The sequence below is a fragment of the Myxocyprinus asiaticus genome, chromosome 5, assembly GCF_019703515.2.
Source record: "Myxocyprinus asiaticus isolate MX2 ecotype Aquarium Trade chromosome 5, UBuf_Myxa_2, whole genome shotgun sequence".
Taxonomy (NCBI): domain Eukaryota; kingdom Metazoa; phylum Chordata; class Actinopteri; order Cypriniformes; family Catostomidae; genus Myxocyprinus; species Myxocyprinus asiaticus.
In genome coordinates this window covers 49,348,776-49,420,864 of record NC_059348.1, presented here as the reverse complement: position 1 = coordinate 49,420,864, position 72,089 = coordinate 49,348,776, and the positions used below count along the sequence as shown (strand labels likewise).

The following is a 72,089-nucleotide window of genomic DNA, read 5'->3' as shown; positions in this document are numbered from 1 at the left end:
ACAGTTAACTGGGATAAATGTTAGTAAGGGTGTTGATGTGTAGATGTGTAAAGTCTTATAACTGCTGCTAGTGCTGAGCAGATGATTTCTCTTTCCCTCATTAGTGCTGTTCAGAATGTCTGCGTTGTCAAGACGTTTCACATGATGGTTGAACTGCTCCATGGTACTTTTAAATAGCAAATTCTCATGTAAAATTCAAATGGGTCGCATGCGCAACGATATCGATGGAAGCCCGAATTAATCGTGCATGTGAGCCGCTCTGCGTTGTCACAGAGCTCGCATTTTAAGGAGCACCCGGTTGACGTGCTCGCACTGGTCCTGTCACTGGTCTGGAGCTCGCGTTTCGCGGGAAGCCCGGTTGATGCACGCACATGGATAGCAGAGCGCAATTTGGCTTCAAAGACCCTGCACACATCCTTGTCCCACATGAAAAGCATATTTAGTGCTGATAAAGTGAAATGAGTGTTATAAGGTTGCTTCATCGCCTGACGGAAATGCGTTCGGACGTAGCTGACATGAGAGTGTTAAAATAAAGGTGCATTTAAAAAAAAAATGTCTATATCAATATATACGCGTTGTATCAATAACATTGGATCGTTGGTTATTGGATTGATGCATCGATCCAGATCGATGGATCGTTACACCCCTAACAGTTACAGCTGTCACAATTAACTAATCATGTAAAGTGTTAATTACAGCATTCCATTTAGGGATACTTAAAATTTAAATAACAGATTTTTTTTTTCATGGTGTTAGGAGGGCCAATGTGAAGTTGACCAATTTGGCACTGACATGATTTACTGCATATAAAACAGCAATAAAAGTCATTCAGAAGCTGGATGTAAAGCCTACATAAAGAATATGGCATGAAGATGACATGAACAGTTTTTCGTCCTTTAAAAGTGTCATGTAAATTATTTTGTACTACTGAAATCATACCAGACCGATGTAGATATTGTGATTATTGCTCGGACTCATCCAGCATGTAAACGATAGTCTTTCTAGTCTATGCCTGCACGGATAGTCTTTATTCGGTTAACCGTTCGACGCGCCTGTATTTGAATACCAAAATCACTATTCGGTTATTCTATACATGCAATAGAGCTCTGCGACACGAGCCGTTCCTTAGGGATTTGGGCCAGGTTCGGGTCAGTTTTACAAGTATTGGGCAAGTTAGGGGCTGTTCACACTAGGGATGTGCACGAGTAAACAAATTCTAGGCTGAAATGTTGTTGACCAATATTATTATAAACTTTCCTCAAGAAACTCGAGAATTAGAGAATAATACATAAGTAAAAAAAGAAAAAAAAAATTCAATGAATAAAACACTTTTTGCAGAAAATAAATATCAAATAAATATAAACACAGCCGAATTAAGGCGGAGCGCATCTTTTGGCTTTCATAATATTCTTTTGCATGCTTCATTTTGAGGTAAAACAAATTGCTTGTATTACGAGTAATTATCAGCGTGTGACAGTTTGCATATTATATTTTTCTGCTCTGTCTAGGCTTTTGTGAACCTACACCACAGATGTCGCTTCTGTTTTAATAACAAGCTCTTCTTTATTTTCTTGACTTGTTTGGGAGTCGTTCCGTTCTGTGGAGATGTTTTTCTTGGGGTTTTTCCTTGGTCAAAAATGATTGAGTAGCACGAGTAATCCCACTCCGTGCTCTCCTGTAAATATTGAGAATCCTGCTGGACTCGCGCACACTGGCGTGCTCCAAAGATAGCGCGTGCAACGCTATTTGCTCGGACGTCCACCGAAAATTATATAATTAAATTTATATTTTATTAGTAATTCTATATTTGATTTATAATTTTATATTTATATTTCTAATTAAGAATTTCAATCCTCCTGAATTAATTCCTCCTATTATGATTTTCCTCTTCTGAATTGCTCTAATCCGTGGGCTAGTCAGCACAGGTCTGTTCATCTCAAGACCTGTCTGTCTTTAGGCTTAATAGAGAGAGACAGACAGGTGAGAGCTTTCCAGTGCCCGTGTTTGTACCAATATAACTGTCTCCTGGCATGAGGCCAGATTTATGGGAGAGCAGGAGCTGTGACGTGCATAATAATTATCGTAAGCTCTGACTCAAAGCTCTGCTGAAGTGTAATGTTGTTTTGACATGCTGAATTACTCACAGCTGTTTAAAAATGTAATTCACACATGATTAGCTATCAGATGCCAGCTAGTCGATATGCTGAGTCATATCAAGCAGAGTTGGGCAGTATTCAGAATAGAGCCCGACAGATATGGGATTTTTGAGACCGATACCGACTTTAGAGAGGGAAAATTCACCAGTTACCGATATGGTGGCCGATATAGTTGATCTTTGAGCTGGAATGAAAACAGACTTTTTCTATGTGGATTTTGCACCGATTTTGCACCGATATGACTATGCAAAGGTATTCGGATGGCTGCTTTCTTAAACAAAATTTTTTATCAAAGAATATTTGACATTATTATTATACATTGTCAACAAATTCTGGAAATGAACACTGAGAAAATAAAGAATGAATAAAAATACAATAAATAGCTAAATAAACATGCAGACTATTTTAATACTGCCAGTCAATTATTGGCAGGTTGTAAAACAAGAAGCATTTACACCTGACAAGACAAGAGAAACAGCGGCAGCGGTGGTACAACGCATTCTGCTATAGAAGTTCAGGGGAAACTTTCAGCGGTGGAAAACCAGACTTTTAAATATTACATTTTATAAATGCAATGACTGGAATTGTTCGGTTGAAGGTGGTACCAAACTGTGAATCCTGAACAAAACAATTTGGTGAATACATGTTTACACACAAGCTTCCACTGAACTGACAAGCAATGAAAGTAGCTACATGGTTAGCTAGTTAGCTGTAAGCTCGTTGTCACGGGGAGTAAAAGATGGACCAGTATTACGTCTCACCAACTAGGTAACAACGTAGCGTGAAATCAACACTCAACAGACACAATCCACCACTGCACCATTGTCTGCTGAGCTGCAGAAAGGTGCTCTGATGTTCAATCTGCTACATTACTGACTGCACTGACAAACTATAGCTGGCTAACAGCAAACAGGCATGAGTGACCATCAGTTCAGTTCTGTAAACAATGGAGTCAGAGCGCGCTCTGCTGGACAAACTACGCTATGACACAAATTCTGAAGCATTGTTTTCTGCATTATATGTTCTGAAAAATAGTTTTCATATCGGTAAAATATACGTCGATACCGATATATCGGTGAAAGGCTAATATCGGCCGATATATCGGTCGGGCACTAATAGTATAACATGCACAAAAAGGCATGAGAAAACTGAGCTCATCAATTATAACATAATTCAGGAACATAGTGTTAGTCATGACAAAGGAGTTTAAATTCTTATAAACCATATTTAATATTTTCAGTTAATTTGACAGCCTGTCTGCAAAAAAACAAAACAACAGCCGCTCATGTTAATCTGTTTCACCTTGTGAACATAAATATACAAAAACACAATGTTCAGTCTTTGAAGTGTGGTCCTCTTGTATTTAAGAAATCTAAATTGACTTCTGCACTGCTGAACACAATTCATGTTCCTGTCACACAATGTTCAACAATCCGATGCTGCATATTTCAGTTGGCCAGGCTTAGTAAACTTTTAACTTTTGAAGTAAAATTTTATGCTTTTCATTTCATTCAAGCTGACTAAAACATCTCGCACAACTTTTTCGTGCTTGCTCAGTTGACTGAAGGGATAAAAAGCAGCCAATCGCAGTGTGAAATGGAAATATTGCGCAGTGTAGATGCATTTGGGAGTTGTAATTTTTATTTCGATTGCACTATACAACACTTTATGAGCTTCAATCTAGGGTTGGGAATCTTCAGGCACCTCACAATTCGATCCTATTCATCTACATTTTTTTCCTTATTGATTAATCTGTTGTGCAAAGGCAAAACACAGTAACTTCACATTTTGACCAAAATTGGGGAATTAGATGATTATTTGAACCCTAACATAAAAGAACCTCCTTAACTGTAATGCCTCAACGTTAGCTTCTATATTCGTTGACTGATTGGGTGATTTGTTTTTGTAGATGACCATGGATGAGAAGTATGTCAATAACATCTGGGATCTTCTGAAGAATGCCATCCAGGAGATCCAGAGGAAGAACAACAGTGGGCTGAGCTTCGAGGAGCTCTACAGGAATGCATACACCATGGTGCTGCACAAACATGGGGAGAAGCTCTACACAGGCCTAAAGGAGGTGGTCACAGAACATCTCATTAACAAAGTATGAGCTCTTCTCTCACTCCGGGATCTTGCTTTTAATACTCAGCTCCATGCAGTCTAGGTAGAGCTGATCTTAAAAGGACTGGATTAGGTAGTGGTCACGCTAGGCTTTGAGGATGTGAAAACACTTCAGACCCGGTAACACTGCAAACCGTGCAGCTTTACCGTTTGTGTTCTCATTTAAAGGACCATTCTGGATTCAATTCAATTTAATCTCTCAGTGGACTGCATTTGTGGCATAATGTTCATTACCACAAAGAAATTATTTTGACTCGTTCCTCGTTTATAAAAAAAAAATAAAATAAAAAAAATTGTGCCTACATTAAGACACTTACAGTGGAAGTGAATGGTGCCAGTTGATAAACGTTAAAATTAGGACTGTCGATTTAACACATTCAGTGCGATTTAATCTTATTAAAAATAAAACATACAAAATTAACGCAATTAATCATGTCCTCGGACTGGAATAAAGAATATCCCTACCATCGGAGCAATGCAAGCTTAAAGTACCACCTGTTTTCAGCAGGGGGCATTAAGTAAAACTGCTGCTGTGAAGGCAACACTCAGCTGTTTAAAGAATAAACCAAACTCAGGCTTGCTTGACACTAGCGACAGCACAAGATGAGAACGCGTTCTTGAGTTCAGACACAGCTGGATGGAGCGCAATTTCGAATGCAGGGATCTCAAGATGTGTTTTTCCAAGTTTCAAACTACGTTTAACTTGAGACAGCGACCTAAAAAACTTTGTGTTTATGATGCAAAGCAATTAATGTGAGACGCTCTGAAAGCGTCCATCTGACTCAGGTGTACATTGGCGCGTTCTTAGACAAGACCTTATAATAAATCTATCTCTAATCTAATCTATCGAATTTTATTGCAAAATGGATTACTGTGGACTGTAGGCAAATGAGAGTCTTATGTTCAATAATATGGAAATTAACAATATATTACCCTGTAAAGCCACTTTTTTGTATTGTCTATCAATGCTTTACTCGTCTGCCACAGTAATGAAATGCATTTTAATTAATAGAAATTTTTTTTATTACATATATTTGTAATTATTTAAATCTACTTAATCATGTATTGAATTATTGGTATTTTAGGGGCTTTCTCTGCAAATATATATGCAATTCAATTAATTAATAATTAGTCATGTACTGTTATTAATTTGAATTAAAAAATTGTATCGATTAACTGTCCAACCCACACTGTTTAAAAAATGTAGCCACAGGACGTAAACACTATTCATGTTAACATGATTTTAGTGTGATAAAAGTGCTTGCTTGCTTTTTTGTTTAAAGTTATATCTAATATTACACCTTCATTGTCCTGACAGTAGCCTAGTTTCCATCCACTTTTTGCGCTATTTTGTTGTCGACAAAGTGAAAATGCGTAAAAATTTTTTTGCAAAATTTGCTGTCTTCTGCCTGTTTCCATTCAAATGGCCTTTTATCGATAAAAATGGTGTGCGTGATGACGTCATGCCTAAAAAAACACTTTATCGCAAAAGAAATCTGCCCTTATACCGTTTCCATACAGAAATGTGTGTTTATCGCTAATTCGCCTCCCAGATGTCCCTAATTTTTTTCCTCAGAAGTTTTGGTAAAATGGGGAGAGTATTGAGAAAATTCATTGAAATTAGCCAGCTTACCGTCATTTTAATTTCACAAATAAATGCAATCAGAAGAGGAGGAATTGCAATCAAAAGGGAGCAGTTGCCCTTCTGATAGGACTGTAATATTGGTCCTGATAGCGCCTATGGCAGGTTGCCACCGGTTCTGACCCAAAAGTGAATCATCATGGCCCTGTTCAAGCTGGCAACCTGCACCAAGTAGTGGGGGAAACTTTCGGACTTAGAATAAGGACCATCCATCGATGTGTATACGCTGTGTGCACAGCTATTAAAGAAAAATTGATGTGGTGTAATATCAGGGTTTACATATATGATACATTCCTGATATTCAATATTATTTTGAACAATCATCTGATCTAAAGCATCGCCATCACAACTGCATTATGTCCTGAATATTTGTCCAGCAACTTTTAATGACCAACTGAACTTGACTTGACTGAAAATTTATTTTAGTATCATAATGCAATTTACATTTTCTGAAGAAGCTCAGCAAATGCCATCCGAGGTAAAGAGGGTTAGATTTAAAATATTTAAAAGTTTTAAAATGTTCAAAAGCTCGTTTTCTGAAAGTGAACTCAGCATTGGAAAAATAGTTCTGATAGTTTATAGTCTTGAAAAAAGTGCAGAACATTCTGAGAATGTAATTCAGCTGACTTTTTTTGTTTACAGAATAGGGTTAGGCTAATTTAAGTTTGTGAAAAGAAAAGGCAGTTATATAGGTCTAAAAATAAAAAATTTGTTTGGTAATTTATTTTTTTAATTTAATGCTTTATTCTTTGGTAATTTATTTAATTTAATACAGGGAATTTTGCCGGCATTTTTTCAAAAGTAAGCTAAACAATAATTTTATAGAATTGGGCTATATGTTAGTGTTCAAAAAGAGCACACTGAAGCTTTTCTCCTAGTATTGTGTATTTATTTTTAAGTTAAAACATTTTATTGTGGGCTAATTCCGTGACTGCTGTCTATTATTTTGAATGGTGTGGAAAAGCAACTTTAATAAATAAACGGATGTCTACTGCGATTAATCGCAAAGACTGGCCATTAATTTGTTCTCCGTGCACTTGACGATGTGCATGATACGAGATATTTGTGTTGGCACTCCTGGAAGTGTCATGTTTGCAGCATCGGATCTATATGCCGTTAAGATCAATCCATAATCACGTACAATAAATTGGCTTTCAAATATGTATACCTTGTCGTCATGATTAACACAGGCTAACAATTGGGGCAAACTCTGTCATGTGACACTAAATTTTTGTCAACACAAAACACTCGACAAAAAGTGTTTCCAAACCAGTTTTTCGCGCCATTTGATGTGACATCGAAAAATATTATGTCGACATTTGTTACATTTTAGCGATAATTAGCATTTCCATTAGCTTTATTTTGATGCACTAAAACTTTTTTCACTAAAAATCCTTGGATGGAAATGTAGGTAATGTAATGCAAGTAAACCCTGTAATTCCAGAAAGCAGTTTTATTCACACAAGCCTAACCAAATCCCTGAGAACATGTGAAGGGCACTGTCTCAGATCTTCACTGTGTAATATGTTAATGAGGGCTCTTGAGTTTTAATCTCTGGTACAATCTAGAGCTGCATGATTCTGGATAAATTGAGAATCACGATTTTTTTACTTAGAATAAAGATCACGATTCTCTCACGATTCTGAAGAAAAATGCTTATTTCAGTGATTTACAAAACCTGGACATAAGGGTATTAAACAAAGTAACATATAATTTACTAGAGGTCCTGACAAAATGTTCTCTGCTTCAACCTATGCAAAAATGCAATACATTTGTAAATCAAATATACAAAGTCCACAAGAGGGCGCAACGTATACATTATAAACCAAGGGTCTTCAACGGGGTCCACGGTGGTACCGCGGGGGGCCGCAAATTGTTGTTGGATCCACCATTGGCACAGTTCTGGAGATGGTGGCAAGTGGCTTGTCCCAGTGGAGTTGTTTTTAAGGTGATGTCACTGTGCACACAGGTGAATGAAACGCATGTGCTATTCCTGCAATAATTGCTTTGTTTTGTTTTTTTTACCTATCCTCAGGTACGAGAAGACGTGCTTCACTCGTTAAACAACAATTTCCTCCAGACGTTAAATCAAGCGTGGAATGATCACCAAACGGCCATGGTCATGATTAGAGATATCTTAATGTACATGGTAGGTTCTTCAATTTAACTTTTTGAGGAGTAGTAAATATTATATACATTATTGGGTTATATTGCATTACATTAGGAGCATTCACATGTATATTGTTGGTTTTTAAGAGTTCAGGGAGGATGGTGTATAATGCGTATACTAAAGTGAAGACATTAATATTGGGTGGCAAGATTAAAAGTGTCAAATTGTATATTGTTGGCTTTAGAGATTTCAGGAAGGAAAATATCTAAACGTAAACACTAAAAATGAATACCAAAATTTTAACAACTTGGTGCCTTCAAAACAAACCAAATAAAGCTTCTAAGGCCATTAAGATTTACTGAGACAGTCGTTTCAAAATTGCAACTATATATTAATGTTACAAAAGGCATGTCAAGATCTTTAAGGAGAAAGTAGATTTGGAAACTTTTCTTAACCAATTGCAGCTTTGAGATGCTTTTTTGAGACAAAAATATTTTTTCTTTTTTTTTATTGAAATTTCTGGGGCTTGTCTACTAAAGACAATTTATAATGAATAAAATTTCCTGAATAATGTATCTTTCTTTTTCTCTCTCTGTAGGACCGTGTGTATGTTCAGCAAAATAATGTGGATAATGTCTATAATCTCGGCTTGATCATCTTCAGAGATCAGGTGGTGCGGTACGGCTGCATCAGAGACCACCTCAGACAAACTCTTCTGGACATGATCGCTCGAGAACGCAGGGGAGAGGTGGTCGACAGGTCTGCGGCCGCGTCTGTCTGTCTTTTACAGTTTTACAATTTAAAACCTGTTAAAGGGGTCATGAAATTAGGAATGAAATTGTCCTTGATCTTGTCACATGTAAGAGTTCATTGTACTATAAAACATACTGTAAGTTTCAGTGCTCAAAACTTCCTCCTCACTGCAAAAAGAGCATTTATTGAAACCAAGCTGCCAAAACGACTCGTTGTGTACTTCCTCCACATTGTGATATTTGCATCTGACAGTCTCCACAACAACACATCAGTGACTACTTTACCGTATCACTTACGTAGCCCTGCACAATAGTGGTGAGCAGTGAGACGGCAAGGAGAGAGCAGGTCAGTCAAGAGCAGAGAGCATGTTTTACAAATAGATTATTGTTTTTGTGCAATTTATTTATTTTTTTTTTCTAATATTCTTAGTCAACCTCAAGGAACATAAAATGATTTTAAAAAGCCATTTCGTGACCCCTTTAATTAAATCAGCTACCAGCTCTTCTATCAGATGCACAACATTTTTTTCTTTTTTTATTGCAAATGCTTCACTTTTATTTTACAAGTACAAATGAACTGCAGTAGGGGACTAGTGCATTTGATTGTGTGTTTTGTGGCAGGGGAGCTATCAGGAATGCCTGTCAGATGCTGATGGTTTTGGGGTTAGAAGGACGGTCCGTATATGAGGAGGATTTTGAAATCCCATTCTTAGACATGTCTGCTGAGTTCTTCCAGGTGGGTTCTGTCTGAGTCAAGTAATTTTTTTATTTGTATAGCGCTTTTACAACATGCAGCTGTAACAAGATTAAGGTTGGGAAAGGAGGAGGCGGGAACCAGCTGAACAATCAAAGTAATATTTTAATAGGAACTTAAAAAGACACAAAAACATAAACGCACAGATGGCAGCTGCATGTGGCTCTCTCTCTCCTGAACTGCCACATTCCACTGCACTTATCCCTCTCCTCGGCTAATTAGCCCGATTGCCGCCCTCCTCCTCGTCACAGCAGCTTTACAGAAAATGATACAATAACAGAAAATTGTAACAGAAGATACATACAAAATATAAACACTGCATCTTTTTATATTTTGCATATTTTGACCTGTTGTCATTTTCTGCAAATAAATGCTTTAAGGGACAATATTTGTATTTTCACTACTGTGCCAAGTTTTCTCCATTTGGAGATAATGGCTCTCACTGGGGTTCTTTGGAGTCCTAGAGCCTTTGAAATAGCTTTGTTACCCTTCCCAGACTGATGTATTTCAATCACCTTTTCTTTAGTTCCCCTCTGGCTAAAATATATGAATGTAATGCCAATATTAGTTATCAATGTGTAATACAAATTGTGGTTTAAAATTAGTAAACTGAGTAGATGTTGGTGGCCGATGTTTAAACTAAATGATTTTGTATGAACTGTAATATTAATGACAAAGTCTTGGAAGTCAATCCCGAATTGTGGAAGTGCACATAGATGTAACTGTAAAGCCCACTGGTAATATTAGGGCAATGTCGTCACGAACATGTTTTCTAGTTAATTTGCGGGAAACCGCACAATGCAGGGCAGCTCTGCTTGCTTCTCGTGTACCTAAATCCCTGATGTGTCCGTGTGTGTCTCGCAGCAGCTGCCACAGAAGATACACATTTTTTTTTTTTTTTATATTTGCTTGAGTGGCAGCCGCGTTGGTCTGCAGTCAGTCTGAAATCTTTAAATACCAACCAAAGAAAATGTAATTGAGCTATTCTTTAACTGCAAAAACATGGAGAATAATAATTTTGAGTCATAAACTTAACAGAATTGTCCTTCAAATGTGTCAGAGATGTAGGCCAAAAAAAAGACGTGCATAAGTTACCCGGTGGTTTACAATAAAAATTAAATAAAAACGTCATAACCAGCTAAATTCATCTCGTAATATGAAGTTTAGCTTCATACACAAACTCTGTCATCGAATAATACATTTATTTTATAGTCTAAAATTATAAACAAAACATTTTACTGCCCAAAATATCCTAATATTTTATTGTGCATGGTTGAATGTTGTGAATGGTGGACAAATGCTGTAAAAGATTGTATTTTAAGCAGCTCATCAATTCTTTGAAAATAGTCAATCAATAATAAATAGGTGCTGTTTATCTGTTTAGAGTTGCTGTCCACTTTAACTATAACACTTTTTTCCCCGACTATTTAACAAGTTACACAGTTAATTCATCAAGCTATTATGGACCAGTTCAAGCTGACAACACTGCGTGGACTACAGAAACCTACATGTTTAGATACATTACGCCTAAAAATACTTAATATCCAATATTAATACTATATTTATGTATTTTTATTTTGATATGCTGTTTTTAGTAAACTGTGAGAGACATGATGTGGGTGACTTAACTCAATGAAGTTCTTGATTTTACATTTTTAACCACAATGAAACTGCAATACGAGCACCGTCTTGGCTGCACAAACGCCACACAATTTTACCAGTTGCCAGGTCCCGTGTTGTGTGAAACTCCCTTGTTTAGTTTCTATTTCATTGGGTACCTCGGTAGTCGATGTTATACAGTAGTCGCTGTAGTAACATTCAAGTGTATTGTTTGACTGATGAGTGTGCCTGTGCACGTGTGTGTGTTTGCTTAAATGCAGTGAGACAACTCTGGCTACGTCTATGACTTCAGGGGCTAATACAGCTGCATGCAGACAGAGATGTGTTCATTAATTTCTGTTTTGTTATTTTTGTATTTATTTTTTATTTTTTTCAATGCATCACAAATGTCATGGACTCTGAAAAAAAATCCAGAGTCCCAAAGGCTCGAGTCTGAGTCAAGTCTGATTAAAAATGCAGCCGAGTCCGGGACAAGTCCAAGTCCATTAAAATTGGACTTCTGACTCGAACTTGAGCCGAGTCCAAACTTGAGTACCCCAACTCTACTAAAAGTACTAGAAAAGAAATGCAGCCGTGATCAGATGATAAGAGCAAGTAATTTGTAACTCTGATAAGTGCCATCTCTGTACTATGATAGGGTGGTCTGAGGACTGCAAAGCAGTGCAATTCAATTCACTTATTCTCAGCTGCAGTCTTGGCAGTTTATGAGTGCAACATCTAAGGTCTCTCGCTTTCTGTGTGTTAACGTCTGCGTAGATGGAGAGTCAGAAGTTTCTGGCGGAGAACAGCGCAAGCGTCTACATCAAGAAAGTGGAGGCTCGGATAAACGAAGAGATCGAGCGAGTTATGCACTGCCTGGATAAATCGACCGAGGAGCCCATCGTGAAGGTGGTGGAGAGAGAGCTCATCTCCAAACACATGAAGACCATCGTAGAGATGGAGAATTCAGGGCTGGTCCACATGCTGAAGAACGGCAAGACAGAGGGTGAGCAACACGGCTCTGTTCGAGCATTTCTTTTAGGGATTTCAATAAATATTGGTGACTGAATCAAGATGCACTGTATGTGGAACTTGGTCCATTGGTGTTCCATGGCTAAAACAACAGCTTAACCTATAGGGGTTTAGAACAATATGAGAGAGTAAATAATGACAGACCTTCCATTTTTTTTCCATAAAATTAACTGAAAATACATACAAAAATTCCCTTGAAAATATATGAAAACAATTAGATATTTGATTCTAACAAAAGAGGGAGCTAACACTTCTGTTAATCTGCCAAGTAGTCAGCTTCCAGCAGCACTGCCACCAAACATTTATTTGATCCAATTAAAGGCCAATGGTTAATACTGGTTTGCCGATTATATCAGACGCTATCCCTCCCTGTCTTGTTTTCACTTAATTTTTCTTTCTCCTCATTTTCAGACCTGGCGTGCATGTATAAGTTGTTTGGTCGGGTTCCGAACGGGCTAAAGACGATGTGCGAGTGTATGAGCTGGTATTTGAGAGAACAAGGCAAAGCACTGGTGTCTGAGGAGGGAGAGGGCAAGAACCCTGTCGACTACATCCAGGTACCCTTGGATTTCACCAAACGTAGCCACAGCTGATTAGAGCTTATAGTTGTAGATGTTTAATGGTGAAGACAATACTTTAGTATATCCTAAATAAATAAAGAAAATTATCTGCTAAAGTTTCAGGATTCAGACTAGTGACAATTTGTTAATATTAGGAGCATAAACTTTGTTGAGGTTGTTGTGGGCATTACAATGTTTTATTTTTTTATTATTTTTTTTTTTTCATTTGAACAACTCAGGGTTTGTTGGACTTGAAGTCGCGTTTCGATCGGTTCCTGCAGGAATCCTTCAACAACGACAGGCTCTTCAAACAGACAATCGCCGGAGACTTTGAGTATTTCCTCAATCTCAACTCCAGATCGCCCGAGTACCTCTCACTTTTTATTGATGACAAACTCAAGAAAGGAGTAAAGGGGGTAAAAGACCACTAATAGACCATTTTCAGCTCTAAATAATAAAACTCTGGTCCCTGCTTTAAAGTCTCAGTCTTTAAAGACTAGGCAAAATAATTTTTGTGCTTCATGATTATCTGTTTTTGGTTGCCTTCCCTTCTTTAGAAAAAACGATGGACTTTATTTCCCTTACATTTTGCTGTGCAGATGGTTCAAAATTAAAATAGAATGTTACAATTTATGCAGAGACATTGAAATGAACCAAAACACACAAATAGATCAGATTTCCCTGCCCTCTACTTTTGTAGCTGACAGAACAGGAGGTGGAGTCTATCCTGGATAAAGCCATGGTGCTGTTCCGGTTCATGCAGGAGAAAGACGTGTTTGAGCGTTACTACAAACAGCATCTGGCCAGAAGACTCCTCACCAACAAGAGCGTCTCAGACGACTCGGAGAAAAACATGATCTCCAAACTAAAGGTGGACATCACATCATGAAATACTCTCTTTCACTTCATTGCTCTTCATGTCTAATGTGATAGATACTCACACTCTCTCTCTCTCAGACGGAATGTGGTTGTCAGTTCACATCTAAACTAGAGGGGATGTTTAGAGACATGAGCATCTCTAATACCACTATGGACGAGTTCCGCAATCATCTGCAGACCTCACAGGTACACAAACACACACATATGCTTGTGAAAACCTCCCAAAGACTTTGATTTTTGTCTTAAGGACATATTTACATTAAGCCTGATTTTTGGGCACAACAACTGAAACTCGTTCACAGTATACATGATGCAAATTTTCTCGAAATGCGGACAGTCCTTGTCTGTGCGTATTGTCGGCGCATGCGCCTGCCATTGACTATGAAAAGTGTATCACAAAGCAGTTGTTGTGTGCATGCATCGAACGCATTCGTATTCACTTGCAGTCAAAAGAGTCGCCTATACTTTAAAAGGCTGAGTGCTCGACCGTGTGCCAGACGAGCCGGAACGTGGAAAAAAGAACTATACCCGAGCCTTTAGTGTTGAGTTAATGTGTGTGGTTGATTTTCCTCATGTTGCAGGTGTCTCTTTGTGGTGTTGATCTCACAGTGAGAGTTCTGACCACAGGTTATTGGCCCACGCAGTCGGCCACGCCCAAATGCAACATCCCGCCCTCTCCCCGCCATGCCTTTGAAGTCTTCAGAAGGTACGACTCAAAATCCATTAATTATAATCAAGCAAATGGGTGGGTGATAAAACCAAAATTCAGTAACACTTTAAAATAAGTTTACATTTGTTAACATTAGCTAGCGACATTAGTTAACATGAACTAAAAATGAGCTATAATTTACACCACTTATTAATCTTGGTTTATGTTAATAGCAACATATACTAATACTTTTTTAAATTATATAAGTTATATGTGCCAACATTAGTTAAATTATGAACTAACATAAATTAACAATGAACAATTAGATGGATTTTGTTCAGAAGAGGAGGAAGATATTAGGAATTTATTTTGGTATTGTCTTTATGTTGCTTCTTTTTGGTCCAGTATAGTGAAATGGCTCGCTGCATTTTATATTAAGTTCCCATTGAATCCGTATATGATAATTTGGGGTGATTATACACAAATTATTTTTTATTGAATTCCAATATTATTTTGTATGGAAAAGTATCGATCAGCCACAACTTTAAAAACACCTACCTAATATTGTATAGGTCCCCCTCGTGCCGCCAAAACAGCGCCAACCAATTGTACAGAGCAGTTATTTGAGTTACCGTAGACTTTGTCAGTTTGAACCAGTCTGGCCATTCTCTGTTGACCTCTCTCATCAAAAGGCATTTTTGTCCACAGAACTGCCGCTCACTGAATGTTTTTTGTTTCTGGCACCATTCAGAGTAAATTCTAGAGACTGTTGTGCTTGAAAATCCCAGGAGATCAGCAGTTACAGAAATACTCAAACCAGCCCATCTGGCACCAACAATCATCCATGCGATTATCTAATCAGCTAATCATGTGGCAGCAGTGCATAAAATCATGCAGATATGGGTCAGGAGCTTCAGTTAATGTTCACATCAACCATCGGAATGGGGAAAAAATGTGATATCAGTGATTTGGACCATGGCATTATTGTTGGTGCCAGATGGGCTAGTTTGAGTATTTCTGTATTTAACAGAGAATGGCCAGACTGGTTCGAACCGACAAAGTCTACGAAAAATCAGATAACTGCTCTGTACAATTGTGGTTAGGGGTTGGTTCTCTTTTGGCGGCACGAGGGGGACCTAAAAAAATAGTAGGCAGGTGGTTTTAACATTGTGGCTGATTGGTGTATATTTTCAAAACTATTCATAATAAAGATTTAAGTCTACTTGCATTTAAAATGTATTTGAAGTACTATTACATGTTAGAGAAAATGACAAAAGTTTAAACTGGTAGGAAGAAAATTGGTGAGCTTTTTTGAAGATTGATTGAGATTAAGGTTTTTCATTGTACTGTTATATATTCAAATGACTTATTTTGGAAGAAAGAAAAGCTGTATGAATAGTGGTCTAATTATACTGTTTAGATTATGGAATGTGTGTGTGTGAGAGAGAGGTTTTTTATGTTGGGTCTTATTTTTTTTCTTGTCTTACAATAATTTTTTGTGATACTGATTATTATATATAACATTTTTCGTGTATGTGCTATTAATAATAATAAAATTTTTTTTTTTTAAAATGACCATTTACTAGGATTAATAAATACAGAAAAATAACATTGTTCATTGGTAGTTCATGATATCTAATACATTTACTAATGTTAAAAAATGTAACCTTATTATAAAGTGCTACCCAAAATTCTATATTACATTATGAGTCATTTTACATCACGGTAACGATATACAGTATATTACAATATAAAAATAAAAAAAGTGTAACCATGTGATATGGGTGGGCGACATAAGCCAAAAATTATATATCTTAAAATTTTTGGTCGATAACTAAATATATGACACTATAGCCTACACATTATGATGGAAAGTGATTCAAAAACTTCTGGGGGCGTAAATCCTTTTTGATTTAAACAACATCCAAAGTAGCCTAATAATGTTTGTCAGATGTGTGTCAGATGTTATTATTTGTTGCTTGATTTCACATGAGTTCAGCTCTATGCAGGTTTTATTTGGCTAAGCACAGTGGCAGGCAGCTCACACTCCAGCACCACATGGGATCTGCAGACCTCAACGCCACCTTCTATGGCCCAATTAAGAAGGTACAGACACCTGCACATTTACTGCTGGAAACTAGTGTCCATAGGAGGCACGCTGTGATAAAGCGACTAGTGATAGATCTCTTCTTTTTTAATTTGGGATTTTGGCCTAACTAGCCTTGACCACGACAGGAGGTGCACAGAACATTTTGTGTCACTTGGTTTCTACATCTGTACTGGTTAACTCCACCCACAATGAGATCTCATATGTCCTAAATGCTCCCCCGCATATATATTCAACATCAAGTAAATGATTGACCGTAATGTTGTCGATTCACGCAGTAATAAAACACTTGTTGCTGTACGTGTGCAACTTAAAAAAATAAGTTGAGCTTAATTGACTCTTAAATCTCTCTCACTCTGTAGGAGGATGGGTCAGATGTGGGTGTGGGCGGGGCTTTGCTAACAGGCTCAAACACACGGAAGCACATTCTTCAGGTGTCCACTTTCCAGATGACCATCCTCATGCTCTTCAACAACAGAGACAAGTTCACCTTTGAGGTACAGCTCCCCACCCACCTGTTCAGAAACCTTCAGACTGCAGTGTTGTTATTTTCTCATATCGATTTTGTTGACCTTTGACCCTTCAGGAGATCCAGCAGGAGACTGATATCCCTGAACGTGAATTGGTCCGGGCTCTGCAGTCTCTCGCCTGCGGGAAACCCACCCAGCGAGTTCTCACGAAAGAGCCCAAGAGTAAAGAGATCGAAAATGGCCATGTGTTTACAGTCAATGACCAGTTTACCTCCAAACTGCACAGAGTCAAAATACAAACAGGTAACATGCTAAATGCAACAGCCATAAGGTGGTGCTGTTGAGTCAGAATGTAGGAACCGTGGAGGAGTGACTGAATTTGCTTTAGAGATGACTGGTGATAAAAAAGGAAAGTTTAGATAAAAAGATCATACTGAATCATGTGAGGGTTGATGCGCAATCAGCTGGTCATTCTTGAAAAAATAAACCTCAACATAAAGTATATTTTGCAATAATGACTACATTTTTCCTGCCAAGATTTTTGAGTTGAAATTATTATGTGAGAAGAGACCACAGAAAAATACAAGAGACCATCTGATGAAACTAGTACAGCTATGTCTGAAATCAGTTGACAACAGTCAATTATGCAGTTTAGCAATCATCATACATAGAGTATATGACTGCAGAATGCCACACTTGATCAGTATCAAGTATTTTAAAGGGCTGTTTAAAAAGCTGAGAAATTGTACCTGTATTTTCATGTCTCAAGTGAATGATCTCTCATGGAATTTGAAATTCACAAGCTTAACAAATGTGTCTGTCTCTTACAGTTGCTGCTAAACAAGGCGAGTCAGACCCAGAGCGAAAAGAGACACGGCAGAAAGTGGACGACGACAGGAAGCATGAAATCGAGGCTGCCATTGTACGCATTATGAAGTCACGGAAGAAGATGCAGCACAATGTACTGGTAGCAGAGGTGAGTGTGTGTTTTCTTGGATGTTTTATCATTCCTGTGAATTCTTAAAACAATGACGATGCCTATCTGCTCATTTCTAATTATCTGATTGGTTGTCTCCTGTCAGGTGACCCAACAGCTGAGGGCACGGTTCCTGCCGAGCCCTGTGGTAATTAAAAAACGCATTGAAGGACTTATAGAAAGAGAATATTTGGCTCGGACGCCAGAGGATCGTAAAGTCTACACATACGTTGCATAGTGGATCACCTCTCTGAACAAGGAGACGAACGTAAGAAAAGGAAAAATAAAAGATTCTGGACTGCTTATTGCATGGACTGGGAAGTTCCTTTTTAAAAAAAAAACAACCAAAAAACCAAAAAAAGATGAACTCTGGGTAGAGGACATTATTATTAAAAGCAAACCAAGAAATCATAAACCATACAATCTGAAAATAATCAGGAAATAAAATGAATCCATTATGTGTTGTAGATAATTTTTAATTAGACCACTCCCACTGTTATGAGAATCTCCGCTATGAATGGATCCAGCTTCAATCTCTTCACCGTTTTACCCTCCTAGAGATCAATGGAAAAGAATCCCTTGGGAAAATGTGAATGCACTGCACATTGTTGTTGTTTTTTTTTTTTCTTTTTCAATACACTATAAAAGGCAGATTTATTAAAAACCCTAACAAAACCGTAAAAACATGGCTACAGAATTAAGACAAAAAAAATTTAAATAAAAAAATGTTGATATTGAGCCGTTTGCCACTTTCTTGATGCAATCATGAGTGCCTTGGTGAAGTCAAGGCATGGAGGCTGAACATGTCAATGTAATTTCATTCTTGGTTCATTAAACAAATACAAACGTTTCGCACTGTCCTAGGTGGATGTGGCATTCCGACTCTAGTGTAGTATGAAATGAAAGCAGCCAGATAACTTAGAATTAGAGGGTACATCACTATCTTCAATTTCCTGCTATTAAATATCTTAAATGCAATTTACTGTCAGGCTTGAATTATGTGTGGGTCTGGCCCAAACACAATTGGATTTTTTTTAAATGGGTAAAGCTGAAAAGGGGCACATCTGCACTGCAGATCCTGGTTTAGAAGGTTTTACAATGAGAGTCAGTGAACATCAACTCCCTGGTGAAATAAAAGTAAGGTAAAAAAAAAAATATATATATATATATATATATATATATATATATATATATATATAAATATATATATATATAATACTGTATATACCACAACATTAAAACCGTCTGCCTAATATCGTGTAGTTCCCCCTCGTGCCACAAAAACAGCTCTGACCCGTCGAGGCATGGACTCCACAAGATCTCTGATGGTGTCCTGTGGTATCTGGCACCAAGACATTAAGATCCTTTAAGTCCTGCAAGTTGCGAGGTGGGGCCTTCATGGATCGGACTTGTTGATCCAGCACATACCATAGATGTTCAATCGGATTGAGATCTGGGGTATTTGGAGGCCAAGTCAACACCTTGATCTCTTTGTCATGTTCCTCAAAACATTCCTGAACAATTTTTGCAGTGTGGCAGGGTGCATTATCCTGCTGAAAGAGGCCACTGCCATCAGGGAATACAGTTGCCATGAAGGGGTGCACGTGGTCTGCAACAACCTTTAGGTAGGTCGTACGTGTCAAAGTAACATCCACATGAATACCAGGACCCAAGGTTTCCCAGCAGAACATTGCCTAGAGCATCACACTGCCTCCACCGGCCTGCCTTCTTCTCATAGTGCATCCTACTGCCATCTCTTCCACAGGTAAACGACGCACATGCACCCGGCCATCCACATGATCTAAAAGAAAATGTGAATCATCAGACCAGGCCACCTTCTTCCATTGCTCCATGGTCCAGTTCTGACGCTTGCGTGCCCATTGTAGCCAGTGGACAGGGGTCAGCATGGGCACTCTGACTGGTCTGTGGCTATGCAGCCCCATACACAGCAAGCTGCAATGCACTGTGTGTTCTTACACCTTTCTAAGATGGCCAGCATTAAGTTTTTCAGCAATTTGTGCTACAGTAGCTCTTCTGTGGGATCGGACCAGACGGGCTACCTTTCGCTCCCCACGTGCATCAGTGAGCCTTGGGCACCCATGATCTGGTTCACCGGTTGTCCTTCCTTGGACCACTTTTGGTAGGTACTAACCACTGCACACCGGGATCACCCCACAAAACCTGCCGTTATGGAGATGCTCTGACCCAGTCATCTAGCCATCACAATTTGGCCCTCGTCAAAGTCGCTCAGATCATTACGCTTGCCCATTTTTCCTGCTTCCAACACATGAAATTCAAGAACTGACTGTTCAATTGCTGCCTAATATATCCCACCTCTTGACAGGTGCCATTGTAACGATATAATCAATATTATTCACCTGTCAGTGGTTTTAATGTTGTGGCAGATCAGTGGAGTGTTGCAGTGATGGTTGTCCTTCTGCAAGTTTCTCCCATCTCCACACATGATCTCTGGAGCTCAACCAGAGTGACCATCGGGTTCTTGGTCACCTCTCTTACCAAGGCCCTTCTCCTCCGATTGCTCAATTTGGCCAGGCGGCCAGCTCTAGGAAGAGTCCTGGTTGTTCCAAACTCCTTCCATTTAAGAATTATGGAGGCCACTTTGCTCTTGGTAACCTTCAATGCAGCCAAAATTTTTTTTAGCCTTCCCCAAATCTGTGCCTCGACACAATCATGTCTCTGAGCTCTGGAGGCAGTTCCTTTGACCACTGCATTTTAAGCTGTGAGACCTTATATAGACGGGTGTGTGCCTTTCCAAATCATGTCCAGTCAACTTGATTTGCCACAAGAGACTCCAATCAAAGTGTAGAAACATCTCAAAGATGATCCAGAGAAATAGGATGCACCTGAGCTAAATTTCAAGTGTCATAGCAAAGGTCTGAATACTTATGTCAATGTGATATTTCATTTTTTTTTTCTCTACCCTTTTTCTTCCCAATTTGGCATGCCCAATTCCTAATGCACTCTAAGTCCTCGTGATGACATAGTGACACCTCAGTCCTGGTGGCGGAGGACGTATCTCATTTGCCTCCGCGTCTGAGACCGTCAATCCGCGCATGTTATCATGTGGCTTGTTGAGCGTTACCGCAGAGATGTAGCGCGTGTGGAGGCTTCACGCTATTCCCCACAACTCACAACTGTAGTGTAGACTGATGTGAAAAAAATAAATAAAGCATTTTAGCATAAGACTACAACATAACAAAATGTGAAAAAATTAAGGGGTCTGAATACTTTCTGAATGCACTGTGTATATATATATATATAGATATATATGCATATATATACACACACACACACTGGCGGCCAAAAGTTTGGAATAATGTACAGAGTTTTAGAAGGAAATTGGCTTTTTAATTCACCAAAGTGGCATTCAACTGATCACAAAGTATAGTCAGGACATTACTGATGTAAAAAACAGCACCATCACTTTTTGAAAAAATTCATTTTTGATCAAATCTAGACAGGCCCCATTTCCAGAAGCCATCACTCCAACACCTTATCCTTGAGTAATCATGCTAAATTGCTAATTTGGTACTAGAAAATCACTTGCCATTATATCAAACACGGCTGAAAGCTATTTGGTTCGTTAAATGAAGCTTAACATTGTCTTTGTGTTTGTTTTTGAGTTGCCACAGTATGCAATAGACTGGCATGTCTTAAGGTCAATATTAGGTCAAAATGGCAAAAAAGAAACAGCTTTCTCTAGAAACTCATCAGTCAGTCATTGTTTTGAGGAATGAAGGCTTGAAATTGCCAAAAAACTGAAGATTTCGTACAAATGTGTACACTACAGTCTTCAAAGACAAAGGACAGAAAACGGACAGAAAGAGATGTGGAAGGCCAGATGTACAACTAAACAAGAGGATAAGTACATCAGAGTCTCTAGTTTGAGAAATAGATGCCTCACATGTCCTCAGCTGACAGCTTCATTGAATTCTATCCGCTCAACACCAGTTTCATGTACAACAGTAAAGACAAGACTCAGGGGTGCAGGCCTTATGGGAAGAATTGCAAAGAAAAAGCCACTTTTGAAACAGAAAATCAAAAAGAAAAGGTTAGAGTGGGCAAAGAAACACAGACATTGGACAACAGATAATTGGAAAAGAGTATTATGGATCTTAACCCCATTGAGCTTTTGTGGGATCTGTTAGACTGCAAGGGACGTGAGAAGTGCCCGACAAGACGGCCACATCTATGGCAAGTGCTACAGGAAGCATGGAGTGAAATGTCACCTGAGTATCTGGACAAACTGACAGCTAGAATGCCAAGGATCTGCAAAGCTGTCATTACTGCACATGAAGGATTTTTTGATGAGAACTCTTTGAAGTAGTTTAAGAAATTCTGAACAAAAAAAAATTTCTTCAAATTATAATAGTCATTTTTCATGTTATTATTGTCCTGACTATACATTGTGATCAGTTGAATGGCACTTTGGTGAATAAAAGTACCAATTTCTTTCCATAAGAGCAAAATCTGTACATTATTCCGAACTTTTGGGTGCCAGTGTATATGTGTGTGTGTGTGTGTGTGTGTGTGTGTGTGTGTGTGTATATATATATATATATATATATATATATATATAATCTAATCTAATCTGATTGGACTCAAAATTTGATCCTGCTTTGGCATCTTAACTATTTTTGATGGTGGAGCAAAAATAAGCAAAATATTTGTCAATACTGGGTCTAAAATGCAATGTTAACCTTTTGTTTATAAAGAACTGTTGTATAAGAGCAATATTAAGCAAACATATCGGTAGTATTAGGCACCTGCCACCCTCTCTTCTAATTTTGCCTTTAAAAAAAACAAAAAAAAAAAAAACAATGGTGACTGAAAAATAATGCAGTCTAGAATGTTGTTCCTCAATGATTGGAAAACAAAGTGCTGTATTGATTTGTGTTGTGCAAGAAAATCGCAGAGCTGTCATTTATAATATTTCATATGGAGTTATTTTTCACACAGTTCAGTTTAAAGTGATGGAGGCTTTCCATTAAGCTAAATGATTGTGATAGTTCATTAATTCATATTTGAGCAGCAGACGTGCGACTAAACACCTGAGTATGAAAACATGTCGCCACAGGAGTGAACAGTACATGAGGGTGAACTTTAATCACACAGGCTTTGATCCACACGGGTGTTCTTATGATTTACTGAGAAAGAGAACTCTTATACACTCATCACTATGAACCTGTTTTCAGCATAATGCAACAAAGCATCTGCAGCCCATTATTAAAAACACCGTTACTGTACCATTCAGATGAGATGAACCAGAGGATATGCATGTATATCACATGCAAAGCTTGTTTTGGCACACTTGATGATAATTTATTTTGATGATGTGACCATCATAATGAGTCATACTGTGAGTGTGATGAATCATTTACCAGTGCAGGAAATTAAGGATTTATACCTGTTTCATCTTGGCACAGAGACTGCTACTTGTGGAAATGATGACATAAAATCATCGCAGGTGGATGCTGTTTATTATCAATTTAAAAATACTGTGTTTTAAGAGCAATACTACAAGAGATTGTTTGTAATTTTGTGTTGATTTCTTCATTTTTACATATAAGTGTATCCAGAGGGTTACAGTCAAAAGACCCAACAGAGGTTATATCACATCCTGTTACTCTACAGGAAGTTGCCTGTGTGAAAATGACTGGCTAGGGATGAAACACATTTTTTTTTTTTTTTTATTATTTATGATAATTTTGCCTTTATGGGACAGCCCAGTTGAAAATGACAGGAAAGTAAGATGAATGGAATCCGGAAATGATGCAGGCTGTATTCAAACCTGCTTCCCTTCTGAGAGCCTAATGGTTCAATGTGTCATACATGCGGGCCAACCACTACACCATAGCTCCAGCCAGCTCATTATTTATGCTGTAAAGGTTTTACTCTGTATGTTTTTGCAGGTACATGGTTAAGCACCTTAAAGGAACAGTTCGCCCAAAAATTTATTTCATCATTTACTCACTCTCATGCTATCCCAGATGTGTATGACTTTCTTTCGTCTGCAGAACACAAATAAAGTTTTTTTAGAAGAATATCTCAGCTCTGTAGGTCCATACATTGCAAGTGAATGGTGACCAAAACCATGAAGCTCTTAAAAGGACATAAAGGCAGCATAATAGTAATCCATACAACTCCAGCGGTTTAATCAATGTCTTCTGAAGTGATCTAATTGGTTTTGGGTGAAAACAGACAAAAATACAACACTTTTTTCACTATAAATCTAGACAGCAGTCTCTTGACGATCATGATTTCAAGCTCGATAACACTTCTTAGCACTATCTAGTGCTCTGCACATGGGTCAAACACTAGGAAGTGTTATCGAGCTTGAAATCATGATCGTGCCTAGAGACTGCAATGGCAAGATGTACAGTGAAAAAGGAGTTACATTTTGGTTTGTTCTCACCCAAAACTGATTAGATCGCTTCAGACGAAATTGAATAAACCACTGGAGTCTTATGGATTACTTTTATGCTGCCTTAATGTGCATTTTGGAGCTTCAAAGTTTTGGTCACCATTCACTTGCATTGTATGGACCTACAGAGCTGAGAAATTCTAAAAATCTTCGATTATGTTCAGCAGATGAAAGAAAGTCATACACATCTGGGATGGCATGTGGGTGAGTAAATGAAGAGAGAATTTCATTTTTGGGTGAACTATCCCTTCAAACCCTCCTGTAGTTAGTTGTTACAGAGAAATAGAAAACTTTGATAACACTTTACAATAAGGATCCATCTGTTGTCATGAACAGAAAATTGACAATACTTTTACACCATTTATTAATATTGGTTAATGTTAATTTCAGCATATAATAATACATTTTTTAAATTAAAAGTTGAATTTGTTAACATTGGTTAATGCAAATAACACGAATTAACAAATAATGAACAATTGTATTTTTATAAACTAACATTAGAACTAAACTAACCAAGATTAATAAATGCTGTTAAAAATTTAGTTTATTGTTAGGTATCAAGGTATTATGTATCAAGAACTAACTATTACCTAATGTTAACAAATGGAACCTTATTGCAAAGTGCTTTCACATGGTGGCTGTATAGCTCTCTGTCACATAACATGAGAGTGTTATCATTTATTTATAAAAGGGCTAGTTCACCCAAAAATGAAAATTCTGCCATCATTTATCATCTTCATGTTGTTCCGAAACCGTATGACTTTCTTTCTTCCGCGGAACACAAAAGGAGGCAGAATGTTAGGCAATTCACCCTAAGTCACTATTCATTTTCATTGTATGGAAGAAAGATGCTATGAAAGTGACTGAGACTAACATTATGCCAAACATCTCCTTCTGTGTTCCACAGAAGAAAAAAAGTGATGTGTGTTTGAAACAGCATGAGGGTGAGTAAATAATGACAGAATTTTCATTTGTGGGTGAACTATCCCTTTAATACTTTAAATATCTTCATGTTTTCTCCAACCGTACGGCACCTTCCAACGTATTAATCAGTGTCAGCGTGAATGCCTCTTTAGACATGTGTCCTCACTCTGTTGGTTTGACAGCCATTGCCAAAGTCTCCAAGCGACCCATGAACACTTTGACTTCCTGTCGAGAGCTGTGTGTCCATGCGAGAGGCAAGTGAGCGGGAACCGGCCTCCGATCTAAAACAAACGATTCAACAATTCTAAGACTTAGTAGTACTGTAGCTTCAATTCTCAGGTCAGATTTTAAAGGGGTTATGACATGAGGAATTTTTTTTTTCTTTTTTTTTACATATAAGAGGTCATTATACTATAAAAACATACTGTATGTTTCAGAACTCAGAATTTCCTCACTGCAAAAAGAGCATTTGTTGAAACCAATCTGCCAAAATGACTAGTTGTTTACTTCCTCCACATTGTGATGTCACACTGTGGTAGATATTTGCATCTGACCGTCTCCGCAACACATCAATGCCTACTTTACCTTATCACTTCCGTAGCCCCTCCCAGCAGTGTTGAGCAATAAGATGGCAAGGAGAGAGCAGGTCAGTCAAGAGCAGAGAGCCAATCAGAACAGTGGGTGTTTACTGTCATGTCTTAAAGGAGAAGCAGCATCAAAACCGAGTGTTTCTGACAGAGGGTCAGAATGAGGGTGGAAAGTGATCAAGTTTAACAAATATATGACAGTTTTTTTTTTGTGCAAAAAACTTTAATATTATAAGTGAACCTCAAGGAAGATTTTAAATTTAAAAAAAGGCATGTCATGACCCCTTGCTTAATAATGACGGAGCACACAAACCCCAAAGGTGTAATAATATTCAAGGGACATAGTTTACAAAATTCTGAGTCAATATTAAATATACATTAAATGTTGAACTGTTTCTCATACTGTTCAAAACAAAAACAGGATTTACTTAAGCATTCGGTCACATGACAACTTCTCTGTCCGTTATTATCCAACATAAATAGCTATGTTCAGAATGGAGTACTATCGTTCTGCTTACTGCATACTGTGTAGTCTATACTGTCTCCTATTTTCTTTAAATAGTATGTGAAACAGTATGCAATAAAAATAAAATAAAAAAGTACTAGTAATATGGTAGTATGCAACTCCAAACAGCCATACACACTCGTACACACCTTGGAAGAAAAGGCCACTGGGAAATGCATTGGCAGAGTGTGACACAGCGAGCCAGACAACTGTGTCGGCTCCCTGCTCCGCCGTACGCAGACGATCGCGCATCATCTGATGGAATTGAGGCATCGCCGTGGCAACAGCTGAGCACAACCAGACCCAGAGGTTATGAGTGATGGGTTTGATAGACTAGCTTGTAAAACAGTGTAATGGGCTAGTTATTTGAGTTGATGATATAGCATATAGACTAAGGATTATGTTAACATAATTTACAGTCAATGTGCTTGATTTTGAGATTATGTTGCTTTAGAAATACTCTTATAATATGGTAAATAATACTACTACTAATAATTATTATTATAAACAAAAATATACAAAATATGTTGATCAATTAATATATATAAAAAATTTAATAATATATTTAATTGTACATAAAATAATTTATATATTTTAAATATATGATAAAATTATATATATATATATATATATATATATATATACACACACACACATTATATACTGTGTATATATATATATATATATATATATATATACACACACACACACATTATATATCTGTGTATATATATATATATATACATACACACACACACATTATATATTATATATATATATATATATATATATATATATATATATATATATATATATATATATATATAGATTGTGTAATGTTTATATATAATTTTATGTCAAAAAAATTCATATGTACCTAAATGTTTAAATAGAAATAAAATAAATAAATAAAACAAACCAACATAGGCCTAGGTCAACTCCCCAATAAAGTCTTGACAAAAACGGTATCACATATTTTGCTTTCTTGCTTTAGCTGAACTTAGGCTAAAACTGTATTTCTCAGGTTAGTCCACATAATTTGCATTTTTGTTATCGGTAAGTAACATGGACCCTTCTAAAACAAAAACTAAAATAAAATCTTAATATAAGAAAGAAAAAACATTTCACCTACACACTTTACTTTTAGTTGGCCATGGAAACAAATAATTAAAGGAGTATTCTGGGTTCAATACAAGGTAAGCTCAATAAACAGTATTTTTGGAATAATACTGACCACAGAAATTAATTTTGACTCGTCCCTCCATTTCTTTAAAAAAAGCAAAAATCTGGGTTACAGTGAGGCACTTACAATGGAAGTAAATGGGAGCCAGTTTGAACATTAAAATACTTTTTCAAAAGTATAGCATCAAGACATAAACAATACGTAAAGTTTATAGCCAATTTTACAACTTTGTTGCCATGACGATGTAATATCAACAAACTCTAAGACCTTAAATTACTTTAAAAATGTCAATTTAAACAACTTTAAATCTCAAATAATGCATGAGTTCTAACAGTAGAATCAATGTAAGTGCTTTTATAAAATTGTAAGCCTCAAGTTTCTGCCTTTAAACCCTCCAAAAATTGGCCCCATTCACTTCCATTGTAAGTGCCTTACTTTTTTTAAAGAAAAGGAAGGATGAATTGAAATAAATGTTTGTGGTAATCAACATTATGCCACAAATGCTGTTGATTGAGTTACCCTAACCTTGTACTGAACCCAGAACATTCCTTTAACTGAAATGATATAACTAAACAAATTCATTAAGCCAAATGGAGTCATAGTCACAACGGTAAATCAAGTTAAATATTAAAAGTTGTTGTAATTTTTGCTGGCTGACTTATAAAATGATCAATACCTGGTGTGTCAGCCCACCCAGGGTGCATCACAGAAAAATGAATTTTTGGAATGGCTTTTGCCCAAACTTCTGTCATTACCACCTGCTGCCTCTGTGGAGAAAACACAGACACTAATCAGTGTGCACATAACGAGTGTTTAGTAAAAAGGTCAGCATCAAATATTATTTAATGGAGACACCACTGTTGGTACTCTTGTGTCACTTGTTGCTTGGCAACAGCTGAGAGACAGGTAACCCCGCTTGGCTCAGTTTAATAGAAACCGCTGATGACTTTTCGTCCCTTTTCATAAATTAAACATCCTTTATCCATAATATTTTTCATAAATCTTTTTTGTAAAATAATTTGATTAGAAAGTGTCTGACAACACTTACAAAACGCACTGTAGCAGCACTGTGATTCAGTGATATGTATCGACATGGTACTTTGATATATACCTTTGTGCTGTTTGATTAACAAATTAATATACCATAGTCCTAAATGATACTGTGAGGTACTTTAAAGAATGCCATGGTATTATCACCATGGTAATGTCCAAAAATCAAGGGATTGCCATTGTTTTCCCATGGTATATTTTTCTGTGATAATACCATGGTACTTTTCTGTAAGATGAGGACATGCATTAAATAAAACTAATTAAAGAAATATTCTGGGTTCAATAAAAGTTAAGCTCAATTGACAGCATTTGTGGCATAATGTTAATTACCACAAAATTAATCTCAATTTGTCTTACCTTTTCTTTAATCCATCAATCGGTATACATTATTATACTCACAGTTTCAAAAATATAGCCACAAGATGAAAACATTAATCACTTGCTGACCTTTTTGGTGTAAAGTTACAGTTGAAGTCAGAAGTTTGCATACACCTTAGCCAAATACATTTAAACTCAGTTTTTCACAATTCCTGACATTTAATCATAGAAAACACTCCCTGTCTTAGGTCAGTTAGGATCACTATTTTAAGAATGTGAAATGTCAGAATAATAGTAGAGAGAATGATTTATTTCAGCTTTTATTTATTTCATCACATTCCCAGTGGGTCAAAAGTTAACATAAACTTTGTTAGTATTTGGTAGCATTGCCTTTAAATTGTTTGTACTTGGGTCAAAATGTTTTTAGTAGCCTTCCACAAGCTTCTCACATTAATTTGCTGGAATTTTGGCCCATTCCTCCAGACAGAACTGGTGTAACGGAGTCAGGTTTGTAGGCCTCCTTGCTCGCACATGCTTTTCAGTTCTGCCCACAAATTTTCTATCGGATTGAGGTCAGGGCTTTGTGATGGCCACTCCAAAACCTTGACTTTGTTGTCTTTAATCCATTTTGCCTCAACTTTGGAGGTATGCTTGGGGTCATTGTCCATATGAAAGACCCATGCGCAAGTGAGCTTTAACTTCCTGGCTGATTTCTTGAGATGTTGCTTCAATATATCCACATCATTTTCCTTCCTTATGATGCCATCTATTTTGTGAAGTGCACCAGTCCCTCCTGCAGCAAAGCACCCCCACAACATGATGCTGCCACCCCCATGCTGCATGGTTGGGATGGTGTTCTTCGGCTTGCAAGCCTCACCCTTTTTCCTCCAAACATAATGATGGTCATTATGGCCAAACAGTTCGATTGTTGTTTCATCAGACCAGAGGAAATTTCTCCAAAAAGTAAGATCTTTGTCCCCATGTGCATTTGCAAACTGTAGTCTGGCTTTTTTATGGCAGTTTTGGAGAAGTGGCTTCTTCCTTGCCAAGAAGCCTTTCAGGTTATGTTGATATAGGACTAATTTTACTGTAGATATAGATACTTGTCTACCTGTTTCCTCCAGCATCTTCACAAGGCCCTTTGCTGTTGTTCTGGGATTGATTTGCACTTTTTACACCAAACTACATTCATCTCTAGGAGACAGAATGCGTCTCCTTCCTGAGCAGTATGATGGCTGCGTGGTTCTGTGGCATTTATACTTGCATACTATTGTTTGTACAGATGAATGTGGTATGAGGTATGAGGTGTTTGGAAATTGCTCCCAAGTATGAACCAGACTTGTGGAGGTCCAATTTATTAATTTTTTTCTGAGATCTTTGCTGATTTGTTCTGATTTTCCCATGATGTCAAGCAAAGAGACACGGAGTTTGAAGGTAGGCCTTAAAATACATCCACAGGTACACCTCCAATTCAGTACACCTCCTATCAGAAGCTAACTGGCTAATTGCCTAAAGGCTTGACATCATTTTCTGGAATTTCCAAGTTTTTTAAAGGCACAGTTAACTTAGTGAATGAAAACTTCTGACCCACTGGATATGTGATATAGTCAATTAAAAGTGAATCAATCTGTCTGTAAACAATTGTCAGAAAAATTACTTGTGTCATGCACAAAGTAGATGTCCTAAACGACTTGCCAAAAATATAGTTTGCTAATATGAAATCTGTGGAGTGGTTAAGTGAGTTTTAATGACATCAACCTAAGTGTATGTAAACTTCTGATTTCAACTGTATATCCAATTTTACAACTTTGTTGCCATGATGAGGTTACGCATCCTAAAGCCCTAAAACAACTGTTAAAATGCAGACAACTTTACAGCTAAAATAATACATGAGTTTATAATACAAAAAATAAAAATAAATAATAATAATAAAACAGATTAATTAATTTGTGCTTTTTTTTTAATTATAACCTTCACATTTCTGCCTTTAAACCCACCACAAATTTGCACCATTCACATATGTTATGAGTGTCTCACTGTAACCTCTTTTTGTTTTTTTGTTTTTTTTGTTTTTTTTAAGAAAATGAGGGGCAAAATTATTTGTTATATTTTTATATTTTTTTATTTTTTTTATTTTTTGGAATAATCAAAAGTTTGTCACAAATGCTTTCGTCTGAAATGAATTTGTATTGAACTTGGAATATTCCTTAAATATAATTTCTTATTTATTATATTTATTTAAAGAAGAATTTACAGTATATACATTATATATATACAGTTGTGCTCAAAAGTTTGCATACCCTGGCAGAAATTGTGAAATTTTGGCATTGATTTTGAAAATATGACTGATCATGCAAAAAAACTGTCTTTTATTTAAGGATAGTGATCATATAAAGTCATTTATAATCACATAGTTGTTTGGCTACTTTTTAAATCATAATGATAACAGAAATCACCCAAATGGCCCTGATCGAAAGTTTACATACTCTTGAATGTTTGGCCTTGATACAGACACCAAGGATACACACACAGGTTTAAATGGCAATTAAAGGTTAATTTCCCACACCTGTGGCTTTTTAAATTGCAATTAGTGCCTGTGTATAAATAGCCAATGAGTTTGTTAGCTCTCATGTGGATGCACTGAGCAGGCAAGATACTGAGCCATGGGGAGCAGAAAAGAACTGTCAAAAGACCTGCATAACAAGGTAATGGAACTTTTTAAAGATGGAAAAGGATATAAAAAGATATCCAAAGCCTTGAAAATGCCAGTCAGTACTGTTCAATCACTTACTAAGAAGTGGAAAATTCTGGGATCTCTTGATACCAAGCCAAGGTCAGGTAGACCAAGAACGATTTCAACCACAACTGCCAGAAGAATTGTTGGGGATACAAAGAAAAACCCACAGGTAACCACAGGAGAAATACAGGCTGCTCTGGAAAAAGACGGTGTGGTTGTTTCAAGGAGCACAATACGATGATACTTGAACAAAAATGAGCTGCATGGTCGAGTTGCCAGAAAGAAGCCTTTACTGTGCCAATGCCACAAAAAAGCCCAGTTACAATATGCCCAACAACACTTTGACACGCTTCACAGCTTCTGACACACTGTAATTTGGAGTGACGAGACCAAAATAGAGCTTTATGGTTTGGTTATGGTGTGTTTGGAGAGGGGTCAACAAGGCCTAAAGTGAAAAGAATACCATCCCCACTGTGAAGCATGGTGGTGGCTCACTGATGTTTTGGGGGTGTGTGAGCTCTAAAGTCACGGGGAATATTGTGAAAATTGATGGCAAGATGAATGCAGCATGTTATTAGAAAATACTGGCGACAATTTGCATTCTTCTGCATGAAAGCTGCGTATGGGATGCTCTTGGACTTTCCAGGACGACAATGACACTAAGCACAAGGCCAAGTTGACCCTCCAGTGGTTACAGCAGAAAACGGTGAAGGTTCTGGAGTGGCTATCACAGTCTCCTGACCTTAATATCATCGAGCCACTCTGGGGACATCTCAAACGTGTGGTTCATGCAAGACGACCAAAGACTTTGCATGACCTGGAGGCATTTTGCCAAGACGAATGGGCAACTACACCACCTGCAAGAATTTGGGGCCTCATAGACAACTATTACAAAAGATTGCACGCTGTCATTGATGCTAAAGGGGGCAATACACAGTATTAAGAACTAAGGGTATCCAGACGTTTGAACAGGGGTCATTTCATTTTTTTCATGTTTTGTTTTATGATTGTGCCATTCTGTTATAATCTACAGTTGAATATGAATCCCATAAGAAATAAAAGAAATGTGTTTTGCCTGCTCACTCATGTTTTCTTTAAAAATGGTACATACACTACCGGTCAAAAGTTTTGAAACACTTGACTGAAATGTTTCTCATGCTCTTAAAAATCTTTTGATCTGAAGGCATATGCATTAGTTTTGTAGACAAAAATATAATTGTGGCACCATATTAATTTATTTCATTAAAAAACTAAAATGTAATTTAAAAAATAAATGTTTTTGAAATTGATGACTTTGACCAAATAATAAAGAAAAGCAGCCAATAAGTGCCCAACATAGATGGGAACTCCTTCAATACTGTTTAAAAAGCATCCCAGGGTGATACCTCAAGAAGTTGGTTGAGAAAATGTCAAGAGCACATGTCTGCAAATTCTAGGCAAAGGGTGACTACTTTGAAGATGCTAAAATATAACACAGTTTTGATTTATTTTGGATTTTGTTTAGTCACAACATAATTCCCATAGTTCCATTTATGTTATTCCATAAATGTGGAAAAAAAATTATAATAAAGAATGAGTAAGTGTTTCAAAACTTTTGTCCGGTAGTGTATATTACCAATTCTCCAAGGGTATGCAAACTTTTGAGCACAACTGTATATATACTGTATATATATAGATATAGACACACACTACCGGTCAAAAGTTTTGAAACACTTACTCATTCTTTATTATAATCTTTTTTCCACATTTATGGAATAACATAAATGGAACTATGGGAATTATGTTGTGACTAAACAAAATCCAAAATAAATCAAAACTGTGTTATATTTTAGCATCTTCAAAGTAGTCACCCTTTGCCTAGATTTTGCAGACATGTACTCTTGACATTTTCTCAACCAACTTCTTGCGGTATCACCCTGGGATGATTTTTAAACAGTATTGAAGGAGTTCCCATCTATGTTGGACACTTATTGGCTGCTTTTCTTTATTATTTGGTCCAAGTCATCAGTTTCAAAAACTTTATATATTAAATTTTAGTTTTATAATGAAATAAATTAATATGGTGGCACAATTATATTTGTGTCTACAAAACTAATTTCACACATTTAAGCATACGCCTTCAGATCAAAAGATTTTTAAGATCATGAGAAACATTTCATTGAAGTGTTTCAAAGGTTTTGACCAGTAGTGTGTGTGTATATATATATATATATATATATATATATATATATATATATATATATATATATATATATATATATATTTAATTGAAAAAAAAGTCTTATAATTATTTATTAAAATTGTAATGATATATTATTATTTATTATAAATTATAATAATTTTTAAATAATATGAGTTCAACAACTTTTACCATAGTGTATGCATACAATTGTACTTTACAAATGTACCTTAAAATTTTATATAACATGTCTTTGTTTTGCATTACAGCAATAAGACTGAGATTTTTTCATGTTAGCACAAAAATATAGTGTTCCTTCATTTTGAGGAATTAATTTAGTTTATGCAAAGCAAAATTTCTTATTTTTTCCTTTTGATTTTGGGGTGCAATATGACCAGACAATTTCATCACACTTCTGTGAGATTCACCCAAATACGTCTCTTACTATATGTATACCTTGTTATGTGCATAAACCATGGTACTGTCAAACTGAGCTCGCTCTGTTTGCAGGTCATCCGTGTCAAGTTTCTGTACCAGCATCCCCCCCGATGACACTGTGATCTACAGAAGACATGTTAACAATCACAGTCTGCAAAACACATTAAACTCCAAATGCCCTTCAAATCACAGTAGAGCATGACACATAGACCTCTTAGATCTGTATCCATAAATAATATTATTTGTGAAAATGTAAGTAATCCCTCTGTCAAAATAAAAAAAGTATTTCTGCATTTGATTGGATTCCATAAATGTTGTTTTTCACTCACAACTCTGGGGTCCCTACTCTTCTCCAACAACGGGATTAGACATTTAGTGAGAATATAAACACCTACAGAAAACAGAGAGAGATTTATTTAGTTTATCCTGTCATAGGGATGACTTTGCCCTGACAGACACATCCCTTTTCCGAGGTGAATGTTTTATGACATCATTAATAGGACATTAATGATATCTACATTGTTAATATCAAGGATGTATACTGTATATTCAGTATTTATTCAGTACAAACTTATATTTAACCCTTGCAAAATGTAATAATTTTTTTTTTTTTTTTTTTTTTACAATAGTAATATTGTAGTAACCATGACTAGTCATAATGTTTGTTTGTTTTTCAGAAACCATGGTTTTGATACAATTAACTATTCTCCAACTTGCATAGTGGAGTTTATGTGGGCAACCTGAGTTCGAATCTGACTCGAGTAATTTCCCGACCCATTTCTCATCTATTCTTGTCACCTAACTATAGTCCTTTTGATAAAAAGTGACAAAAGCCCAAAAATAAAATTAAAAAGATAGAAGAATAGGGGTGAAAGGAGGACAGATACAGTCCAGGAGGGGTTTACAAAACTAATCTCAAATAAAAAGTACTTTCTCACTCTATTACAAGGTATGTATTGTATTTCTCTGGTTGCGTCTTACTAAGAGTATTGGTCGCAAAGTTTTTCTCCAGTCCGTCTGAGTTCATTTCCCTCTGATTCACCATACATCCGGCATTATTGATCTGAGACAGTGTTTGAGAAAGAGAAGAGGATATTTCAACATATGACATGTAACCTGCTGCCTGCTCATATTTGCTCTAATATAGTGAGGAATGATGAGAATCTCCTAAAGGGGCTCTCTAATGCTCTTACCAAAACATTGAGAAAAGAATGCTCCTTCTTAAAGGCCTCTGCAAACTCCCACACATTCTTCGTCTCTGAGAGATCCAACACATGCACGTAAACCTCCTACAATAGATGCACATCACATACTGAGAACAATATGCGAGGCAGAAACCATCTATTAGCCTTTAAAAAAAAATTAATATATAATAGAACTGTTATTTATAATCTGACTGACTAAATTAGGCATAAATTATATCCTTATCATTTCTTTTCATCCAAAGTAAACCACTGAACTTATAAACGAACATCCAGAGTCGGATCATTTCTGCATGCATTCAGCAGCAACTGAGGACACTCACAGTATTTCCACTGGTTGCGACTATTTCTTCTCTGGCTCTGTTGGCTCGCTCTTTGTTTCGGCAAACCATGTGGACAATGCCACCTAGGATAAAAAGGGAAAAAAGGTGATTTGAACAAACCCCTAACACTAAGTTTTAAAACATGACAGTAAATCACAAAAAAGGTCAAAAACCGCTCTACTTGGCAATGGTCAAACTAGGCAAAGTTTACTCAATGCTGCCTCTGTACACAGTTATTTTTCCAAACCTGAGAACTGGACTAAAATTGCCAAATCTTACATTAGCTGTATTGCTAAATACTGCAAACTGAGAATAGTTTAGTGTAGTACCTAAACAACAGAGCATAAAATCAGTAAGAGGCTTAACTTCTTCAAGAACTGTTGAGAAAGCAGCAGTGTTAATGTTTAACAAAATAACAGCAAGCAACCAGCTACTTTATACAACAATTTGCCAATGACAACTATTCTAATGGTTTGACCTTAGACCTTTTATAATAAGATACTGTATATAAACTCACTGACCACTTTATTAGGTACACCTGTACACCAATATATTCATGCGATCATCTAATCAGCCAATCGTGTGACAGCAGTGCAATGCATAAAATCATGCAAATATGAGTCAGGAGCTTCTGTTTATGTTCACATCAACCATCAGAATGGGGAACAAATTTAATCTCTGTGATTTTGACCATGGCATGATTGTTGAAATGGTTTGAGTATTTCTGTAACTGCTAAACCCCTGGGATTTTCACACACAACAGTCTAAACAGAGTTTACACAGAATGATGCCAAAAACAAAAAATATCCAGTGGGGGCCTGGGTTGCTCAGCAAGTAAAGACACTTACTACCACACCTGGATTCACAAGTTCGAATCCAGGGCATGCTGAGTGACTCCAGTCAGGCTTCCTAAGCAAACAATTGGCCTGGTTGCTAGAGTGAGTTAACCTCCTTGTGGTCGGCAAAATGTGGTTCTCGCTCTCTGTGGGGCGTGTGGTGAGTTGTGCATGGATGCTGCGGAGAATAGCATAAAGCCTCCACACGTGCTAGGTCTCCGCGGTAATGCGCTCAACAAGCCACGTGATAAGATGCGCGGATTGACGGTCTCAGATGCGGAGGCAACTGAGAATCGTCCTCCGCCACCCGGATTGAGGTGAGTCACTATGCCACCACGAGGATTTAGAGCGCATTTGGAATTGGGCATTCCAAATTGGGGAGAAAAGGGGAGAAAGAAAAACATCCAGTGAGCGACAGTTCTGTGGGCAAAAACGGCTTGTTGATGAGAGAGGTCAACGGAGAATGGCCAGACTGGTTTGAACTGACAGAAAGGCTACGGTAACTCAGATAACCCCTCTGTACAACTGTAGTAAGCAGAATATCATCTCAGAATGCACAACATGTCAAACCTTGAGGCAGATGGGCTACTACAGCAGAAGACCATGTTGGGTTCCACTTTTGTCAGCCAAGAACAGAAAGCTGAGGCTGCAGTGAGCTTTCCATCTGCATGTCGCAGCTGAAATCAAGATTCATCAGACCAGGCGATGTTTTTCCAATCATCTACTGTCCAGTTTTGATGAGCCTGTGCCCACTGCAGCCTCAGTTTCCTGTTCTTAGCTGACAGTAATGGTACCCAGAGGGGTCTTCTGCTGCTGTAGCCCATCTGCCTCAATGTTCGACATGTTGAATGTTCAGAAATGCTTTTCTGCATAGCACTGTTGTAACGTGTGGTTATTTGGGTTACTATCACCTTCCTGTCAGCTTGGACCAGTCTGGCCATTCTAATCTGATCTCTGTCATTAACAAGCCGTTTTCACCCACAGAACTGCCGCTGACTAGATGTTTTTTGTTTTTGGCACCTGTGGGGATGGGGGCGTGGTCGTGTGTCTGTCTGCGGGAGAGGGAGAGCCGTAAGGCTCATCACCTGGGCTGTCATTATCATTAACACCTGTCTCTTGTTATAGTGATGGCAGAGGGAGACCTGAAAAGGCAGACAAAGCGCATCAGTCGACAGAAAGAGAGGGACCAGAAACTATTCCTGTGTGTGTGACAAGACTGCTTGACACATTTGTGTGTTTATTTGGCCACTGAGTGCCCTTTTGTTTGAGTTTTGTGAACAGCGCTGAAGATAAAAAACTCATGTTGACTGTTTCCGCTGCCTTCTGACTCCTCCATTTGCCCATAAAATATGAACGCTGTTACACTAGTGCCGAAACCCGGGATTTGGAGGATAACGTCATCATGAACCCTTCACCACTGGGTGAAGTAATCAAGTCCCTCGCCAACATCCAGCAGAACCAACATCAAGCCCTCATGGATTTATGCCTGGAGCAGGAACAGCATTTCCAACTCCTGCTCCAGGCCCAAGCAGAGGATTGGCAGGTGTTCCGGAGCCTGATCGCCAGAGAGGGGGATGCAGATGTGATCCCGGGGCCCACAACCCCTGTTACCCTCATTAAGATGGGGCCAAGCTATGATTCCGAGGTCTACCTCACCTTATTTGAAAAGACGGCCGAGGTGTGGAGATGGCCACTCGACAAATGGGCAGCCCGCCTGTTACCTTTGCTCTCTGGGGAAGCGCAGCTAGTGGCCCAGCAACTTCCTGCCACCAGCCTCCTCAACTAAGGAGACCTGAAGAAGGCGATCGTGTAACGGTTTGGCCGTAGTCCTGAGCAGAACTGCCAGCACTTCCGGACCCTGAAGTATGAGAAGCACGGCCGCCTGTCTGCCTTTGTGCAACAGCTCCGGGTTGCTTGTCGAAGAACTGCTGGCCATGGATATCATTGACCTGGTGACACTGGAGATGTTCATCTCTCAACTCCCTCGGGGGATGACCGAGTGGGTCTGGTGCCACCGCCTGGCATCGCTGGAAGAGGCCGTCCAGCTGGCAGAATATATATAACACTATATTGCCAAAAGTATTCGCTCATCTGCCTTTAGACGCATATGAATTTAAGTGACATCCCATTCTTAATCCATAGGGTTTAATATGACGTCGGCCCACCCTTTGCAGCTATAACAGCTTCAACTCTTCTGGGAAGGCTTTCCACAAGGTTTAGGAGTGTGTTTATGGGAATTTTTGACCATTCTTCCAGAAGCGCATTTGTGAGGTCAGACACTGATGTAGGACGAGAAGGCCTGGCTCGCAGTCTTCGCTCTAATTCATCCCAAAGGTGCTCTATCGGGTTGAGGTCAGGACTCTGTGCAGGCCAGTAAAGTTCTTCCACACCAAACTCGCTCATCCATGTCTTTATGGACCTTGCTTTGTGCACTGGTGCGCAGTCATGTTGGAACAGGAAGGGGCCATCCACAAACTGTTCCCACAAAGTTGGGAGCATGGAATTGTCCAAAATCTCTTGGTATGCTGAAGCATTCAGAGTTCCTTTCACTGGAACTAAGGGGCCAAGCCCAGCTCCTGAAAAACAACCCCATACCATAATCCCCCCTCCACCAAACTTCACAGTTGGCACAATGCAGTCAGACAAGTACCGTTCTCCTGGCAACCGACAAACCCAGACTCGTCCATCAGATTGCCAGATGGAGAAGCGTGATTCATCACTCCAGAGAACGCATATCCACTGCTCTAGAGTCCAGTGGCGGCGTGCTTTACACCACTGCATCCGACGCTTTGCATTGCACTTGGTGATGTATGGCTTGGATGCAGCTGATCGGCCATGGAAACCCATTCCATGAAGCTCTCTACGCACTGTTCTTGAGCTAATCTGAAGGCCACATGAACTTTGGAGGTCTGTAGCGATTGACTCTGCAGAAAGTTGGCGACCTCTGCGCACTATGCGTCTCAGCATCCGTTGACCCCGCTCTGTCATTTTACGTGGCCTACCACTTCGTGGCTGAGTTGCTGTCATTCCCAATCGCTTCCACTTTGTTATAATACCACTGACAGTTGACTGTGGAATATTTAGTAGCGAGGAAATTTCACGACTGGACTTGTTGCACAGGTGGCATCCTATCACAGTACCATGCTGGAATTCACTGAGCTCCTGAGAGTGGCCCATTCTTTCACAAATGTTTGTAGAAGCAGTCTGCATGCCTAGGTGCTTCATTTTATACACCTGTGGCCATGGAAGTGATTGGAACACCTGAATTCAATTATTTAGATGGGTGAGCGAATACTTTTGGCAATATAGTGTATATATATATATATATGTATGTATTAGGGCTGTCAAGATTAAACTATTTTATCGTGATTAATTGCATAATTTTGTAGTTAATCATGACTAATCGCAATATTTTTATAAACATGAGTGGACAATATATGCTTCATCCAGATGTATTTTTCAGTCATCCACACAAAACCTACCCCACCAACAGAGTTGAACAACAGAAAATGAACACAACACAACTCAATTATGTACAAAATATGGTAGCTGTAAGTGTATTATGACAGGATTTATTCATTTCTTTTTATGGAGTTTTGACAGATGTAAAAGGGGTACAAAACCATACTATTTGTTCCAATGTTGGATTAGAATAGAATGGCACCTTTGAAGGTCTCTGCGTTGTTCTGTCTTTTCTGAGTGCTGAACCAAAACCACTTATTGTTAATATACACTTTACAAATTGATTCCGTTATTAATTTTATCTGACTCCAATTTTATATTAATCTGACTCCAATTTAAATTGACCTCTAATTTAGATTATAGCTCTAATTAACTTCTGATCATTCTTTTAATTTGATCTTTTTAAGTTATTGATTACTCTGAATCATCTTAATTTTCATTTGTCCTTTCGATCAATACTTAAATGTCGCTTAGAGTCTCACACCGCCCGTTATTTCAATTATGAGGATCTCACATCACAAGTGAGCCAGTTCAGTTCATAGTCAGAGGTTGTAGGGTAATCTAAATATCATCTGATTTAGCTTCTCTCATAATCAGATGATACCATCGCTTAGACACATACACGCAACTTGCTATGACAGATGATAAGCAGTGACTGAAGTCTTACATGGATTCTCCTATCATTAAGCTTCAGTAATGGTATTATCCTGGTCTCATACTTGCGGTAACAAACAGCAACTTAACACAATCTACCGGTCACAAATGATTTCAGAAGAATTCAGAATAAATCAAATAATAACAATTTATTTGCCAAGTAGGATATAAAACATTGTTACAAGAATTCAATCAAATCTAATTTCACATATGATCAGAATAAACAAACATTATATAAGTCAGATAAACATACTTGGCAAATAGAACTACATATAGCGACAGTATGGGAGATCTGAATACAGACTCCCCGAGCTTCTTGCCAACTTACCTTAAATACCCAGACAGAATAAACATTGCATACCAAATGGTATTATCCTTTGAACAATGAGAATTTGGGGGTGAATGGGTTCTTGACTTCCTGGGGTTTAACCTTGTTAACATACAGGAGATCATTTAAATTGTAGGTCAAGGAGGGGGATAGACCTCCAGAATTATGCAGTATTTGACAGCCCTATGTTTCTTTGTTTTCATGGTATTTGTTTGTTAAATTTTCACATATACATCTTGTGTGTGTGTGTGTGCTGTGTGTGGACCTTGTGGGGGAGACAGGGGGGAGAGAGAACAGCTGGAGTTTGTGGGGGTAAGCTGGGTTTTTCACACAGTGATGCCTTTGTTTTCTCAGGTGTAGCTCATACTTGTGAGAGAGTTTGAGCATTGTTTTTCCCGGAAGTCTTTCGTTGTTCCATGTGGGCATGTGCTGGATTAAAGTTTTCTTGGCACCTAGCCTTACACCGACATAATCTTTCCAGGAGCACAGTGGAATTAAATAGCTCTGGTCATGTGACTATTTGCACCACTTATGCAAAAAAGTCTGCACTGTCATTTACAATTGACAACTCTGTGCAAAATTAATCAAAAATTCCTTTTAGCAGATTAAATGGGTTAATGACAGTGTAGATTTCCTGCAGGGTTCCACCAATGTCTCCAACTTATGCATTGGCTAGTGCACTATCAAACAGAGACACTGTGACAGAACCTTGGAGACAGCAGCAGGGTTTCCATTAGCCGGTAATCAGTACCACCGCTCCCTATACGCATATTACGCAGTCTGCATAGGGCACCAACTCCCTAGGGGGGCACCAGAAACTCCACCGGCTGCCTTTACTGGCATGTTATACATTATTCAATTACCCGGTAGTAGTCGTGGAACACAGATGATCGCCTGCTCATGCTCATACTTTCACTTTGCGCTCCCACTGCACCTCGTAATTTTCGTACCTCGTGCCTCGCAGTTCAAGGCAGGTGTTCAAATGGCAGCTGTCTTGCTGCTGCAATCATGTTATAAAGATTTGAGCTCTATCTGTGCTTTGCGGGCATTTTCTATTGCGGTGCTACATTGATAAAATGCTTGGCGCAGGTATCAGCATAATGTCTCCCACCGTCTGTTTTCCCGACGGTAAATGTATGTGATATTAGCGGCGTTTGTGCGAATTGACTCGCTTCTCATGAACTAGGCTACGGTTTTTCAAAGGGTCATATTACGAGTTAACGGCGTAAAACAATTTTTTGTGGCATTAAACAAATTTTGCATTAAAACGTTATTAACCTTCTGAGCTAAACTGTGAACTCTTAGTATGAATAAAACCAGCACTCCTAGTTGTCTGCCTCTTTAATGTCTGATTTTTTCTTTCTCAGTGCTGGGCAAACAGCAATGAGATGGCCAGATTTGTGACAATAAAAACATATCCGCATTTCACTTTGCCTCAAAACAAAGGCCTTTTTAATCTAAGCCAGACTGATAAATTTTTCGGTGGGTGGACGAAATGAAAAAGCTTTTATGCATCAACATGAATTCATCAACACATATAGCAGCCTGCACGAGGGTAGTACCTTTTTATTCGTTCAAATGGACCGACAATGAATTCTTGAAATCTTCAAGCAACACGAATTTACAAAAGTTCTCAAAACAATTGCTGCAGTCACAGCTGACTATTCTGATTGGCTGTTTTTACATGATTATGGAATTTTGGACGATAAGCTTCCAGAACTATCTCATAAGCTCTAAGAACAGAAGTTTTCAACACATCATAATTGAGGCTATCTTAAAAGAGCAATGCAGCACAAACCTCCTGGGCTTTTCCAACCAGTTTACATCGGAGTAAAAGTGGCCAAATCTCTTTAAACGATGGAACAACTGAATTTGGGAACTGACAGAACAGGAGCAGGAACAGGAGAAAAAGTGTTTGGAGCTAAAGGTTGAGGCACAAAAGCAGTATAGAGTATTCTTGGGGTTTGACTTCCAAGTCAAGCTCTTTAAGTCAGATCACCAGTTTAAGGTCCTCTGTATTCATACCCACAAGTGGATGAGGAACAACACTCACGTCTCCTTGCGACACCCTGACTGAAGCCTCTGCCACAGCCTTGTCTCAGACGCAGCAACCTCAACATCCCACAATTCTGGACTAGTTACTTCGACTTTAAGACACCAGACCCTAAAAATATCTCCTGCAACACTTCCAAAATTGTCTGCTGAATTGATGCTTTCGGAACAGGTAGGCTATGTCTTAAATTTAAGCTATCAGAATGAATTCAGAATTATTTAAAGCCTAAAGTGAAGGTGCTTTTTGGAAATCACCAATACTTAATTCCATAATTACAATACACTTTGTCCCCCCCAACACAAGCAAAAACCGCCAATCAGAGAACAAAAACCAATAATACTCACCAGTAAGGTATACTTATGAATCGAAGGGCCAAAAGGTGAAAACAAACAATAGGATGAGCCCCCATTTGTTACGTCCCGTAGGGGTAGGATGCAACAAAGTAAAGGGAGGTATGCTCCCCACACAACCGTCAGACCAAAAACCCAAGACAACAAGATCACAGATCCAATATTTGTTTTCATTTGAAGTAAGTAAAGTATTAAAGATGTAAAAATATACAGCAGGTATTTGGGCTTCAGGGTGACCCCTGTCAGCGGGATGTGACGGTCTAATAATTAGGCACAAACCTGTGATAATAGCCAGCCAGCCCCAGGAACTGTCTCACCTCCTTTTGGTCTTTTTGGTATCCAATATCCACGGGGATCTGCCAATATCCCTACGTTAAATCCAGTGTCGAATAAAAGCGAGCCACGCCTAACCGATCGAGCAGTTCATCAATCCGAGGCATCGGGTACGAATCAAATATAGACACCGCAATGACTTTTGTATAATCCACACAGAACCAGACTGCACCGTTGCTCTTTGGAACCAAAACCACCAGGCTGGCCCACTCACTTTGGGATTCTTCTATTACCCCCATATCCAGCATGACCTTTATATCTTCACAAACCACTTTTTTTTTGTGTTCGGGAAATCGGTAGAGGTGACTACGTACCACTACCCCTGGGGTCGTCTAGATATGGTACGCTCTCTACATGGATTTAGGAGGTTGAGGTGGTAAATCTGACATGCTCCTACTCTATCCATTTGTTTCACCCCATAATCGATTTCCCCAACTCGCCGTGTGACCTGAAAGGGTCCTTGCCACTTGGCAAGTAATTTAGAGCTCGATGTGAGGAGCAATACAAGGTCTTTATCTCCCGGTGTAAATTCCCGTAGACGAGTGCCCCTATTATACAGCCGGCTTTGATGTTCTTGAGCCTGGAGCAAATTCTCCTATGTTAGTTGCCCCAGTGTGTGGAATTTTGCTCTCAGGTCAAGAACATATTGAATTTCATTTTTGCTGTTTGAAGATCCCTCTTCCCAATTTTCCTGTAGGATGTCGAGCACGCCGCACGTTCGACACCTGTACAATAATTCAAATGGGAAGAACCCCGTGGAGGCTTGCGGGACCTCCCGTACTGCAAATAATAGGGCCTCGAGATAATTCTGAAGGGTGTCTCCGCAACATTTCACGCTAAAATGTTGCGCAGAGGCACTGTTCCGGATACCGCGTTGCATAGTCCACCAGAACCAATATAAAACGATGTCCGCGTGCCGTCCGCTCTAATGGCTTGATGAGGTCCATACCAAATTCTTCCGAGGGGACCTCGATTAATGGAAGGGGGCGCAATGGTGCTCATGGGTAGCTGGCAGATTCACCAGCTGACATTCACGGCATGCTGCACACCATCTGCGAACATCCACGCTTTTGCCTGACCAGTAGAAGCGGGCCATTAGACGGTTCAGTGTCTTTTCTTGCCCTAAGAGACCCACCATCAGATTATAATGAGCCGTCTGGAATAACATTTCCTGACGGCTCCACGGTATTAATAATTGGCTTGTATCTTCCTTTGTCTGAGTGTCCTGCGTCACTCGATACAACTGATCCTTGATAATTAAAAAAATACAGATAAGCGAGTGCAATGTCTGGCAGGAGGCGGTGACCAGCAATCACTTTCACTAGATCAAAGGCGTGCTGAAGGATCTCGTCTTGCGTCTGCTCCAGAGGGAAATTCCCTGCCAGGAATCCTCTAAGGGCTGGGGAAGCTGAGACTTCCCCCTCCCTTTCGTCCTCCTGATATGGAGCTGATGTAGCCAGCACTGGCACTGCCTCCCCAGCCAGGGAATCACACACCACACACCGAAACGTTTTGTTGCAGGACCCATCCACACACATTTTCCTTAATAAAGTTGTAAATGCCAGCCAATTTGTACCCAAGATTAGTGGATGGCAGAGGCAGGGACTAACCGCAGATTCGACACTATGTGTTTGTCCCGAAATTGAATAATGACAGTCACTAACGGGTAATCGTGTATATCCCCATGCACACACCTCACCTTCACCCAACTGCTTGTACCTAAAGCCTCGTTTTGAACCAAGCATTGGTAGATGGAGGTTTGGTTACAACTCGAATCCACCAAGGCTTGGACTGTTCCCCCCTTAATACTCACAGGTATCCGGTACACTCCTGCTCGTACGCACGGCCTGTGGCACGTCGGACACCTGGATCAATGTCTCCACCTCCATCGTGGGGCATCGATCCAGTAAATGCCAAGGTTCCCCCGCAGCTTCAGCAGACCGGCCCAGACTTCACACCCACACCTGCGTCAGCGGATTCACCAGCCTGTGGGGGAGAGCGGAGAGGGTTAGGGGAAACCAGCGGGTTGAATGTCCCACGGGTCCGGTGAACCAGTTTTGGGGTAGGAATACCCCATTTCCGAGGAATAAAAACAAGATGAGGGGAAGGAGAGGGGGAGGGAGGAGAGAGAGAGGGAGAGAGAGAGAGAAAGAAAGAGAGAAGAGCTCCCGAATATGCCCCCATATGGTTCTCTGCCATCTGGATCACCTAATCCAGCAATGCCGGGCGGTGGCACTGGACACATTCCGCCATCCCTTTTGGTAGGCAGTTAATCAGCTGCTCCAGCATCACCAGGTCGACAACCGCCGTGGCATCGCGTTCTGCTGCCAGCAGCCACCGCTGGCAGGAGTCACGGAGCTGTTAGGGCAAAAGCAAATGGGCAGCCGAGCATTCGGTGGATGCTGGTGAGGGTCTTGATCAGCTCTGCGTAAGGGCAAGGACTCCATGACGACGTAACTTCCTCCAAATCTTTGAAGGAGGAAGCGGGAGCCGGATAAATAATCCATGTAATCTTTTCTTCAAACTCTTTTCAGTCTAAACACATAAAGGTTTGCTTTTCAGCATAACAAATGCACACACACAAGAACTCGGCTGCGTGCGTCTCTCTCATTCTGTCCTCTGGTGGTCTGGATTGCCTCTTTTATCCCTCTCCAGCTCTCACTGCAACACAGAACAGCTGTTAGAGATAATTTCCCACAGGTGTCAGTCCTTACCATTTTTCCTCTTCCGGCCTTGCTCTCTACAGACATTGCTCGCCCACGCCCCATCTCCACATGTATTTGACCAGAATTCCCATTATCTTCAGCAAGCTGACTAACAATACACTACTGCTTAGGAGTCACGAGAGACGCAGGTAATTGCACAAGCTCAGTCGCTTTAGTTTTTCCTCATTTTTTTATTTACTTGTTCTTTGAACTGTTGAATAAATGCAATATCACACTCGCAATCTTTTAGTATGGCTCTAAATCAGCACAGTTGTGATTACCTGTGGCATGAGGCCGCTGCAGTCGAATCACAGCCGTGCTGTTGTAGGGCCATACAACACTCTTGCTCATGTGATATTGCTTTAATATCTAGAGGCTCAAAAAACATATATGCAATGCTTAAAGGTGCCAAACAAACATTACATTTTAATATTAAAAATGACTATTTGTTAAAACTTTACAATAAGTTTCCATTCGTTAAAATTAGTTAATGCATTAGGTGTCATGAACTAACAATGAACAATTTATTTTTACACAGTTTATTAATCTTTGTTAATTTTAGTTAATAAAAAACAATTGTTCATTGTTAGTTCATGTTAGTTCATAGTGCATTAACTAATGTTAACAAATACAACTTTTGATTACAAAAATTATTTGTAAATGTTGAAATTAACATTATCCAAGATTAATAGATGCTGTTAAAGTATTGTTCATTGTTAGTTCATGTTAACTAATGTTGTTTTGTAATGTTAACAAATGGAACCTTATTGTAAAGTGTTACCGGCTACTTAAATAAATGCTGTTTTCTGTTCTTTCTGTTCATCTAAGAATTATCCACTTGCAACAATGACACCTTAGGTATTCTAGCTGTCAGTTTATTCTAGATCTTCATTTAAGTTTAATCCTTTGCTTACTGTAGCGCTTCCCAAAAATGTAATTTACTTTTTGGTAATTTTCCAACCAAAAATTTCTAACAACAGCTCAACATAATACTTATTTCTAATAATTTCCCACTCAACCTTTTAAGTTATTTTGCACATTCTACCATTTCCTTCTTATTTGCCAGTTTCAGATGTGGCTTTTTCTTTGAAAGTTTGCCTAAAATGCCAACATCCTGAGTCATCTCTTCACTCTTGTAGATGAAACTTGTGTTTGGCATATACTGGTCATTAAAGCTGTGAGTTTAGAACCTGTGAGGGGTCTGTTTCTCAAACTAAAGACACTGTCTTCTTGTTGTTGTGCATCTGGGCCATCCACTTTCCTCTCTGTCCTGGTAAGATCCAGTCTGAATTCTTCTTTCAAGACAGTTGTGCTTGGAATAGCCTTAATCACTCAAAAGAACAATAGACTGAGGAACTGTGTTTTTTTTTTTTTTTTTTTTTTTGTGGCCATTTTTAAAGCCAAAATTCGACTTGCAAGGGTACTTCAGCAAAGACACTATATTGTGATGTCTTTAAGTAGCACAACTGTTTTTAACTGTTCTAACAAAAATAAAAGTTTTTTGGGTACCAAATTAGCACATTAGAATAATACTACCCTTCTAAATATTTTGCTAAGAAAATAATGTGTCATGTAATCCTGAAGAAATAATTTATATTAAAGTAACATGGTATTGTAGGGGTTGTTAGAATAATTATACTGTACCTGACAACCTCATAAAACATACCTTTTTTGGCTATGGCCATAGCTGTCGCCTTTCCTATTCCGCTGTTGGCACCAGTGATCATGAAGGAACGTCCATCTATGGACACATCCAGATCCTTCTCCATGAAACTCTTAGAGGCATTCTCAAATCCAGACCTGCTCAAAAATCCAACAATGAAATAAATGACTCTACAAGATTAAAGAGAATATTTTCAGAAACATGACCTTAAATGACATTTACATTTGGCAGACACTTTTATCCAAAGCATTGAAGGTATACATTCATCATTATGTTTGTGTTCCCTGGGAATCAAACCCACAACACTGGCATTGTTAGCACTGTGCTCTACCAGTAGAACTACAGTAACTGAAAACACGGTTATATCTAAAAGTGCGTTTTTAACACACTTATTCAATTGTTGTGTGACTTCTTAGCATCTGAGACAGTGCTCCTAAGACAAGGGCCCTTCGGCCAAAGGAGCTTCTGTGTGGGATGACAGAGCACTTGAGTGAGCAGTAGGTGTCTCAATGGGGCCCATTGTGCTGTGATGATGACTGTCCTAAAACTGAGGGCCTGGATGAATACATGTCAGAGGAGATGACTTGGTGAACTACAAAAGCAACATTTGTGCAGGAAACTGCTAAATCTAACATCATTTGGATTGCCAGGACACATGTGGTTCGTAACACATCTGAGCAGACACTAAAGTTTATGTTCAAACCAGAATATTTTTTTTTGAGAACATACAATAATCAAAACAATAAAGACAATATTTTGTAACATATTTTAACTTTTAGACCTAAACCTTTCCCCATCCCTGCTGATATATACAGGTGCATCTCAATAAATTAGAATGTCGTGGAAAAGTTCATTTATTTCAGTAATTCAACTCAAATTGTGAAACTCATGTATTAAATTCAATGCACACAGACTGAAGTAGTTTAAGTCTTTGGTTCTTTTAATTGTGATGATTTTGGCTCACATTTAACAAAAACCCACCAATTCACTATCTCAAAAAGTTAGAATATGGTGACATGCCAATCAGCTAATCAACTCAAAACACCTGCAAAGGTTTCCTGAGCCTTCAAAATGGTCTCTCAGTTTGGTTCACTAGGCTACACAGTTATGGGGAAGACTGCTGATCTGACAGTTGTCCAGAAGACAATCATTGACACCCTTCACAAGGAGGGTAAGCCACAAACATTCATTGCCAAAGAAGCTGGCTGTTCACAGAGTGCTGTATCCAAGCATGTTAACAGAAAGTTGAGTGGAAGGAAAAAGTGTGGAAGAAAAAGATGCACAACCAACCAAGAGAACCGCAGCCTTATGATTGTCAAGCAAAATCGATTCAAGAATTTGGGTGAACTTCACAAGGAATGGACTGAGGCTGGGGTCAAGGCATCAAGAGCCACCACACACAGACATGTCAAGGAATTTGGCTACAGTTGTCATATTCCTCTTGTTAAGCCACTCCTGAACCACAGACAACGTCAGAGGCGTCTTACCTGGGCTAAGGAGAAGAAGAACTGGACTGTTGCCCAGTGTTCCAAAGTCCTCTTTTCAGATGAGAGCAAGTTTTGTATTTCATTTGGAAACCAAGGTCCTAGAGTCTGGAGGAAGGGTGGAGAAGCTCATAGCCCAAGTTGCTTGAAGTCCAGTGTTAAGTTTCCACAGTCTGTGATGATTTGAGGTGCAATGTCATCTGCTGGTGTTGGTCCATTGTGTTTTTTGAAAACCAAAGTCACTGCACCCGTTTACCAAGAAATTTTGGAGCACTTCATGCTTCCTTCTGCTGACCAATTTTTTAAAGATGCTGATTTCATTTTCCAGCAGGATTTGGCACCTGCCCACACTGCCAAAAGCACCAAAAGTTGGTTAAATGACCATGGTGTTGGTGTGCTTGACTGGCCAGCAAACTCACCAGACCTGAACCCCATAGAGAATCTATGGGGTATTGTCAAGAGGAAAATAAGAAACAAGAGACCAAAAAATGCAGATGAGCTGAAAGCCACTGTCAAAGAAACCTGGGCTTCCATACCACCTCAGCAGTGCCACAAACTGATCACCTCCATGCCACGCCGAATTGAGGCAGTAATTAAAGCAAAAGGAGCCCTTACCAAGTATTGAGTACATATACAGTAAATGAACATACTTTCCAGAAGGCCAACAATTCACTAAAAATGTTTTTTTTTTATTGGTCTTATGATGTATTCTAATTTTTTGAGATAGTGAATTGGTGGGTTTTTGTTAAATGTGAGCCAAAATCATCACAATTAAAAGAACCAAAGACTTAAACTACTTCAGTCTGTGTGCATTGAATTTATTTAATACACGAGTTTCACAATTTGAGTTGAATTACTGAAATAAATGAACTTTTCCATGACATTCTAATTTATTGAGATGCACCTGTGTATATATATATATATATATATATATATATAAGACCAGCAAATCAGCCTAAACTTGATAATTTTTAAACTAACAGCTACAAATTAACTCAAATAACTCAACAATAATGCAACAATTTGAACAATTTAACAACTTAGCAAGTAGTTAGATAGATTTACCTTGTAAATTCCCGCATTGCCTTGATAAACCATACTATATTCCTGTAGAGAGACATTTGTCACACTGTTGTGTTCGCTCTGCCGGACAGACATGTTATGACTGCTGAGAGTTACATTATGTGAATACTGTAACTCTATAGAGCGCCCTCTAGTGCCAGATGACAGATAATCAGTTTCTCTAGAAACTCATCAGTCAATCATTGATTTGAGGAATGAAGGCTATACAATGCTTGAAATTGCCAAAAAACTGAAGATTTCATACAAAGGTGTACACTACAGTCTTCAAAGACAAAGGACAACTGGCTTTAACAAGGACAGAAAGAGATGTGGAAGGCCAGATGTACAACTAAACAAGAGGATAAGTACATCAGAGTTTCTAGTTTGAGAAATAGACACCTCACATGTCCTCAGCTGACAACTTCATTGAATTCTACCCGCTAAACACCAGTTTCATGTACAACAGTAAAGACAAGACTCAGGGGTGCAGGTCTTATGGGAAGAATGGCAAAGAAAAAGCCACTTTTGAAACAGAAAAACAAAAAGAAAAGGTTAGAGTGGGCAAAGAAACACAGACATTGGACAACAGATAATTGGAAAAGAGTGTTATGGATCTTAACCCCATTGAGTTCTGTGGGATCAGCTAGACTGTAAGGTGCGTGAGAAGTGACCGATAAGACAGACACATCTATGGCAAGTGCTACAGGAAGTGTGGGGTGAAATGTCACCTGAGTATCTGGACAAACTGACAACTAGAATGCCAAGGATCTGCAAAGCTGTCATTGCTGCACGTGGAGGATTTTTTGATGAGAACTCTTTGAAGTAGTTTAAGAAGTTCTGAATATTTTTTTTTTTTTTTAATTGTAATAGTAATTTTTCACGTTATTAATGTCCTGACCATACATTGTGATCAGTTGAATGCCACCATAAGAGCAAAATCTGTACATTATTGTGTGTGTGTGTGTATATATATATATATATATATATATATATATATATATATATATATATATATATATATATATATAAGCCATTTTTAACAATTTATGGTACAAAGAATAATGAGTAATGAATATAATGAATAACGTACATTCAAACCACCATTAGTGATTACTTTTGATCCTTACTCATAATTCCACATGACTTTCTTCTTTCATTGCGTTTTTATTTATAACAACATAAATTCAAAATACCTGCTGAAAGTGGTGATATACCAAGTAGGCCTACCTCTGGAAAATCTACTCTACTGTTATCTACTAATGCAGTAGACAGAAGTGTAACTGTCTCAAATGTGTTTATTATATTATCAGTAAAAAAAGATTGGAAATGAATGTATTCCTGTTTCAAACTTTAAGCTTTTTTCCTACTTTAAATTCCTGCATCAAGAGGTTAATTTATATATATGTATATATATAAACTTTATGATCTTTATTTATCAGTTTGAAGTCAAACATAGCTGTCAAAATAGAAAGCATTACTCTAATTTGTGTTTTTAAAGTGATTTGTCAAACAAAAAGGTAGTTCACGCCATATCTCTGCCGTATTTACAAAACGCACTTTGGTAACATAAAGGAAAATATGTGAGGAGGGTGCTTTTGTAACTCCGCCCCTTCTCGAGACAGGTGCAGCGCTGTGACCAATCAGAAGTCTGACAGAGGAGGCGCACAGGGGGATCTGCGCATGCGCGGCTCTCCCACAGTATGGGAAGGGCATCGGTGAGTTCGGCTGTCTTGACTTACCATCCGGGAACTGAATAGGACTTTTGTGGCTTTTAATCCCCACCCCATCTTCATACTTCTATGTTTCAAGATGGTAGGTCTGACGGTATATTCTTCAGTCTATCCTTAAAACACGCATTTAGATCACATGTTTTGGTGACAGTGGTAATTTAACCCAACAGGCTGTGCGCGTACACCTGTTCAGGACGTTTGCATCGGCGGACTTTAAAAATTTAGTTTTTGTTTTAGATTTAGGCTACTAAAGCAAACAATGTCATTTATATTTTCTGTAAATCACATATTCTTGTTTTATTTGAAGTTTGAACAAATTATTCAGAAGTGGAAAGAATGTTGGGGAAGTTCAAATGTGTTTTTTTCATATCGACCTACCTGGATAAACCGGTCAGCTGATTTGCTTTGACATCGGGGTGTCGGACTATTCAATTTTGCGACATGTAAGTTCATTCCTTTTGTAACTTGACAACATGTATTGTCTCTAAAGTCCTGTTTTAGGTGATTTGATTTGTAAGGCCGGGTGAACTCGTTTATCTGGTGTTCAAATGATAGTTTTCCACTCTGTGTTTAGTTTGACTGGTGAACCTGCAGCAAGTCTTCATCTATTCCTGTGCAAATTCCCTTTTTTGGTTAATGTTTGAGTGAGGAAGGAATTACTATCAATACTTAAAAAAAATACAGTGTTCTATTAAACATTTTGTAATATCTTTTTTTTTATTTTTATTATTAATACAATAGATTTATATTAATATATTTTAATACTAATACACTATTTAAAAACAATAGCTAATATAAATGTTATGAATCAAGCAAGTCTATGTATTATTCCTATGCAAACTAATTTTTATGGTTAATGTTTTGAGGTAGAAATGATGGAATGAGAATCACTCCTTTACAATACATTTGCTATTAATAAAATGACATGTTTTATTCAATAATATTAATAATATTTTTCATAATACATGATTATATATAATTATATACATAATATATAAATATTAAGCTCTTTTAATATTAATAAATTATTTTAAGGAATATTTTTGTTTTTAAATAGGAGTTTTGTGTCAATATAGTCTGCTTCACAATATTGCAAATTACAATATTATATAACAACAACAACAATTATAAATCTGGTTATTTAATGTTTTTTTTATTAATAAAATAAACTACTGATAATTATATATGTACATATACACTGGTGGCCAAATGTTTGGAATAATGTACAGATTTTGCTCTTATGGAAAGAAATTAGTACTTTTATTCACCAAAGTGGCATTCAACTGATCACAGATATATAGTCAGGACATTAATAACGTGAAAAATTACTATTACAATTTGAAAAAAAAAAAAATAGAGTTCTCATCAAAAAATCCTCCATGTGCAGTAATGACAGCTTTGCAGATCCTTGGCATTCTAGCTGTTTGTCCAGATACTCAGGTGACATTTCACCCCACACTTCCTGTAGCACTTGCCATAGATGTGGCTGTCTTGTCGGGCACTTCTCACGCACCTTACAGTCTAGCTGATCCCACAAAAGCTCAATGGGGTTAAGATCCATAACACTCTTTTCCAATTATCTGTTGTCCAATGTCTGTGTTTCTTTGCCCACTCTAACTTTTTCTTTTTGTTTTTCTGTTTCAGAAGTGGCTATTTATTTGCAATTCTTCCCATAAGACCTGCACCCCTGAGTCTTCTCTTTACTGTTGTACATAAAACTGGTGTTGAGCGGGTAGAATTCAATGAAGCTGTCAGCTGAGGACATGTGAGGCATCTATTTCTCAAACTAGAGACTCTGATGTACTTATCCTCTTGTTTAGTTGTACATCTGGCCTTCCACATCTCTTTCTGTCCTTGTTAGGGACAGTTGTCCTTTGTCTTTGAAGACTGTAGTGTACACCTTTGTATGAAATCTTCAGTTTTCTGGCAATTTCAAGCATTGTATAGCATTCATTCCTCAAAACAATGATTGACTGACGAGTTTCTAGAGAAAGCTGTTTCTTTTTTGCCATTTTTGACCTAATATTGACCTTAAGACATGCCAGTCTATTGCATATTATGGCAACTCAAAAACAAACACAAAGACAATGTTAAACTTCATTTAACGAACCAAATAGCTTTCAACTGTGTTTGATATAATGGCAGGTGATTTTCTAGTACCAAATTAGCAATTTAGCATGATTACTCAAGGATAAGGTGTTGGGGTGATGGCTGCTGGAAATGGGGCCTGTCTAGATTTGATCAAAAATGACTTTTTTTCAAATAGTGATGGTGCTGTTTTTTACATCAGTAATGTCCTGACTATACTTTGAGATCAGTTGAATGACACTTTGGTGAATTAATGTACCAATTTCCTTCCGAAACAGCAAAATCTGTACATTATTCCAAACTTTTGGCTGCCAGTGTGTGTATGTGTGTGTGTGTATATATACATATATATATATATATATAATTTTTTAATAGAAGTATTGAGATGAATTGGAAAGGTTTGGTGTTGCTAACTAATCTAAGATTTTGTTGCAATTTGGTGAATGCAAAATCTCTCCAGATTAGTAGTCGCTTACCTACATTGCTGATTATCTGATATCGTGTTTATAAATGATGCAGAAGTGGCCCTTTTAATATCTTAGAAATGACAACACATTTTGGAATCTCATTTAGACCAAAGCAGTAAAGTGGGTGTGTGAGTGTTTGTGAGCTGCTTCTCCTGTGTGCTGTAGCTGCTCACAGATGTGTCGACGAAAACAATAGAAGGAAAATGAAATCAGAGTTTCACAGAACTGGAAGCACAGCTACAGAAATCAATGCAGGAACAGACCCAAGAGGAAACAAAGATTTATTTTAACCTTTCCCTAGTGAAACCTCTGCTGAGATTTGTATGTCTGTGTGTGGGAGAGAGAAAGAAGTTAGTGAAAAAGATGGACCCACCAAAAAATATATATATTTTTTTATTTTTTATTTTTAGCAACATATTTTGCAAATTTTAGTAAGTGTCATAATACAGATTTAAAAAAAAAAAAAAAAATTAAGTACAGTTGCCTCTTTGGAAAAAAATCTGAATCTCGTGAAAATTTTCTGGTCAGATTTAATCTAAAATTCTGTTGTATGACTTTCTTCCCGTGGAACACAAAAGGAGATGTTAGGCAGAATGATGTTAGCCTACTGACCTAATGTGTCCTTTTGTGTGAAGAAAGTCATATGGGTTTGGAACAACATGAGGGTGAGTAAATGATTTAATGGTTTTTAAATTTGCATAATATCTGGAAGTTATGCAGCTATAATTTAAGTCCATAACACCTTCAAAATCATAATTTTGCGGTAAAAGTATGTGACTTTTTTATCATTATCAGCCCATTCTATCTGATGCTTTCAAAACTAAACATCAATATCTATAGCACAATATTTCCTTTCTCTTTTCTTTTCCTGTTGTCGTGTAATGGGTGTGCCACACTGAAGAAATACTTGAGAAATTCATTTTCCTCTGGAGCACAATAGTCCTGCATCTGCTTTGCTATCTCGTTTCCTTGTTTTTTCCTTGTGTTTCCATCTTTCGTCCCTCATCAGAGTATACTGAGGAGGCAAATAAAGAGTTCACCAGCATGCTTTGATCGATGAAGCAGCTGATGTTTTCATTTCCCCACCTGGTTTTTTTTTTTTTTTGCCTATGTGCCTGTGTGGTTTTGAGCAAAATGAGTGTCTTGCAGTATCAGGCTTATTAATGCTCCGTAATCATTTCATCTTCTAGTTAAAAATGAATGATTGATGAAACAAAGGTTATTTTTTACATGAAGGTTGTAGGTTCGAGCCCCATGTGGAGCGAGTCATGAACCATCAGCATTGTGTTCTTGACCAAAAGCACGTGTACTGATGTATTGGAATATTAGCAGCCTTGTCTCAAAGCATCACATTACCTACATTTTTGCAAAATGACTCTTAAGTGGCTCATTGTACATATCACAGCAGTTTCCTGGTGAAATAAACACTAGAAGCTTTACAGCAACAAAGACTTTTATTCACTTTCACACAAATCACACTTGAGTAAAACGGCAGATTATTAGTGGATTCACACTTACTTTTTGCCCTGTTCTTCACAAAATGTTATCTTATGACATCTATACTCTTTTACTATAGTGCATGACTTGTAAGGCATTTTAATGTTTGCATTACATAACCAACTGCATTTACAAGCTTGTTTAAGTGTGATAAAATAGCAGCTCATCTGATAGAGTGTTACACTTCCGATGCAAAAGACCAGGGTGCAAAGAAGCACCACAAAATGACATGGTTGCTTCAGCAATTGCGTTTTTCATCTCGCGTTTGCTTTTTATGACACTAATGGTTAGGTTTAGGGCAGAAAGTTAGGGTTTGTTGATTTAAAACTCAATAGAGCATTAACTTGAAAAACCTCAACTGTTTGAGAGAAAATTTTACTCGCTTTTAGTGCCACTCAGTGGACATTTCAACTCTGAACTGCAGCAATATATGTAAGGAGCCATGTCATATCATTTTGCAAAAATGTCTCCAAAGTCATGTAATTTTCATGAGATCAGGCTAAATATTAGTGTACTGCACACTGCATAGTACATATTGTATAACACCTACCATTTTAAGAAAGTAGTATGCAAAGCAGTACACAGTATGCAACGATAAACATTTCAAACAGTCATTGTTGCCACGTGACCTCATTATGCTAAATTTAATTTAGCAAGTGCATGGCGTCCAGTTATCCTCTCTGAAATAAATACTGTTATTTTGCATTTTCCAGTCCAGTTTTTTTTGTTTGTTTGTTTGAACTGTATTTTTTGGTAAATAATATCATCCGTTACTGCATACAGTAAATTCACATGCTGTCTGTGCAATGTATGCATACTGCAAAAATAGTACAAGTAGTATGCCAAGCCGAACATCTGCCATCACCTCTTTTTTTTTTTTTTTTTATCTAGTTCTAAGTGATGTTTTTTACGCGACTGATACTGTATTCAAAAAACTAATATTTCCTTATTTGCTGAATTGTTATGAAGGTCTGTGTATTGATTTGCTTCATTACATGCCATTACTCACTTCTGCAGTGGCGTGTTTTATCCATTTCAACCATTAAAGTGAACACCCTTTCCAGTTTTTATCTTTTCTCAGAGGTGTGACTAACATTTCTGTGTAATAATTGTTGTTGGTGGCCAGTGATCTGATAACCTGTGAAAGAGGCTTTTTATAGCATGTTTGTGTGACTCACAAGTCACAAAGTAAGCGTCACAAATACTCTGTTCAGCTGTGATGTGTAGCTGTGTGAGAAGAATAAGAGTTACTAGAATGAGTTTTTAGTGGTTCTATTCTCAGTAGTATCATTACTCTGAGCTGATTAGTTCATTGATGGAAAAGTTTTACGTACAGGACTCATTATCTCTCAGTCTCATGTGGATTTTGTTAATATGTGAGAGTGGAAAGGTTACACATAGTGTACACACAGTCAATTCATGTTCTTTCAGTTTTATTTTGGACCCTCTGCACTGTGGGGTCTGCAGGGATGTTCTGTATTTCAGTGTTACCACCGCGGATCAATGATCAGTTTGTCACGCCCACCCCCTAAAATATAAAGGGCCAAAAAATTTGTCATTAGCCATCCAATTAAAATGCATATCCTGTTTTTTGTCTGATAGATGCAATTCCTGTTGCTGTTCAGTCGCCAGGGGAAGTTACGTCTGCAGAAGTGGTTCCAGCCCCTCCCCGAGAGAGAGAGGAAGAAGATTGTGAAGGACATGACCACTATGGTGTTGGCACGAAAACCCCGCATGTGTAACTTCCTGCACTGGAGGGATCTGAAGATTGTGTATAAGAGGTGGGCATGAAACTCGTCTTAAGGGTCCCAAAGCTGAGACAAATAAATTCCACCACTTTCCCATAAATAAAACAGGCTGCATATGTGTTCTACACTATATTGCAAAAGAGCAGGCTGGTTTCAAACAAACCATGAGCATTTGTTTCAGCATTAATTAAAAGTGCAGCTGGAAGGCTCTCGCATTTGGTCATTAGTCATCGCTGCACAAGGTGTGAGCAGAAAACTCTCTATTTTTGCAAACCAGACACCTAGTCAACAGTCAGTGTGGTCTTATGTGGTCTAATTAAAAATACCACATGCAAAGGGTTTCAAGTCCTAATGGAGTTTGTTGCCCTAGTCCCTGCTGTTTTTTGTAAACCAGTTCAGTCGAGTTCTTCTGCTATTACTGATGTCATTAGTTGATGTCATGGGGCTATCTGTGTACTCCTTGTTTTCCATTGAAAACTTGTGTCAGTTTCTTATACAATGGCCCCCTATTACCCTAGAATAGGGTGTGAAATGAATCTGTATATACTCACACTAAGCAGGATATGTGCAATTTATTAAAATGAATTGGCATGATCTGTTTTAGAAACCTTCAATTGTCTCTTCTAATAAATTACAGTATACACTCTTTGAAGTCATCAAACATCCATAATGTGACTTTCCATGTGAAACAGAATATTCAAAAAAAAAAATAAATAAAAAAAAATAAATGGGATGGCACTTGACTTTATTAATCTGGAATTGATTGGATCATTAAAATCAGGCGTTCTACAGTATCAGAATGTAGTCAGGTGGTTGGAGGGGAGGGATCGAAAAATCATAGGGCTTAGAAAAGGAAAGTCGTTTCAGTGGCAGGCAGAGCAAGTTATTACATTTTGATGAAAGGTCATGAACGCACACATTTTTATTTATTTGGAAAAGCATGCACAGGGGAATCTTGCTCAATAAGACCAGGAACCTTGAAGTTTTCAACTATAATTTCCAAAATAGTGTTGTATAGCCTGATGTCACAGGAGAACCTTCCTCAAAGAACATTCTTTAGAAAACCATTTATGTACTGTTGCATTAAAGAGCCCAGAAACCAATACATTGATCTGAAGAACCTATAATGTAACCTCAAGAATGTTTTGCAGTCCAACCATCACTGTGTTCCAAACCGTAGAAATGCCCATGCTTTTCGCAGGGCATTTAAAACAGAGAGCAATTGTAGTAGCCATTCTGTAGGCTTGTTGCAAACAGAATTCCCATTATAAATGACTTGAGTTCTGAATAACAGTTATTTTTGAGCCCCACATCTTCCAGCCATCTGAAGCTCTCACAGTGGATTTTTAATAGAGGTAGACTGATAGTAGATTTTGCCAATACCGAAAAGGTGATGGAAAAGGCTGATAATCGTTTAAATGGCCAATAGTTTTTAAAATCGATTTACAGAATGATAAAACATTCCTTTACTATGAGTTACTATTGAGGCCCCAAGAGTCCAAAAATGAATAAAATCCAAAAAGCAGTTTATTGTGCTACAAAAATCCCAATAATGACCAGTAAAAATAAGATTTTGTGCATAGCGTGGGACTTTTAACTATAAACAAGCCCAAAATACACTGGGACTTTTCTTTTGAAATGACAGCGGCTTGGCCCTGTTTCAGTGCTCTACATGTAAGTATTAACCAAATTAAGCTTTTTATAGCCTATATATTCACCAGATGATGTTTATTGTTGAGGAATAAAAAAATGAGGAATAATAACAATAAAAAAAACTAGCGGCAACTATAGGCATAGATGTTTGTCGATAACCGATAATTCCAAAAAACAACTATCAGCACCGATTTATTGGTTCAACCGATATATCGGTCTACCTCCTAATTTTAAAGACTTAAAAGGGAATAGGGCATAGGGATGATCACTTCTGAAAGGAACACAGCCCTTGTCATAAAGAACCCTGTACAGCATAAGAAGGGGGTTCTTTGCTTTATGGAATATTCAGGGTTCAATACAAGTTAAGGTCAGTCAACAGCATTTGTGGCATAATGTTGATTACAACAAAAATTTATTTTGTCTCGTCCCTCCTTTTTACAAACAAAAAAGCAAAATTCTGGGTTCAAGTGAGACACTTACAATGGAAGTGAAAGGGACCAATTTTTTAAAAGAATATTCCGGGGTCAATACAAGTTAAGCTCAATCTACAGCATTTGTGGCATAATATTGATTACCAAAAAAATGAATTTCGACTCGCCCCTTCTTTTTAAAAAAAAAGCAAAAATCTAGGTTACAGTGAGGCACTTAATGAAAGTGAATGTGGCCAATATTTTGAGGGTTTAAAGTCAGAAATCTTAAGCTTATAATTTTATAAAAGCACTTAAAATCTTCTGTTAAAACTTGTGTCTTGTGACTATACAATTGGCCCCCATTCACTTCTATTGTAAGTGCCTCACTATAACACAGATTTTTGCTTTTTTAAAGAAAAGGATGGATGAGTCAAAATAAATTTTTGTGGTAATCTATATTATGCCACAAATGCTATCGATTGATCTTAACTTTTATTGAACCCGGAATATTCCTTTAATGTTAAAATACTTTTTTTTTTAAAGTATAGCCACAAAATGTAAACATCTTAACATGATTTTAAGGTGATAAATTTGCTTCCTAACCTTTTCTGTATATCCAATTTTACAACTTTGTTGCCATGACGATGTAACGCCGTAAACCCTAAAACACTAAGACGACGTGAAAATTATTTAAACAACTTTACAGCTTAAATAATACACAAGTTTTAACAGAATATTTAATGTAAGTGCTTTGATAACATTATAAGCTTCAAATTTCTGCCTTTTTAAACCCTCCAAAAAGTGCCTCACTGTATCCTTGATTTTTGCTTTTTGAAATATATGCCACATGCTGACGAATGAGCTTAACTTGTATTGAACCCGGAAAATTCCTTTAATCTAAGATGCTGCAAAGAACCTTTATTGGTTAAGAGAGTAAATAGCATTATTTTAGCTATGCTTCTAAATTTTAATGTTTCATTGCTTGACAGTTTTCTTAGTCAAAGCATACATTTTATGCTACATTAAATCTTTATTGAAAGGAACTGAAACTGTCATATTTCTGTGAGTGAATCTACAAACTCAATCTATTTTTCACACCTCTCTTAACCTCTCTCTCTTTCTCTGTTCTCTCCTGTTGTTTTCCCATTGTGGCCTTTACAAATATGGAGTTTGCTATGCCAACAGTTGTTTAACACGGAATCTAGATGACTGTTACATGCACAATAATATATACAATTTGCAAATTAACTCAAATGTAATTGCTGCTGTTTATATTATATCTAATCAATACATAGATTATGACTTTAATCATGGCTGGGCATAACTGATTTTCTGTTTGTATGAATATAAAAACATACTGGATAAATGTATGTTTATATAAAATTTATGTTTTCCACGTGTTTGTAGGTATGCCAGTCTGTATTTCTGCTGTGGTTTGGAAAACCAGGACAATGAACTTCTTGCTTTAGAGATTCTGCACCGCTATGTGGAGCTACTCGACAAATACTTTGGCAACGTTAGTATTCTCTCCCTCTCAGTATCTTTCACTAGATGCTCAGTAGCAAATAGTTTACATATTTTCTGTAGAATTTTTATATTTTTATGAATAAAAGAACATTTACACAGACCTTTCTGAACTTTGGAGGATGTGTTTAGTAATGTGATATCAGGAAGACTTTCAGAATTTGGATCTTGAGTACATTTGAAAAATCTTATAGATTTAAATTTTTCTGTATGAAGATTTTTTGTTTGTTTGGTTTATTTATCCTTTTTTATTCTTAACTATTCACATTTATTTGCATTCTTCATTTATTGATCGATTTCACCTTGTTCTTGCCTATTAAATGCTGTGTCAACAGTGTTGATATGGCATTAAAGGCTTAGTTCACCCAAAAATGTAATTCTCTCATCATTCACTCACCCTGATGCCATCTCAGATTTGTATGACTTCTGCAGAACACAAAGTTTTTAAAAGAATATCTCAGCTCTGTAGGTCCATACAATGCAAGTGAATGGTGACTAAAACTTCAAAGCTTTAAAATGCATATAAAACAGCATAAACGTAATTCATAAGACTTGAGTAGTTTAATCTATGTCTTCTGAAGCAGACCAAAGTGTAACTCCTATTTCACTGTACATTTTGCCATTGCAGTTTCTAGGCACGATCATGATTTCAAGCTCAATTACACTTCCTAGTGATTGACACATGTGCAGAGTGCAAGAGGCCGCTGCAGCAGGAGTGAAATTGAGCTTGAAATCATGATTGCCAAGGAGACTGCTGGTGTCTTTTGATGAGTTTTTGATGGTGATAACTTTCATGCTGCCTTAATGTGCTTTTTGGAGCTTCAAAGTTTTGGTCACCATTCGCTTGCATTGTATGGACCAACAGAGCTGAGAGATTCTTCATAAAATCTTAGTTTGTGTTCTGCTGAAGAAATAAAGTCATACACATGACTTGAGGGTGATTACAGGTGCATCTCAATAAATTAGAATGTCGTGGAAAAGTTCATTTATTTCAGTAATTCAACTCAAATTGTGAAACTCATGTATTAAATTCAATGCACACAGACTGAAGTAGTTTAAGTCTTTGGTTCTTTTAATTGTGATGATTTTGGCTCACATTTAACAAAAACCCACCAATTCACTATCTCAAAAAGTTAGAATATGGTGACATGCCAATCAGCTAATCAACTCAAAACACCTGCAAAGGTTTCCTGAGCCTTCAAAATGGTCTCTCAGTTTGGTTCACTAGGCTACACAGTTATGGGGAAGACTGCTGATCTGACAGTTGTCCAGAAGACAATCATTGACACCCTTCACAAGGAGGGTAAGCCACAAACATTCATTGCCAAAGAAGCTGGCTGTTCACAGAGTGCTGTATCCAAGCATGTTAACAGAAAGTTGAGTGGAAGGAAAAAGTGTGGAAGAAAAAGATGCACAACCAACCGAGAGAACCGCAGCCTTATGAGGATTGTCAAGCAAAATCGATTCAAGAATTTGGGTGAACTTCACAAGGAATGGACTGAGGCTGGGGTCAAGGCATCAAGAGCCACCACACACAGACGTGTCAAGGAATTTGGCTACAGTTGTCGTATTCCTCTTGTTAAGCCACTCCTGAACCACAGACAACGTCAGAGGCGTCTTACCTGGGCTAAGGAGAAGAAGATCTGGACTGTTTCCCAGTGGTCCAAAGTCCTCTTTTCAGATGAGAGCAAGTTTTGTATTTCATTTGGAAACCAAGGTCCTAGAGTCTGGAGGAAGGGTGGAGAAGCTCATAGCCCAAGTTGCTTGAAGTCCAGTGTTGTTTCCACAGTCTGTGATGATTTGGGGTGCAATGTCATCTGCTGGTGTTGGTCCATTGTGTTTTTTGAAAACCAAAGTCACTGCACCCGTTTACCAAGAAATTTTGGAGCACTTCATGCTTCCTTCTGCTGACCAGCTTTTTAAAGATGCTGATTTCATTTTCCAGCAGGATTTGGCACCTGCCCACACTGCCAAAAGCACCAAAAGTTGGTTAAATGACCATGGTGTTGGTGTGCTTGACTGGCCAGCAAACTCACCAGACCTGAACCCCATAGAGAATCTATGGGGTATTGTCAAGAGGAAAATAAGAAACAAGAGACCAAAAAATGCAGATGAGCTGAAGGCCACTGTCAAAGAAACCTGGGCTTCCATACCACCTCGGCAGTGCCACAAACTGATCACCTCCATGCCACGCCGAATTGAGGCAGTAATTAAAGCAATAGGAGCCCCTACCAAGTATTGAGTACATATACAGTAAATGAACATACTTTCCAGAAGGCCAACAATTCACTAAAAATGTTTTTTTTATTGGTCTTATGATGTATTCTAATTTTTTAAGATAGTGAATTGGTGGGTTTTTGTTAAATGTGAGCCAAAATCATCACAATTAAAAGAACCAAAGACTTAAACTACTTCAGTCTGTGTGCACTGAATTTATTTAATACACGAGTTTCACAATTTGAGTTGAATTTCTGAAATAAATGAACTTTTCCACAACATTCTAATTTATTGAGATGCACCTGTAAATGATGAGAGAGTTTTCATTTTTAGGGAACTATTCCTTTAAACAATATTAAACAATCAGACCTTTCTAAAGCAAATTTCATTTTTGCTCAATGATTATTTTTTTTCATCAGTAATCTTTCCACTTTCTGCCTTAGGTATGTGAGCTAGACATCATCTTTAACTTTGAGAAGGCATATTTCATCCTGGATGAGTTTCTGATGGGTGGTGAGATCCAGGAGACGTCCAAACAGTCTATTGCGAAGTCTATAGAGGCATCAGATATGCTGCAAGAGGTCAGACACTCACTTCACTCTGGTGCTCCATATTGGACAAACCTACCTAAGTGCCATTTTTAGGGATTGTAGATGTGTATCCTGTCTCAAATTATATTTTGAGAAAGCCAAACTATATTCAGTTTAAATGAATAAAAAAAAATCATTAAAATGACCTAGAAAGGGCAGTTATTTTGATGTTTTAAAAGCATTAATTCATTACTATGACTTCAGACCTATCTTCATCCTCATTTCTGAGCCAAACATTTCAGAATGTCCTACTTGGGTAAAGAACCCACAGATGATTGGATACAAAGCTCCACTTTGGCCATCACCTTCATGAAACATTATTGATTTGGAGACGAAAAAGGGAGAGAGAGAGAAATAAAGGGATGGAAAGTGTGAGAGAGTGGTTTTACAGATTAGTACTGCTAAATGGCAGCTTTCGCAGCATGCCTCATATAAATGAGACCACATTAACACCTGTATAGCACATTATATAATTTGTCTGGTTCACTGATAAGTACCAGGTCACAGTCCGTACATTCTTCACTGCTCCTTAATAAAGTATATTTGAAAGAAAGAGCACCGGTTTTGGGAAGTAACTAACTAACAGTAGCAATGCTACTGAATAACTATGTTAGTAACAATCAATTTTTTCTGAATAGTGGTCTATCGTGACAAAACTGTAAAAAACACACCGTTTAGATCACAAGGTTCACAAAATGAACTGAGATATCAAACATGCTTGGCTAAAATTTTCACTCTCTCTAATATACAACATTGGGAAATCTGATTTTTTTTAGTGAATCGGTTAATTCAGATGGTTCATTTATGAACAAGTCCCTGTGCAAACACTTAAGCAGCATATTTTTCTTCATTTATAAAAAATTATATTGTGTGTGTGTATGTATGTGTGTGTGTGTGTGTGTGTGTGTGTGATATATATATATATATATATATATATATATATATATATATATATATATATATATATATATATATATATTAGTTTTGGCAAGTTGTTTTGTGCATGACACAAGTCATTTTTCCAACAATTGTTTACAGACAGATTGTTTCACTTTGAATTGACTATATCACAATTCCAGTGGGTTAGAGGTTTACATACACTAAGCTAACTGTGCCTTTAAGCAGCTTGGAAGATTCCAGAAAATGATGTCAAGCCTTTAGGCAATTAGCCAGTTAGCTTCTGATAGGTGGTGTACTGAATTGGAGGTGTACCTGTGGATGTAGTTTAAGGCCTACCTTCAAACTCAGTGCCTCTTTGCTTGACATCATGAGAAAATCAAAAGAAATCAGCTAAGACCTCAGAAAAACATTTGTGGGCCTCCACAAGTCTGGTTCATCCTTGGGAGCAATTTCCAAATGCCTGAAGGTACTACGTTTATCTGTACAAACAATAGTATGCAAGTATAAACACCATGGGACCACGCAGCCATCATACCGCTCAGGAAGGAGATTCATTCTGTCTCCAAGAGATGAACATAGTTTGGTACGAAAAGTGCAAATCAATCCCAGAACAACAGTAAAGGACCTTGTGAAGATGCTGGAGGAAACAGTTAGACAAGTATCTATATCCACAGTAAAACGAGTCCTATATCAACATAACCTGAAAGGCTGCTCAGCAAGGAAGAAGCCAATGCTCCAGAACTGCCATAAAAAAGCCAGACTCCAGTTTGCAAGTGCAAATGAGGACAAAGATCTTACTTTTTGGAGAAATGCCCTCGTCTAATGAAACAAAAATTTAACTGTTTGGCCAAAATGACCATCGTTATGTTTGGAGGAAAAAGGGTGAGGCTTGCAAGCCGAAGAACACAATCCCAACCATGAAGCATGGGGGCATCATGTTGTGAGGGTGCTTTGATTCAGGAGGGACTGTTGCACTTCACAAAATAGATGGCCTCATGAGGAAGGAAAATTATGTTGATATATTGAAGCAACATCTCAAGACTTCAGCCAGTAAGTTAAAACTTGCTTGCAAATGGGTCTTCCAAATGGACAATGACCCCAAGCATACCCCCAAAGTTGTGGCAAAATGGCTTAAGGACAACAAAGTCAAGGTATTGGAGTGGCCATCACAAAGCCCTGACCTTAATCCAATAGAACATTTGTGGGCAGAACTGAAAAAGCGTGTGTAAGCAAGGAGGCCTACAAACCTGATTCAGTTACACCAGTTCTGTCTGGAGGAATGGGCCAAAATTCCAGCAACTTATTGTGAGAAGCTTGTGGAAGGCTACCCAAAATGTTTGACCCAAGTTAAACAATTTAAAGGCAATGCTACCAAATACTAACAAAGTATATGTAAACTTCTGACCCACTGGGAATGTGATGAAATAAATAAAAGCTGAAATAAATCATTCTCTCTACTATTATTCTGACATTTCACATTATTAAAATAAAGTAGTGATCCTAACTGACCTAAGACAGTTAATGTACTGCAGTAAGTTGCTTTATATTAGAAGCATGTAGTGCTGCTACTCTTTAAAAAAGGTAGTTAAACTACTTTAAAGTTCAACTATTTTAGACTTGACTGCAGTTGAACTACTTTAAATGATAAATAGATTATAGCTTGACAAGCTACAGTTTCAAAGTAGCTTCTGTTGACCAACAACAAGGAACATGTTATTTCAAGTTCTTTAAAGGGCTGATCAGCTTTGCACTGTTGTCTTCTCTTTAGACAATGGAAGAATACATGAGCAAGCCAGCCTTCTAACAACAGCAGACGTGATGCAAGGTGACAACAGGGAAAGAATTCTGCCTCCACAGTGTAGGTTGTGTCCCTCGTTCAGGAAACGCTTTTTCATTGCAAGAAGCTACTGTTCAGACTTTATCCATGAAGGCTACATAAGAACTTTTTTTTTTTTTCAATGCTGATTTAAACATCTTTCACAGCCCATTCAATTTTAATATAACTGAATCAGGGTTGTAAAGGAATTTTTGAATTATATTATTTGAAATAAATGTAATGCTGAATTTCAATAATGATAACTCAAGCATACATGTAGATTTAACTGATAAAATTTAAGGGAAAGTTCACCCAAAAATGAAAATTCGGTCATCGTTTTCCTACCCACATGTTGTTCCAAACCTGCATGACTATGTTAGCCTCAGTTTCATTGTATGGAAAAAAGATGCAGTGAAAATGAATTGTAACTAACCATTCTGACTAATGGGGGGGGGGGCGGGCTGTTGTTTTTGATCATATCAGTTTGGGACAACATGAGGATGAGTAAATGATGACAGAATGTAATATTTAGGGGAACTATCCCTTTACATTTCTAAACCAAAATCATTTAATACAATGATCTGTTTGCAGTAACATTGAATCCGTTTATTTGAAATGCCTTTTCATGTTATTGAACATGTTGCATGTCTCAGGAGACTGAAGAAGAGAAAATAATATGTATCTTTTTGAAGGAATATTAACAATGCTTTGTGAGCACACTTTGTTGATATTGTCTTTATTAAAAAATAGTTTTGATATGATTTAGCCTTAGTCAAGTTTTTGTCTCAATTTCCTCTGTAATGAGATGTGTCCTATGTGCTGAAAAGACTTAAAGTCTGTTCTTCCTTCCAGAGGATGAACATTTTCTGCCAAACTCATCCAGGTAAAAAAACAAAAAAAAAGCAATTTGGTCATTTACTCACCCTAATGTTGTTCCAAACCTGTATAACTTTCTTTCCTCTGTGGAACACAAAATATGTTAGTTTTATTTACCATTCACTTTCATTGCAACTTTTTTCCAGACAGTGAAAGTGAATGGTGACTGCTGTAATTCTGCTTTAAATCTCCTTTTTTTCCATGCTGTCTGTAGCATGGAAAATTTTCATATTTGTGTGAACTATCATTTTAACTATCTCTTAATATCTCTTAAAATAATAATACACTTATTTTATTTAAAAAGTCTGGATACATTACATATATGGCAACAACTATATAAAAAAAAATATATTTTATAAAATATTTTCTATGTCTAATGTATGTAAAATGATTAATCTCAGTCCAGATAAGCTTTAAGTTTCTTAAGTTGTAATTTGGCACACTTTTGTTTTAAATTATGAATAGGTCTGTGTAAAAAGGAAGCACAATACAGCAAGAGAAAAAATAATACGGTAATGCTTTATTCATGTTTCTCTTCTCACACTTTAGAACATGTACAAAATGATTTATAAATGAGAATTACATCCATCTTTATTGGTTTAATAATTAAATAGCCTGTAAAGATTGCAGCAAGCGGAGTCCTACGACTACACCGGAACATTCTCTTGAGACCAATGAAAGGAACAAGAAAACATTTCGAGGACCACCAATTCATAAACAACACTTAAAAGTCCAGCACAATGATATACCATATATATATTTACATCATATAGAATTCCAAGAAAGCTAAAGCACTTTAAACATTGGTTACTTTTGAGGAGATATAGGCATGTCCCACGGCTAAGCTTTATTTTTGGTCTCCATCCGTATTCCAACAAGTCCCTTTTGCAGCAATATTGGCTAGTAGGGGCTTCTTACAAGCAGTTTGTGATTTGGACTGTTCAGAAGTTGTTCATATAGCCGTAGCAACCATATCAAAGAGATACAAGGTAAAGGTGGCGGGACTTGTCGGGATACGGGTGGGGGAAAATATAACCCTTCACATTCCTGCAACCATTTTCCCATGATACTCTTTACCATCTTCTGTATTGGACACAGCAGAGGTTTGGTCTACGGGCTTTGGTGCTGAATCTTGAGTGGGCGGTTTCTGGGGTGCCTCTGGCTCCTCTTTCCCTTGGGTGTCTCTTTTGGTGGGTGTGCTTTTCCCATTATCAACCTGATTGAAGAAATCTTTCATGGCCTCCTCGTATAACTCATAAGGCAGCTGTCTGTTTGTGGTGGAATCGATGGCTCGTTTGCGGTTGCTCGAGCTGTTGTCGGGGTACTCGGTCAGGAGTTTGGCAGCAAGGAATGTCGATTCTTCGTCCTCGTCTACTGCATCATCATCATCATAATCATCTTTTCTTTTGCTTGGAGCTTTGTTTAACTCGGACAACAACAAGTTTCCCCGTCTTCCGCTTGGGTTGAAGTAATTTGCCATGGGTGTTTTGTACGGTCTTTGCTTAAGGAGAGAAAATTTTGCATTCTTGTTGGCCAGATTCCCCAACCCAAGGACTTTTAAGATATCTTCGGTCTTGACGTCATGGGGGATGTCACTCACTGTTACTTCTGGCTGTCGGCCGTTGTAGTACTTGATGACTCGGCTCTTATACCGAGGTTGGCTGGGCTTCCTAGCCAGTGGTGTCTCAGGAAGGCGCTGTTGTTTTCTGGTTTCCTCCATGAACAGCATTCCAACCAGGTCTTCAGGAGGCACCTGGAGCTTCACTGAAATAGCCGACAGCAGTTGTTTGATAGCCCTAGGGTCAATTAGAGAGGGTCGGGGTTGAAGTCGCCTCCTTCCTTCCATCAGGTCTCGTTTTTGTGCTTGGTCAGTCATCTCCAAGACCTTCAGCAGGTAGTAATCCACGAGTTTCGTGTCATCATCTGGATTCTCCTCATCTTCATCAGCTTGGCCAGCTCGCCTCTCCATGGCCTCACCCTGTTCGCCGTTATCTGCTAGTCCTCGTTCATATTCGTCATGGCTTCCTTTAACAACTTCCTCCGTCTCCATCTGCTCCTCTAGTGGCACCCACTCCTCCCCTCCAGTCACGTCCTCGTACGCCAGATTTCTGACCCTGTACAGATCGTCATCATCCTCGCCATCTTCTTCATCCTGGTTCTCTCGCTTCTGATTCTGTGCAGCAGACAGTTTACCAAGCTCTTCGAATATGGAGCGCATGTTGGCGAGGCTCTGAGGAGTGTACTGCTCATCCAAATCCTCCGTTGCACGCTTGTTGTCTCTGCCGTTCTCCTCATCCTCAAACATTAACGGATACTTCTTGTGGGGCTTCACAAAGCCACCATAGTCTCCAACAGGGCTCTCCCCGTCCGGCACAGGGCGTCTGCTCTTGTGAGTGCGCCTCTCGTTGCCAGGCTGGCTTGCTGGGCTCTCTCCAGCCTGCTCGAGCATCCGAAGCAAAGATTGCACCCACTGTGGCACCCCCTTGTTATCAGGCCAACGTGCCGCGTCTTTGCGCTGAGGTGCGTTCTCTTCCTGTAGAGAGGCGAGCTGCACTAGAAAACGGAATTTGTCCACCTCATCATAGTCCCCAGTAGGGCTCTCTGATCCGTCGGCTCTCTGCTTCAAGCTTTCGATATACTCCAGGGCTTTGATCATGTCGGCACTGGGAGAGAGAAAGCCACCCTGTTCGCCGCCTCGCAGGTGGTGGTGCCGCACGGATGCACCCTCCACAGTTAGAGTTTGGAGGAGGGAAGCAAAAAGGACCACCACCCTTCCAGCAGACAGTTTCGGTAGTGACAACATTGTACTGCCTAGGAATAAACAAACACAAAAACTAGTTAAACCTGGTCATTTCAACTCTTTCTTCTCTCTCTCTCTCTTTTTTTTTTTGTGAATGTTAAATTATGCTTTTCAAGACAAAATGCATGCAGTTTAACCACAATCTTGATAGAATCAATCTTGATCTAAAAATGTAATTCTTTTTTAGTTTAAACTATGTAGGCAGTTCTAAGAGTTGCTTTACAACCCAAAATTTGTTTCCAGAACCTAGCTCAAGAGATGCTCAGAGCAGCAATGATATCAGTCAGATCATAACATGTTTTTAAACGACAACAGCACCGGATGAGTCACCGCCTGTTGTCAAGGTAACCTTTCACTTGTGGCTGCCGATCTCTAAGAACAGATCTATTTGATGTTTATCAAGCATATGTTTGTAAAACATTTCTTGATTTAAAATAAGACTAGCAGGAATACATTTCACTGATCGTCTCGCAAACAAACTGAGTAGATAAACCAGAGATGAGATACGCTGATGATGAATGGTAGGATCTAAACAAGGCAAGCAATAGAAAAGCGGAAAAAAGCTCCACACCTCTTTAATCGTCACAAAGCAGACTAGATCATATTTCAATCATGTTTACACAACATGCTTTTATGAGTATTAAATATGAAAATAAGCCGCCGTACCTTTGTGTAGAGCTCAGAGAATGTGAATAAGCGTGAACAGCATGTCCTCTGTGCGTTTCAATGCGCTTCGCTTGTGTTTCAGCACCCGGACAGCTCCCCGCGCTATATGAGGCGCCACCTGACCTGTGCGTCACCGATGCACACGCAAAACCGAGGTTATGCATGCATACGAACTGAAGTTTACGATTCACCGTTCATCTGTGATGAGAAACAGATATTACCTCTTATATGAACGCTTGTTTTTAGTTTGTTTGTTTTTGTTTTTATGAATAACATACTTTTTATGCCAGAACTGACTTTTGACGCATATACCCTAATGTGTATTATGCATATACCATGTGAAGGAGATTGCATATTATTTATGGTTTTACAGAATGGTTTGTGTTTTTCCCCCAAACAATTTGCACTGTTAATATGTGAGGAGAAACTTATGAATGGCTTGATCTATATTTTAGGTTGTATTTCATTAATAAGGA

The 72,089-nt window shown here is 38.1% G+C and overlaps 4 protein-coding genes across 10 annotated transcripts in view; 2 read left to right on the top strand and 2 right to left on the bottom strand.

The window, feature by feature from the left end:
- LOC127441100 (cullin-3-A-like) overlaps positions 1-18,548 on the top strand; it is a 20,286-nt gene extending 1,738 nt beyond the window's left edge. For 4 of the 5 annotated variants that reach the window (XM_051698284.1, XM_051698282.1, XM_051698286.1 and 1 more), the window contains 15 exons: positions 4,066-4,263; positions 7,958-8,071; positions 8,631-8,791; positions 9,406-9,520; positions 11,915-12,143; positions 12,581-12,726; positions 12,969-13,145; positions 13,430-13,600; positions 13,687-13,794; positions 14,190-14,314; positions 16,267-16,363; positions 16,727-16,861; positions 16,951-17,137; positions 17,665-17,810; positions 17,917-18,548. In XM_051698284.1, the coding sequence (XP_051554244.1) occupies positions 4,066-4,263; positions 7,958-8,071; positions 8,631-8,791; positions 9,406-9,520; positions 11,915-12,143; positions 12,581-12,726; positions 12,969-13,145; positions 13,430-13,600; positions 13,687-13,794; positions 14,190-14,314; positions 16,267-16,363; positions 16,727-16,861; positions 16,951-17,137; positions 17,665-17,810; positions 17,917-18,048 (2,241 nt within the window). In that variant the 3' untranslated portion in view covers positions 18,049-18,548. Of the gene's footprint in view, positions 1-145; positions 164-4,065; positions 4,264-7,957; positions 8,072-8,630; positions 8,792-9,405; positions 9,521-11,914; positions 12,144-12,580; positions 12,727-12,968; positions 13,146-13,429; positions 13,601-13,686; positions 13,795-14,189; positions 14,315-16,266; positions 16,364-16,726; positions 16,862-16,950; positions 17,138-17,664; positions 17,811-17,916 lie in introns of those variants that run through there. The other variant, XM_051698285.1, reaches the window with a different exon arrangement.
- A 5,865-nt stretch (positions 18,549-24,413) lies between these two features.
- LOC127441111 (dehydrogenase/reductase SDR family member 12-like) lies at positions 24,414-50,717 on the bottom strand. The gene is made up of 10 exons (XM_051698316.1): positions 50,635-50,717; positions 48,089-48,222; positions 35,702-35,784; positions 35,370-35,465; positions 35,158-35,239; positions 34,506-34,567; positions 34,195-34,299; positions 28,131-28,221; positions 26,421-26,558; positions 24,414-25,460 (listed from the first exon to the last, which is right to left on the bottom strand). The coding sequence occupies exons 1-10, from the start codon at positions 50,688-50,690 to the stop codon at positions 25,342-25,344; spliced, it is 966 nt and encodes a 321-aa protein (XP_051554276.1). The 5' UTR covers positions 50,691-50,717; the 3' UTR covers positions 24,414-25,341.
- Positions 50,718-52,337: 1,620 nt separating this feature from the next.
- On the top strand, positions 52,338-68,032 carry LOC127441116 (AP-1 complex subunit sigma-3-like). Of its 3 annotated transcripts, XM_051698325.1 has the most exons (6): positions 52,453-52,804; positions 54,006-54,126; positions 58,016-58,194; positions 61,632-61,740; positions 64,409-64,546; positions 67,224-68,032. In XM_051698325.1, the coding sequence occupies exons 3-6, from the start codon at positions 58,016-58,018 to the stop codon at positions 67,257-67,259; spliced, it is 462 nt and encodes a 153-aa protein (XP_051554285.1). In that variant the 5' UTR covers positions 52,453-52,804; positions 54,006-54,126; the 3' UTR covers positions 67,260-68,032. The 3 variants fall into 3 exon arrangements, with proteins under 3 accessions (XP_051554283.1, XP_051554285.1, XP_051554284.1); XM_051698323.1 differs by lacking the exons at positions 52,453-52,804; positions 54,006-54,126 and adding an exon at positions 52,338-52,443; XM_051698324.1 differs by lacking the exon at positions 54,006-54,126.
- Positions 68,033-68,647: 615 nt separating this feature from the next.
- On the bottom strand, positions 68,648-71,738 carry LOC127441104 (secretogranin-2-like). Its single transcript, XM_051698292.1, has 2 exons — positions 71,614-71,738; positions 68,648-70,958 (listed from the first exon to the last, which is right to left on the bottom strand). The coding sequence occupies exon 2, from the start codon at positions 70,948-70,950 to the stop codon at positions 69,187-69,189; it is 1,764 nt and encodes a 587-aa protein (XP_051554252.1). The 5' UTR covers positions 70,951-70,958; positions 71,614-71,738; the 3' UTR covers positions 68,648-69,186.
- Positions 71,739-72,089: the final 351 nt, after the last annotated feature.

Excerpts from the sequence above, each read along its gene's own strand:
- LOC127441111 (XM_051698316.1), bottom strand. The coding sequence starts at position 50,690 with ATGTCTCTCTACAGGAATATAGTATGGTTTATCAAGGCAATGCGGGAA. Across the intron at positions 35,466-35,701 it reads TCGCAACCAGTGGAAATACT|GAGGTTTACGTGCATGTGTT; the intron begins GTGAGTGTCCTC and ends CATCTATTGTAG. Across the intron at positions 35,240-35,369 it reads ATTCTTTTCTCAATGTTTTG|ATCAATAATGCCGGATGTAT; the intron begins GTAAGAGCATTA and ends ACACTGTCTCAG.
- LOC127441116 (XM_051698323.1), top strand. Across the intron at positions 58,195-61,631 it reads CTGAAGATTGTGTATAAGAG|GTATGCCAGTCTGTATTTCT; the intron begins GTGGGCATGAAA and ends ACGTGTTTGTAG. Across the intron at positions 64,547-67,223 it reads CATCAGATATGCTGCAAGAG|ACAATGGAAGAATACATGAG; the intron begins GTCAGACACTCA and ends TCTTCTCTTTAG.
- LOC127441104 (XM_051698292.1), bottom strand. The coding sequence starts at position 70,950 with ATGTTGTCACTACCGAAACTGTCTGCTGGAAGGGTGGTGGTCCTTTTT.